Below are 72089 nucleotides of genomic sequence, written 5' to 3'. Positions count from 1 at the left end.
ACAAAAACAAACAAACATGCAAGCTCGATGCCTGTGGCCTGTATTAAAAAGATGAACTTGCTAAATCTTGTGACGTGAAAAGCAAATGGGGGAGGCTTGCACAACACTGCTGTCATCCTATGAAGTGAAAAAGAGTTTAAACAGAAAACTAAAAGCAAACCTGATAAATGTTTGTTCTGCATTTTATAACTGACATTATTTTGGAGGTATTTCTTTTTAAAGGTATTAATATTATACAACTGCATTTGGGGTAGGAATCTGCCCTGCAAAATGCACTAATGTTTATGAAGGGCATGTGGTGACCTTAACTCAAGGCAAGAGACTGCAGGTGCAAGGTGAGGAGGTGTGGATGAAATGGAAGTGATGAAGGTGGTTCAGGTCCCCCAGCAGCTGAGGCTCTGTGTGAGGTTGGGTGTTCTGCTTAGACCTGTGGAGGAGAATGCTGGCCACAGCCACTACCCTGCAGGATGGGACAAGAGCTGGAAGGATGGCACCTGCCCTTACAGTTAAACCTCTGAGAAGATGGAGAGGAGGTCTTCAAATGGTAAATATTTTTCTGGTATTTGTGTGTTTGTTTATGATTTTTTGACTTTTTGCATTCCCTCCACATTTACCTTCTCTCTTCCTAGCCCTGTGTGACAAAGTAGGCTTACTGACAGTGTAATTTCCCTTGAAACTGAAAATAGCTCCCTGGGGCTACACTTAACACGTAGCCTGAAGGTCTGTACAACCCTAAGGGAGAAATGGTCTTACTAGAAGTTTTGGTTCTAATGGGCTTTGCCTGGAGAACCACTGGGTTCCCAAGAGAGAAGAATTTTTTGTGGTGAATTCTCTTCTCCTTCCAAGGTAACATCACAAATGTTTGTGATTCAAGTGCATATTCTCACAAGTGGATGTATCTGGGGGGTGGTGGTGGGGAATGGGTCCACTCTGAGTGTGTATTGCAGAAGCATGAACTGCAGCTTTTACTGTGCAAAGAGAATAGTCTGTTCATAGTTGAAAGTAAATATCTATGTTTTTTAAGGGCAAGTTATCCAAGGAAGTCTTTACCTGTAATCACAGAAGCATGCTACATGCACTCATGGCATTGATAATGTAGATAAAAAAAGTTGTGGTAAAATAAATAAGCAATGACAGGCGAGGTCTGTGTGCCGATAGATGTCACTGTTGCATATCTTATGTAGCTTCACATTTCTGGCAAATGCTATCAGATGTAGCTGTGATAGGAAAGAACTGTAAATGTGTCCTGTTTTGTTTTATAGACTTTTGTCTATGCTTTTTAATGTATATGTCTTCCCATATGACAAGGAGTAAGTGAACTGGGACTTCTGTTGGCTAGTGCTTCATCAGTTAGATTGTTAAAAATAAGTTGCATTTGTCACATGATAAAACCAGACCTTTACCACGGATCTGTTTGAATTTGCAGGCCTGGCAATTAGGAACGCCATCCGCAATCCAGTGATAATTAGGCTGCCCAGAGATAAGAGAGGTGAAGCAGAGGAGCCGCAGAGCAGCACCCAGCAGTGCCTGGCCGCTCTGACACCCTGGTTAGTCCTGACATAATATCTCTGCACATGCCGTGCTGCTGTGGGCACATGCATCTGAGAGCAGGGCTTGGCACAGCGTTTTGGCAGCCCCTGTGGCTGACTCACACTCTGGGAGAGTTACCAGAAGGCTTCTCTGCTGCAGCATCAGGGAAGTGTGCCTCGTCCTTGCCCCGCTCCTCAGCCCAAGATGCTGCCAGGAGGCATTTTCCAGGGGGTTTTGCTCTCTCACCAGGGGCTTGATTTCCCTTCCTCACCGGCTTATTCACCCTGGTCTCATTTCACACCATATTCCCCTCTCGTGCTACTGCACCTCTGGATGTGTAGCAGGGGGATCACAGAAAATGTTACTATAATTAACATGCCACTTCAGGATCCCGTCTTACTTGCACTCTCGTTCCTGGTTAATGACTCATCCCTGCTTTTCTTCCCCGTATGGCGATCCACGTGCATCAGTGCCTTTACCCCAAATGGCAATGTTTTTGTTAAGGACAGCAAGCATGCCCCTCTCTCAGCAATGCCAGGTAGAGCACAAGCAGTTTTGATCCTACCGGCATATCCGGAAAGTCTGAAGAGGCTTTTTGGCCTCCTGAATTGCCTGCAACTCATTAGGCCTCACGGCACACATCTGTAACAGCTCACAAGCAGGCCTGTCAGCACATGGCTCATTAAAAAGCAATGGCTGCCAGCTTCTCTTGGCCTAACTCCTTCCCTTCCTGGCCTAACACAAATGCTGCTCTGTGCTCTGGGTACCTTCATGGGAGCCTGAGGCAGACCAAAGCAATCTTTTATCAGACAGCTCACTTCTCTGTGGGTGTTAGCATATGCTGATGTGCAATGGCCTCCATGCTGCCTGAGTGTGATGAAGTGGAAAATCCCCACAGATGAGGCTCTAACCTAAGGGATTTGCCTTGTCACTTACACAGAAGGGTCCCACTGGTGAGGTTTTGGTTTTGGCCTCCTGCAATTCCTTTTTTAAATCTGTCTCTTTCCCTGATCATATTGTACCATATACAACTTGCAAGGTGTATATCAAAAAATAAAAGAGAAAGATTTAAGTCAAAGCTATTTTTTTTTCCATTACCCCATTACTTAAATAATAAAGATAAAAAAAATCTGGTTAATTATCAGAATTATCAGAATTTACTTCTTGTATGTGAACTATTAAACTTACATCAAGAACCAAAATATCTCAACCTTAACCACAGAATCACAGAATGGGTTGGGTTGAAAGGGACCTTAAAGATCATCTAGTCCCAACCTCCCTCTCATAGACAGGGATGCCACCCACTAGATCAGGTTGGCCAAGGCCCCATTCAACCTGACCTTGAACACCTCCAGGGATGGAGCATCCAGAACTTCTCTGGGCAACCTTTTCCAGTGCCTCACCAACCTCTGAGTGAAGAATTTCCTCCTAATCTCTAATATAAATCTCCCCTCTTTTAGTGTAACACCATTCCCCCTTGTCCTGTCATTAAACTGACTCAAAACCTTTGTCATCCCAGAAATCAGAGCTGGAGGTACAAACTGAGCATCATCACCTTGCCCTGCTAATACTTCTCTTCCTCAGGAATTTCAGACGCTTCCTGGATTGGATATACAGAGAATTTCACATTAAAATATTTATTGAGAACATTTTTTTTTTTTTCTACAAGCCTCTTGATTTATGGCAACTTAAATATTTTCAACTATCTATTGAAGCATTAAAATCACTGAGTTGTGTGAGTTTATACTAAGGAAGGAGGAAGAGTAGTTTTTTATTTAATACTAGCAAGTCATTTTTTCCAATTAGGAAAAGAGTTTAGATCATGTAATCAAACCAAACATACCTGAAAGCATGGGTGACATATCCCCCTTCTCCTCCAGCCCTAGTTCGTACCATGAGTGAGTACCTCATAGGGTCAAAGCTTGCCTACTAGGCACACACAGGGTTCTACCAACAGGTCCAGGCCCCATTTGCCTCCCATGGGAGAAGAGGGGTGGCAGAGGTGTCCCACCTGGGACAACCCTACTGGTAAAGTGCACATGGTAGGCAGGTGTAGAGCAGCCATTCTTGTCATGCCGAAATGAGTGTTTGTGCTGTGAGCGCTTGGAGAGGCACAGCAGGGATGGGCAGCAGCTGTGGCTTCCTGTCATTGTCCTCCCTTTCCTCTTCCATACATGTCTCACCATGGTCTCCATCCATTTTCCACCTTCCTTTCTGGGCAGCAACCCATGAATGTATGCGGGGTGTCTGTGTCCCAGCTGGATGAGAAGAGCTCTGCAAGGTGCACGTGCTCTTCTTGATGATGGTTTATTAATCTGCAGCCTCCCTTCCCCAACAGGTGTCACCCACTGGGGTTGCATCTCCAGCCCATTAGTGCTAGGACTATGTGATTGGCTTTGGATATACAGTTTATTTAGTAAAAAGGCCAGTGGAGGTTAAAACTGCTTGCTTCTAAATATGAAAAATAGCTTTGGCCATGAAATTGCTGAGGAGGTTGAAGCTCTTCATCTCAATGCTTCTAAACCAAATAATTTTTACTTTCAGAAATTATTTCTGATGAAGAATTTTACAAACAGCATATCTGCTTTCAGATCATTATAGTTTCAATTTTTGCCTCAGTTTTAAGTTGTTGTCTTAGCCAAAATAATTTTTTAGCAGATGCATTTTCATTCTGTTTTCCCTCAAAATAATCTGGGGGAGAACATCTTTGCAATGGTATTACAATTTTAATTCGCTAGGGCAAAACTTGCCATGACAGAATTAGCAGTGTCAGGTAAGGAGGACCTTATGCTTTAAAACCTGTGACTGGATGAGCAGATTGCTTTTCTTAGCTGTTGTTGGGTGGAGGAAATCCCCTGTCTTGTGATCTGAGCATAATGAGGCTTCTTAAAAAAATGACCTTTTGAAATCTCTCCTACTAATCACCCAGAGAGCAACAATACCCAACAGAAATCTGCTTTCTTTGTTAGTTTCCTGAAGCATCATTACTCATCACTTCTGGAGTTTGCTTACTCTTTTTGTTTGTAAGACTCTTTGTTTGAGATACTTTATTATTTTGTTCCATGTGCTGAAAGTATTCGGCCAGGATTGAAGCTGAACCATGCTAGTCATGTTATAAACGACTTTGGGGAAATACCTCCCCCTCCGCTGACAGGGTTTGCCATTTAATCTGAAGCAAGATAGGACAAGTGAATGTGATGAGCTGAAAGAGGGAAGGCCACATGAGAGCTGCATGGCTAATGTCCTTGCGGCACATCATTTACCCCCTGAGCCTCCTGAAATGTTTCCAGAAAGCACACACATCTGACTGTCATTTAATTCAGCCTTTACTGCTTGCCAATTTTCCTTTTTTTTTTTTTTTTTTTTTGAAGGTTAATATAATGCAGAGACCTGATAAAAGATTTGGAGATGTTTCTGCTTGTACATATCCATCTAACTATGAATTTAGAGTGTTTAGTTTCATCCCCTCCCCCCCCCACCGCCCCCACCCCCCTTTTTTTTTTCTGGATTGATCACATTTAGGCACAGGATTCTCCCTGGTGCTTCAGAAAATAGCTGGCATATTTTAGAGGCAATTGTCTAAATAATAAATATGGTAACAATTACAGTAAAGCCCCTTCTGACTTTGACATGTCATCAAACTGGGGTTACATGGAGCATCTGCCTCAGTACTGAAAGTTTCCAGACATCTAGTCAATTTTTATTTAATGGCCATTTTTATTTTTCCTTCTGGTAAGTGAAACGCAGCAAGTTTGTGTTCAACTTCTTGGTGTACCGCTGTTTGAAGGGGAGCCTTATTCCGAGTAATACAGTCTCACTAAGTGGGCCTTTGCTAGTCTTAGTGAAAGACTGAAATACCAGGGTAGCCTAAGTTCCTTTTCCATGGCAGTGGTTGCAACTGAGACATTGACTAATATGTGGGGCAATCTAAGAAGAAATGAAGGGAGGTAAAGGAAATTCCAGTAGATTTGGAATGGGAAAAAAAAAAAAAAAAAAAAGGAAAAATGAAAAAAAGATAAAAACTACTATTTAGAAAAAAGATATATTATGTAGCTTTTAGAAATTGTTTACAAATTACCAAATCAAATAGCACAACCCAGTATATGTAACATTAAAAAAGTATTTATCAAGGCCTGATTTATTTTGCTTGTGCTTTTTTAATTAAAAAAAAAAGAAAAAAAAAAGATTAAATATGTCTTGTGTTAGCACAAGTTTATTATAAACACATGTGAATGCTTATATGAATGTGCCAGTCCTAGTGGCATTATGATTGAGTGCGCTTAACAGGAAAAGAGGATAAAATACATGTTTTAGATGTACTATACTCCCCAGGAAGATGAAAACAAGCTGAAGAAGTTATGGCAAATGCTGGACTTGAACAAAATGTGTTTTAAATGTCACCCACATAGTACAGCTCTTTAACGATTCTTGGCAATTACTAGGCAATTATGACTAGGGCAGTATGAGCCATGCTCCTGTTGCCCTGAGATACTTTTTAAGGACACTCAGTCTGGGGGTGTTGGGCCCATGGCATGTGGTGGCACTTGTAGGCTTCTACTGTGCTTATTGGGGTTCCCCAAAGGTGCTGTTTCAGAGCAGCAGTGGTCACTGCTGGCAGTGTTTTCCTGAGAATGACATGCGGTCGTGGGATAGCTGGAGGCAAAATGTAAATATGAAACCTTCACAGGAAAGCTATACTCTCTGGAATAAAGCAAGCCTCTGGCAAAGCAGAGAGATGAGGAGAGGTTTAATTTTGTTCTAAAAAGTTCTGTCAGAGAAGCTGGTGTGGGTTCTGTAGCTTTTCATAATACCATCCCTCATGAAAGCCAGAGGACAGCTTCTGTGGTCCTGACAGATTTGCTACTGCTTTCATAAAGTGAGCAGTCTGGGCTTTTCAAGTGCACGGAGTTTAATTGCTTTCCCAGGAGATATGGCTAAAAGGCCTAGACATAAAAGCTAACAGAGGTTTATCTGCTGAAAAGTGGAATAAATCTGCATGTGTAACTAACATCATGTGGGCAAGAGCAGCATGTGAGTCAGGAGTGATGGTTTGTGTGTCTGACTAAGTTGAACAGAGAAATTGCATCATCAAAGCTTGATAACTGTCAAAAAAAAAAAAAAAAAAAGCTGTTTTTGACTCTGCAAGATTGAACCAAAATTCTGAAAGCAAATTGGATTTTCCCATGATTCATTTGACCACATAATTCATATTCATTCCAAACTTCTTGCCATGAAGCAATCTCTAATGCATTTAAATATATACAAATATATATGTTATAAATATTAAACCATATATCCATTTAAGTATGCTCATATAGTGTAATATACTTTCCTCTATTCCATATGGGAGGTAAATCAGACGTTTTCTCTCAGAAAAAGCCCACCCATAACTCCATTTATTTTCAAGAAACAATGAGAAATGATCAATACAAATATTATTAAACTATGATGAATATAGGCAATTTTTTCAGGATCAATGCACATTAACACAGTGCAACTAAATGTAGGACTGTTAAATAATTATGTTAAGGTACTAAGATCTAACAAGAGGAAAAAAAAAAAAAGGAAAGCAAGCAAGCATAACTCTGGGAAACATAACTCCCAGAAGGATTGGCATATATTCATGGAAAAAGTTGTTCCAGGTCTCAAAGTATGTGTGAAATAAAAAATTGAAGAAAACAATCATGTGAGTATTTATTGGGAGCCCTGTTTATTCCAACTAAAACTACTTTACTGAGCATTAAAAAGTAAATCACGTTGCAGATGCCTCTCCATATTGCTCTAGCATCATAAAGGTGACCCATTAAAATTTCATTTTCATCTTCTGTGTTGCTTATATACACTTCATTTACAGTAAATAAAACACATGTACTGGGTTCATAACTGAGACCATTAGTGTTGTATAAAGTGATAGCTCTTTTGTTGAGTTTCCTCTGAAGCAACACACATACTAGATTGCCAGGTGTATGTTCATATGAATAGCAGATGTGAGAACAAGAACTCCATTTACTATTTTTAATGTGGTTTCATAAAAAATAAGCAAAGGATTGGCAGAGAGATCATATTTTGATCCCTGAAAATGTTAATGTTAAAATTCCCCTCCTGCTATTTGGGGGGAGAAATCCTAATTCTGCTAATTCATTCATTATTTTAAGCCATTTTGGACACTTCTGCAATGTGTGAATTTATTTCCCATTTTACATATTCTGGATAAATAACTCCTGTTTTCTGAACATTTGTCTTTCACTTCAACCTTCATGCACTGCTGATAACCAGATGGATAAACTTCGATCTCCTGTGCTGCAGAGGCCTTTCGTCTTTCTCAAAACTTTGTCTGCAAGAGCTGCCTTCATGATCAGGGCCTCCAAATGTTATTTGCAGGACTGATAAGCTAATGTAGCGACCTTTTAAAGAAAGATCAAACATTCAGGGTGGCACTCCCTTCATCTCATGTAAATGTGTAACCTGAATGAAAACCGAGAGTCCCCATTTACATTTATGGTAAAGAAATAGGCACGTCTCTGGTGTGGTTCACAGTATTCTAAGCAAGACACCTAGGGAGAGATGAGTCAGATCCTAGAGGTGCTTTAAAAGCCATTTAATCTATTGCTTCATCCCTACATGTCTGAAGTGGCAAGTGTCCTGTTGCAGTGCCTTTTCCCTTGTCTTCTTGTTTGCAGGCTACCATGAGCAATGCCTGTGCTGAATCAAATACTGAGAAGCCTGGGTGAACTTGAAGAATTATTTGCACAAAAACAATCATATTCAGATCACTTTTTTTTTTTTTTTTTTTTTTTTAGTATCTGAAGGACTGCAACAAAGGAAACTATTCTAGTGGTGATTAGCAGTAGGTGATTTTGCTTTTGGAATATGTATGAAAAGGATGACATGGAAAAAAGGATGATGTCATGGATGCCATTCAAATCGATTAAAAAGAAATGATGGTGTTACTCCTATGGAAACAGCAGAACAAATATATAACGATCAATTCAAACATCCATAAAAACTTTATTTTTGAGTTAACACAATTTTAAATCTCTTTCTGTGGAAGTATTTGGTAAAATAAAAATTGGCTTCTTCATGAGAATTACAGGAAGGCTTAGTGAGTTTTCTTTGGAGCATGAGATACTGATGTCATTGGATGGGCTAGGGATAACTACAGCGGATGTGTGATCCTCCCTAAGGGCACAGCAAATTATTATTTCCAGACGGAAAGACATGCTTCATAAAATAGTTTCTGGACATAAGTGCTGATGAAACAGGTAGGCAATAAAAGCTCAAATGAGAAGATGATTGCTAGGATCTCAGGTAGATAAGAGCTGGTTGGAGTCTATATTTGACAAAGCACAGCACAGTGGCAGATGGAAGCAATCCAGTGTAAATGATTCACTTACTGCGAGCAATGACCAGTTCTGCTGAGAAATTTTCTTGAAATTAGAATGTAATCCTATTGCATCTCTATTGCTTTTGGCACATCCCCTCTCATCTCTATCTGTCCTTTTGCCTTGCATCACATAGTACAGCATCTGCTCTGCGTGCTCATGCAGGTGCTTGAGGAGGAAAAGCAGCTCAGGCAGCTGGAAGAGAACATCCAGGGAGGGCTGTAACTCTGGAAAATGTCAAAGCGATGGGCAATCTGTGATAAGGCTTATAGGGCAGCTGGAAGTTGATAAAGAATAGCAGAGCATCTGGATTCTTCCACCTTTGCATGGAAAACTAGGAGTCCTTTCCAAGTACCTAAGGATCAGGACTTAACAAATTAGTCTCTCAAGAATATTTTACATTAAGAAACTACATATATGATCTTGATGGCTTCATTGGCTAACTACTATCTTCCTTCCTAACAGTTTAGAAACACCTCAGTATCTCAGACCTTATATACACGACAATGATTTTTTAACAGACGTTTGTTCTACGCATAACAGTACAGATGCACAGGAAGAAGTCAAGTAATGTACAGAAAACATAAAAACTTGGAAACAAACAAACAAACAAACAAACAAAAAAAAAACTTTATTTCCTTCTTCAGCAAGATACAACCATGGCTCCAGATATTGTATAAACTTTCCTGCTTTTGGTTGTTTCTCTGTAGAAAGATGAGTTATCTGTCGAAGGCACCCCTGGTAGCAGGCAGTGGGTGAGCTCTGCTTTGAGACGGAGCTCCAGCACTGCTGTGAAATGCTCTCTCGTGGAAGGGAGCATTTGTCCAGAAAAGTATTTTAATTCTCAGACAGAAAGCCAAACACTTGTGCTAGATATGGAAACAAGTTCACTGAAGGTAACGGCACTGGGTTATCAGCTGTCCTACTGATATCTATGGGTTAGGATCTATCTAGTAGATCAAAATCTGGCTTTTTATTGCCAGTGCTACAAATGTTGTTTTCCTAGAGCAGGCACAATCCAGTAAAGCAGTTTCACTCCAAACCCTACAGCAATGTCAGGTGAACGGACCTTAACGATCCTGCATAGTTTCTTAACATTTCCCCTGTTAATTAGGTGAAATCACCTACCATTAACATCTAAATAGGCCCGCTTCTAACTGAGACAGGAATTTTCCTAGCACTTGGCATGACAAGAGCCCTGAGAGCTCTCCCCTAGCCTCGGTCATACTTACAGATTCATAAGGAAAAAGTCATCGGTACAATGTTGATTACAGCCAAAAAAAGACGAGTTAGTTGTTGCCTACCGCAGATTAATGAAAGTTTTTAAACTCCCTGAATTTTAATTAAACTCATAAATTTAATACCCGTTTTTTAAAGAAGATACATTAATTTAGTATTTCAGCTGACCCTAAGTAAACTGTGATTCTTTTCTCATTTTTTTTTTTTTTTTTAAAAAAAAAGTCTAAAAGGAAAGAATTGAGAATATCAATTTTCACGAAAGCATTTATCTTTGATAATGATGATTGTATAGCAATAACTCAATAACTTCTTTATGAGGCTGTGCACTTCTCTTAGGTTTTAGGTGAATATAAATTTTACAGGCTACAGAGGAAAGTAGATGTTTGGGGAAAAAAATAATAAAAAAAAAAACAAACATGAGGTGGTAAATGTTGCATTCATTTACTGTTTTGCAAACATTTTACTTCAATTGCTGACAGGTATTTCAAACCAAAATCGTACATCCAGGAACAGGAAACATCCGCACCCACTGGGACTGTTAGCTCCAAAGCTCACATGAGAACAATTAACTCTTTGAGCCATAAGGATAATCAGTTCCCATGCCCACTAGTCCATATATTTGTTGGCTATTTATCCCATCTCTAGGGCACAGTTTGTGTTAGTAACTAACTTATTAAACTAGACTGTCAGTTTAAGAAGCTGTCAATTCTTTCTCCAAAACCCCTTAAGAATGCCTTCTTTGAAGTCTTGACTCTCTTCTTCAGCACATGGTGCTTCATCAGTTCACAAGCAGGCTTAGACCACAGCTGGCGTAGAGAAAGTACAAGAGCTAAATGCTTCTTGTCAAGAACGAGGCCTCTGGCGTTCGTTGGCAAGTATGGGCTGATGAGCTTCCTTCATCAATCATGGTCCCAGCAGCAGCTCACCTTATTTTGGACGTGTTTGGAGAACTCCTGCCTCTTCTTGGGCAGGGATAAGGAAGTGTAACTCTAGCACCTGGGGTAGATGGCAGCACAGGATGAAGAGTGCTGGGGCCAACAAATCCTCAGCTCTTAGGATCATAGTTCATAGGCTTTTCTTTACTGTCAGGGTTAATTCTTTTGATCTCTGTACAAGCCTGCTGGTGCTGAAAAGGTGCTTTTAACATGCATTTGTCTCTGAATTTACATCTGCTTTTAATTGGAGCACAGCCAGTCTGCAAGCTGTATGGGCATATCCAGCTGGGGAAGGTGACGTGAATGGTCTGAAATAAACCATCAGAGTACCGAGTTTGTTGGTAATGCCTACAGGCTGAACAAGTTAATCTATTTACAGATTAAGGGAGTCACTAAAATCATCCAGCTCAGCCTGACATTTGCAGGCATTCAGTAGTGTGCTCTTTTGTTGTTCTTACTGATGGTTGGGATTTTGTTCAGTTTCCTCATCCACCATCTTTTATGGGGGGTAATACTTGGTTTTGTCTAATGGTTATCTCAGGTCCGCAGAGAATCTTTTAAAGGGGGCTATGACATTAGCAGCTTTTAGTATCCTTGCACTGAGATAAATCTGTAAAACACATTCTTATGTTAAATATCTTTTCACTTGTTAAGTAAATTAATGTAATTTATGTCAGTCATGTTTTCTATTTCCCTCTTTTATCCACATAAGAGCAGAGGATAACCCTGAGTCACATCTGTTAGGCACTGTTCTTTCATTGCTTGGCTCCCTCAGCCTGGAGCAGTGCACACCCACTTCTCCTGTCACGACATCAGCACCTGCTCCTTCTGGTCCCAGCCAAAATCTAAGTCCATCTTTCCACACGTGCTGCCAAGCATCTCACTTTGAGACCTTTATTTGTTTTTCCCTAAAATACATAGCTGGTACTGAGACTGTCCAGCTATTGCACCATGAGAATGCTCTATATAAACAGGGGTGAGGAACTTGCCAAAAATGATGCAGCGGTAATCACTTTTCTTTCCATGGTAGGTAATGTTGACCTCTCTAAGAGTAAATAAGGGGAAACAAGTCCCAGTAGTCACAGAACTTATTTTTCTAGGCTGACCATGGTGTAGCTGTTTCAGCACCTTCCAGGTCAAAAAGTGCACATTTCCTCACTCCTCTTGCCCCTATGTTACCAAATAATTTCAAGCTGGGCCATAGGAAGCACATTTTGGATTCTTCACTTACCTGCATGGATGTATACATAGTATTTTCCACAAAGATATTCCATTAACCAACCACAGATGTTAGATGATTCATTTTGTTACAGAGCCTTAGCTCGTATATAAATAAAGATAGCAAGTAATAAAAACTTTTACTTGTTGTTTTAAAAGTGTCATGAATAAGTTTCTGCAACGTTTTAATTTATTACAGTTATAATGAAAAAAAAAAAAACAAAACAGGGATGCATTCAATCCAAAAAAAAAGAAAGATCACTCTTTGCTTCAACAGAAGGACTGGTAGATTAAGATATTCCCCTCCCCCCCCCCAAAAAAAAAAAAAAAAAAAAAAAAATCAAACACTGTTACCTATTTTAACTCCAGTGAAGAAATAAAAGAAAAAGGGAATTATAGTCCATTGGAGAATTAGGAATGTAATGTAGACAGCAGTCCCTGTGGTATTTGCCTACCAGGAGTAAAAGGTGACACAACAGGGGTGCTTGAATAAGTGAAAACTTCTTTGTAACAGTCTCTGAAAACGACTGTGCGAGGGAGAGTGACTATTTATTTTGGCAAAGCTGAGACCAGCGTTTGTTTTCTTGTGTGTATTCTTTTCCCATCATGAACCTCAATGCTGGAAAACAATTGAGATGAGCGGAGAAGATGATCATTACTGTAAGTCTGCTCAGCTGTAGCAGACAAATAATCTGGAAGCGATAAAGAACTGCAGGTTGCTCCAGGCCATAAATCCTAAAACAAAGCCACAAGCAAAAGCCTTGGAAAATTAAAATGCTGTAATTGGATTAAGCCAGCCAGAAAACAGCTTCCGAGTCACACTCTTGGGCTACACAGTAGGTATTCCACAGCTGCTGAAAGAGGTAGTGCAGCATCATGAAGGATATAGCAGGTGAATAATCTATTATTATAGAAAATTTGTGTAAACTTAAATTTTTCAACACTTTAAACAAACTTTAAAATCATTCAAAAAAAAAAAAAAATTTTTTAAAGCTATTTACATTGCTGATGTGAGTCCATTCCGAAGGAGCCAACCTAGATTCTTTTCCACCAGAAGACTTTTGAAATGAGCCTGATGGCTGCCAAGAATCATTAAATTTAGGTCCTCAATTGAAAAATACTAAACAAAACGGGTACATTTTATGTCAAGTTATCTCTATATGGAAGGTTTGCTATTTTCTACAATTACAATTATTGTCTGAAATAAGATATTGAATCCCCAAGAACTGTGTTAAATTGTATCAGAAATGTGGTTAAAAAAAAACAAACACAAAACACTCCATTTTCTTTCAATTTAATAGAAATGTTTTTATTTTGAATCTCATCTGTGAGAATCAACAGTTATTAGATAATCAAGAAAACTTTATGCTGCATCTGGTTAGTGAAGAAAGCCCAGGGACAAGCATAAATACCAGCCCTCTGCTTAAACATGACACTTGGTCACTGTCACACTCTTGTACCAATGTGCAAGAACCTGTGCCAACTTTATGGGTCAGGATTTGAGGGGCCAGAAAGACCTGGGTGCCTCACCAGAACCAGTAGAATGGATGAGACCAGTCCAGATACGGCTCTCTCTTGATCAAACGATGCCTACAAATGCCCAGCAGATTCAGACCTTGGGATGCCCCCATGAACCTACCACTCCTGGGTATGCACTGCTCATTTCCCCAGGTACATGGGGCAAAGATTACAACAGGTAGAGCAACCAGTCCTTGTTCTGTCATGGCAGATACAGCCAGCATTACTTTTGTTAGCTGTTAGCTTTTTTTTTTTCCTCCAGGAAGATGTGGAAAAAAGTCTGACCAGCACTAATTAGAGACTTGTGCATTTACAAGGGTATAGTAGTGTCCTTCCTTTGCCAGTAACTGGCTGTGGGTGCCCTGCTCCACCACCCTGCCATTCTGGATCACTGCAATGATGTCTGCATTCTGTATGGTCGTCAGGCGGTGAGCAATTATGATGCAGGTTCGACCTTGCCGGGCATTATCCAGAGCTTTCTGAACAATCTGCACAAAGATAAATGCTGTTAGCACCTGGAGAGCCTCACTTGTAGGAACCACATTTGATTTCTTACTCTTTGTTATCACCTCAGTATATGTCCTATAGATATCAAGTCAGTGCATACGAGGCACCCTTGCTCAACAGGGTTTTGTTTTGAGGCCAGTCAGACAAGTCATTGACAATTGGTTCTTGTGCATTCAGGTTGGATCAGAACACAAATTCAGTATTTACTATCAAATACAGCTAATATGAAGACCACTGAGGAGTTATCTTTCCAAGGTGTTTTCTAACATTGTTGGTCATTTTTTTTTTTAAACTTTCTTAAAAGATATGCACAGCTTCTTGCTGTCTTTAAATTCAAAGCTTGCAAACAGAAAAGCTAGTGACGTACACCTACCTGGTTATTTCATAGCTGAGCACCTGCAACACTTTATGTTCATTTCTCTTAAAATTTTATTCTACAGAAAATAACTAACCGTGTATATAGACATAAGTAGTTCATGTAATGTTCACTACTCACCTTTTCACTTTCTGTGTCAAGTGCAGAAGTAGCTTCATCCAGAAGTAAAATGGCAGGATTACGAACCAGAGCACGAGCAATTGCTATTCTTTGTTTTTGACCTCCAGATAGTTGTGTTCCTTTCTCACCCACCCGGGTATTATATTTCTGGATATTAAAAATGAAGAGGGGTGAAAAATAAATAATAATCCTGAGAAAACTCTTAGAGAAAGGAAAGAAATATTAGAAAAGTAGAATTTTATGTGTAGCTATAAAAATAATCAGGTATTTCCATGATGAAAGTAAAGTACAAGTGGTTTTAATAAAGCTAAGGTTTTATAAGCACCTCAAGTATAAACAGTTATATATAAGCCACATGTTTATACCTGGTCTGAAAATTTACTTCCCCAAAGATTAGAGTACTGCCAGTAATAGTGGTAAGGTGTCCAGACATTTGGCCATGAGTGTATGAACGTAAGAGTAACCATAAATTTAATGTTTCCTGACATATACATCATGGACTTGATCTGTGTTACTTGTGAATAACAATACAAAATCCCAAACATCATTAGTAGTAAGAAAAATGCAGTATTTTTCAGCATCATTACATCATTTTCAGTTACGCAGAACTACAGAGAAAACAAACCATCAAAGCATTTTTTCTTGCTAGAAACAAATTCTTGGCAGGCATGAAGGTTAAATGCCACGTCATTCACTTTTGATTTATCAGCAAGTGTTATTTTAAGAATCACTCCCTATGCATGCACATCCAATTAGAAATAAAGCATCTAGTTTTACGGAAATACTCTAAGATGAATTTTTCTGAAATAACTTGAGAAGTTTCAGCTGTAAAAGGAAAAAAATATTAAAAATTGAGGACATGAGGAAATATTTGTATGCAGAGTCCTCACATTTTCCACTCATTCTCCTTTGTCTACCACTGTATTAATTGGAACATTGACTTTTGTTTTCAACAGTTTAACAGGGATTTTAAACTTATCACACATACTGAAATTTTTAAGCATCAATTCTGTATTTTCTCATTTTAAAGTTTGCACTTTAATTCTGATCTATATAAGCACATTGTCTAGATTTCTCCATGTCACTCCAAATATATAATTGTTGTGAAGAGAAGACCGCCATCTCTTACCTCTGGCAATTTTTCAATGAAGGCATGAATATTTGCTGCTTTAGCTGCTGCTTCAATTTCTTCCTGACTAACAACCCTACTGTTGTCTCCATATTGAATATTTTCCGCAATGCTGCAGTCAAACAAAATAGGCTCCTGTGACACCAGACCCAGCTTGGACCTCAGCCATTGTAAATGCAAAGATTTAGTATCAAATCCATCTGCTAACTAGAAAGAGCAATAGAAAAGTGATGCCAAGTTGACTACAGGGCTCATCCAGAGATACACAGTGTAAACAGGAAACATGAATTGTAATAGGAAGCCTGTTACGTGTTAGATTTCCAGCTGAAATCAAGTACATTTTTCATGCAAAGTGGAACTGAACCAACAGTATAGATAAATATTTCCTTTCATTAGTTTTTAATTTCATGTGTTTTCACTTCTATTTCCTAGCAAACAGAAGCATGGAGCACACATCACACAGGCTGTTCCTGCATTCCTTCCAACCCTACCAAGCCCAAACAGTACCGGGAAACTTTACACACAAAAAACATCCCTAAGATGCTGCATGCAACAACTTTAGCTCAATCTTAAAACCTCCAAGAAAGTTTTCTTGGACCTTCTATACATATTGTTAGCAACACATCAAAAAGCCCATTGCATCCCTCTGACAGTGACGCAGTAACATCCTGTGGGATTACATTTGTGTTGTCTGAAGCGCATATCTATGTCTCTAATGTGTGAATTCATATTATGAGAGCACTCATACACCATCAAGCAAGTGATATGAGTGTTATGCACCAGTGTGACCACGTTGTGAGCAGATTTGGGGAGGCAATGCAGTCTGAACCATTATTTTCAGTGGTATCCATGCACTGAGCACACTGTGCCAACACGGGTGCTAGTGCTGGCCTGTGTGGGTAATGCATGGGGGCAGGCAGTGACCGGGGTCCTGAGGCTGGTTACAGCCACTACCTCAGTAGCCCATACCTCTGAAAGAGGCAGCTCACCAGAGGTATTGCCAGGATTGTTTAAGGCCTCTGAAACTCTGGAAGATAAGGAGTTCTGTAGATTCAACAATTATTAATAGCCACACAAATCTATTTTTACCACTTGTCCTTCTGCAGGGTCATAAAATCTCTCCAAGAGCTGAATAGATGTGCTTTTGCCACAGCCACTGCTTCCTACTAATGCCAGAGTCTGTCCTTTATTAACCTTCACGGTGAGTCCTTGCAAAACTTGAACTTCTGGCCTTGTTGGATATACAAAATTGATGTTTCTGAATTCAATGTTGCCTTCAAAATTATTCTGAAAAAAAATAGAGGTCACATGATTGTATTAGCATTTAGTAGCTTCAACTAAAATAACCAAGTGTTAAATGAGAGCTGACATAGAAGTTTGGGATGGTGTTTTTTAAATCACTTTTGATGCTCTTTGCAATTACATATTGGACTGCATTCAGTATTGTTATTTATGATAAAACCTCCAAATGCAAATCGCTAGATCCTTTGGATTTTTCTGCATCTCTCTCTTGTATTTATTTTTCATTTCAACTTTCAAAGGATTATCTTTATTTCACAGAAATAATGTTAATATTGTTAATATTTTTCATTTGTGATGCACTTAGTTGAGGCACTTCTACTACAGCATTTTCTTTCTTCACTTCATGATGTGGGTAGCATGATCTGAATGAATAAACTACAAGGTCATGATCAGATATTAAGGTAACAGAGCTAAACTCTTTAGCAGATAATTTACAAGTATGTTGGACAAGATGTGTTTTAAAAAGTAACAGCAGTTATTAATTAGCTAGACAGACAGATTTCTAAGCACAAGTGGAAGAAAGGGGGCATGCATTAAGACTTTGCCTATTGTTTGGGGCAGGAGCCAGCCCCACGTTAACAGCAGCACTAGCAAGCATAGCAGCTGAAGATCTAATTTAAGGGCCTCAAAACTTTATTTTGCTGAAGTCACAAGTGTTGCTCATATTTGAGTCTGGTCTATAATAGAAATACTTAGTTTCAAGTTTAATTTTACCAGGGACCTTCTACCAAATCTTTTAAAATCTGTGCCTGAGGGCTCTGGTTCAAGAATATAAATAAGCATGATCCTAACTATAAAGGTTGAAAACCCTGTGTAAGAGCTTCAAGTTAATGAAACCAGATTATGGTTGCCTGAGTAGTGGCTACCATGTAACACCTACAAGGGGGTTCATTTTGAACTGGATGTGCAAACATAATCCTTCCAGATCATATCAAGTTTCTGCATGAAATGCTTCCAGTTTGAGTGCCAAGATCAGTTTCCTTAATGATGTTGGTTTAGAAGTGAGATATTTTAAGCCTCTGTAGTAAAACAGATTATTCATTAGGTTAGTTCTGAATTCTCATTTTTACTTATGAGAGTTTCCACAGTTGTAAGACGACAAATTTTGGCAATACTTCTCTGAAAGAACTACTTTCACTTATCTACAAAAACAGCAGTAAAGTGCATTTGGATTTTATTTCTCCCATAAACCCTTACAGAGACAATGCAACTGTGAGTGGAACTGGCATTATCAGTGTTTTCCTGAAACCACTTAAAATGTGGGCCAGCTGAATAAAAAAAATCATTTGGAGTTCATTCAGAGCAAAGCTTTGAAGGCTATACACTTTTGACCAAAAAATGGGAATAATATGGTCCATTAAAATAAGAAAGGCAAAATAACAAGGCAGTACCATTATTTTATAGTGCCTGTCTTCAGTGACACCCTACAAATATGAAACTGTGTAAATACAGTTGTAGACAATAAAGCATTACTAAGTAGTTATATATAGGTTTTTCTGAAAAATCTTACCAATTTTTCACCTTCTTCACTGTAACTGTCAATTTGAGGTTTTCTGTCCAAAAGATGAAAGATTCTTTGAGCTGAAATTCTAGCTTTACCATAATCTGGTGCCAGGGAAGCAGACTGACCAACATTCATAGCTGCAAATATGACAGAAGAGAAGACTCTAAAAACAAAAGAAAAACAAACATCATTTGCTTCTGGTAGAACATATTCTTTTTTTCTTCACACGTAAAACAAAGCCTCAAAATAAAGTTTTCAGAATCTTTAGATTATGACATTTCTAGAGCTCCTCCTCCTCCTCCTCCCCTCCCCCCCCCACCCCCCAAATGTCATAGAGTATTGGAAAAATTGGAAAAAACTATTTGTTGCTATTTTATAGGTAAGTAGTATAGGTTAGTGTCATGTCATTTATCCGTGTAAAACCCTCTGCCTGGAAGGAATGTCAGACTGCAAAGACTCCTCCAGAGATGGTGCACTGAGCACAGTCACATGCTTGCTGCTTCACTGCCCAAATACACACCTTTCCCCAAAACAGCCCTTCTGCTCAAACTGCACTCCCAACCAGACTGCAGATTCCTGAGTCTCCACACCCCATTACCTCTGTAATTAGATTAAATTTAGCATGCATTTAAATCACTATCCCATGTATCCATCTTTACCTTCATGAACTATACTCACATAAACACATTTTCAAAGTTGCTCAAACAATGGGCAATGAGCCATGCCCCAAATCTGAAGATTGCTGCATTAACAAAGTAGTTTGCAGACTGAGCTATTCCATAGGTAAATCCATAGAACGGGGCTTTTGTTAGAGAATCTCTGATAAAGGAAGAAGACTTTCTGTAAATAACTCATAAAATAGAAACAGTAGACACTGGCTTGGGGATGGCCAACTTTCAGGGTTAAGGTTTCCAAGGAACACAGCTCTCTCCCTGAAAACACAACAGATAACCCAGAACATGCACCTACTCACAAACCACCCCTGCCTGACCCTAAAAACACCATGCCTTGTGACATGGAACTACCCTTAGGACAGAAAATCACAGCAATGAGATTCTTCTTCCTCTGTTATGCTGTCCTGAATCTCTCCCTTTGCTTTTCTACAGCAGGGCAGGTCACTGGAGCAGATAAAAAACACATTTTAATAACTACCACATATGACCCAGCTTATTAAGAAAACAGGCAGGCTTCAACCCAGCTTTAAGAGCTGCCTGCGGGCTTCCGACAGGTCTTCCCATCCAAGCAGACACATCTCATCTCAATTTGAAGCAGGGACATATTGTAGGGTTTCCCCTCAGGGATTTAGACTAAGCCTCTCTTTCTCAATCTGTCCTTCTGGAGAAGTTTCATTTTGTGTAGTTAATTGAATGCACGCTGAATCAGAGTCAGGAGGACTCTCTGCCCTTGTGGTTTAGGATGCTCTCTCTGAAGGAATGGAGGAGATCTCCTTTCAAATCTGAGCAGTAAATGAGAGACTTTTGATAGTCCAGGCAAACATCCTGCCTATATCCTGGGTAATGCTAGTTTACTAGATACTGAATTTTAATACTGTTTTGTCTGAGGGTAGTTTTTTTTTTTTTTCATCTTTTTCCATCTCTTTTTTTTCCTTCCTCATTTTCCATCTTTAACATTTTCACCTTGAAGGAGGAAGGAAACAAATCAGATTTTAGGCTATTTTATTTAAACAAAATGGGGTTAGAAAAACCTGGCAACCAGGGTGGTTTGAATGCATTTCAGCAGAGACTAAAAAAGTCAGTGGCAGATATTGGGTCAAACAAGGGAAACGCATCAAGTTCATTTTGAGGTTTTGATATCACATGAGTGGAATCAAGCTGGTTTACGTTATAATGGGTGTGGTATGGGAGTTAACTGTCCGTTCCTGAGTTAACAAGTATTAATCCAACATGCTGAAATTGAGTGAATAGATGTCCTATATTCTATGTATACACAAGCAAACAATATTCTGTAAAATATGAGGAAAATGAATTTTATAAAGCATTTGCATAATGAAAATGCAATTCCTGTAAATGTTTTTTTATTTTTATATCTCCTCTAAACTCTGCATTCAAGAAAGCATGTTAAAATATACTAAGTGAACAAGTTTCAAGCCTATGAAAAAGGTTATTGATACCCTTCCTAATCTTGTGGGTATTGAAGAGTTTGCAAGAAGTGTATTTACAATAAATCTGAAAGACTAAATTGTTTAAAGAACAGAATTAAAGAAAAAAGATCCTACCTATACGGACCATTCAAACTTGTTACATATTTTTCATAAAATGCTTCTTCCCTTGTCAGTGAAGCTACAGTTCTTATATTTTCAACTGATTCTGTTGAAATCTAAATTGGGAGATAAAAAATAAGAGGTAATACATTACTCCTGAAATCTACAGCATACCTCCTAAATGCTTGATATCTTCTCTAACATTTATTAGTTTAGATCAGAATGCATGTACTTAAGAAAAGAGGTTGAGGTCTATTATCTCCAGGAAGGATAGCCCAGAATAATGAAGTTACCTCAAGGTCACAAGCCAACAAAGTATTTGAATTTTGAACCTTTACATCAGGATGTAGGAAGCGTCAACAGTCCCTGCCCTATCCCATAGGTTGGGATCCAAATAATATACTATTTAATAAAATAAGAATAAACTTCAATCATCTAGACACAGTTTACTCTTTTGCATGGATTACTTCTGTCTCCTTGAAATGCAGTATCAGGTAAATGAAGGCAGTACCTTAACTCTTGAGCACATTAAGAGCTTGCATTTTGTGACAGAATGAAGAAGCAGTTGCGTCAGGGCTTGGTGGCTCAACACTTCTGGCTACAGCACAGGCTCAGACCATAGCAGTACTGTTACAGCTGTTGCTGCCCAAAAATCTGCTACAGAGGCATTCAAATGCACTTTTATAGCCCAATTTACAGATGTTTTGTGTTATTTATGTTTTGCTTTTCTTGGGGATATATAAACATTTCCTTCATCCCCCCACCCTGTCCTGTCCTCTCCCCCTTTCATTTATTATGGATAATTGAGTCAGCTGTAATGTTGTCCTTAAAAGTGATCTCACGCCAAAACCCTGTAGTTAAAATTGGAGAACTTACTCTTCCAGCCTCTTCCAAAGCTTTTTGATCTTTTGCTGCATGACCAGACACAGAGCTAACACTTGCAGCATTTGTAGCAATAACGAAAGGAATGCAGGCCAGGATAAGCAAAGTCAACTGCCAGCCATACACAAAAGCAATAATGATGGCAGTCAAAAGGGTAAAGACCGTCATAGTCATCAGTCCAAGTCGGCTTCCAGTTGCCTAAGAAAAATCCAGAAACCCCAAAATATCCATCATTAGGTTTTGTTTTTGTTAGTTATATCACCACTTGAAATCACTATTTACTTGAGGCCAACAGTTCAGCTGGAAAACTAAATCATGCATGGTCATGTGCACTGACATTGTGCATGTACTTATGTAACTGTTCCTTGACGTTCTTCTATCTGCCAGTGTTCAGGCCTTGAAGTGAGGTTAAAGATGTCTAAAAAGTTGGTCATGGCAGTTGTATAACATATCTGAGACTTCCTTTGCTATCTGAGGCACACAAAACTGTGGCCACTGTTATAAGAAGGCAGGCCGGGTGCACGGTAGTAGGCAAGAGGAGCTTCATTCTAATGACAGCCATCCGTTAACCAATCCCACCAACAGCAGTGAAACCATACATCTTCCTTGCATTGCTTGCACAAGTACTTGCATTGCTCCATCTAACATTTTTCTGGGAACCCAACCCCAATTTGGCCACCCTGCAAAAATGCTTCATCTCAGCAAGGCTAATGAGTGGAAAAGATTAACTTGTACTGAAGAACTCCTATCTCCTCCCAGCCTGTATAACCTTTACATTGAGAGCTTTCAAAACGAGAGATGATTAGTATCCAGCATCAGGGTGGGCTCTGATGTGCAGTAAAAAAGGTCTGAAAACAGCCCTGTGGAAACAGCTCGTCTTCCAGCATTTGGCTTAATGGAAAAAACAAAAATCCTTGGGCAGGAAACAAAATTCCTCTTTTGCCAGAGACTTTCCTGCACTAAAAAGACTCTTCTTGTTCAATACAATTTAAAATAGTAATAATTAAACCAATGCCAAGGTGAATTGCTGCCATATGTTCCAGGGGCTGCACATAAAGATGAATTTGGAAACTTCAGCCAGCACAGCGAGAGGCATGGCACTTACTGACACTGTAGCGCTTCAGAGAACACAATAGCCTTGGAGAGCAATTCATGCCCTTGGTCGGCTTTTATAGTTAAAGGACCCAGTGCATCCCTTTTTCTATTTCTGACCTGAATTATGATGTAGTTCAATGGCACTGAAGCAAACTGCAAATTTGAAAGATGCAAATGATTAATTTTTTTCAGACTCTTTTCTCACTACCAGCCCATAAGAAAGGAGGAGGACAGAAGACTGAAAGAAACAATATCTACTGAGAATGAAAAATGCAGGGATTAAAGGTTTTTGATTTACACATCTGAAGGAAACAAAACCATCTTAAAATGAAACAGCCAACCTTTCCCTTGCAAGTCCTACAGTATTTTTCTTTGTTGTTTGTTTGTTTTTTCAAGGAATGCTAATGAGATGAGCAGTAGGTGGAACCATGCACGATTTGCCATATTCTCCTGCCATCATTGAGTGGCCATCTCTCCAGTATCAGCCCCTTGAGTCATCTCCTCCCTTGGGCATTGCCCTCTCGAGTGTGCTTTATTAATGCCATAACATTTCTTTCTCTTTGGGCTTCTTGTGTGTGAAGCACATTTGGTAGGGGGATAGGAAGAATTCTCTTAATTAAGGCCAGTAAGAGCCTGCCTCATCTGCAGATGCAGCTTTCATGGCACCCTGATGATACACATCATAGGGTGCAAACACCTGGGGTCCATTAATTCTGGTCCCCAGCACATACACAGATTCTATTTTGTATAGTGACATGCTCCACAATTATATATTTAGCTTAAAGACTTGCAGAGAGAGAAAAGAAAGATACATGAATATCTGCTGGATTTTCTATAGTTTTCAAATTATCAGCTGGAAGCCATGCTCAAAGTGTCAGCAACATGCTATTTAAATGCATCCATCAGTCTGTAGGGGTAGATTTACTACCCTGTCTTCTGAAATAATGTCAGTCTCTTGCAAATAGCTTTTATATTTCTAAAGGAAAATATTTTAAAAAATATACACATGAAAATAGTCAACATACCCCTTTGACTTGGGAAGCATCTGTAGCAAGTCGAGTTAACAGAACGCCAACAGCATTTTTCTGATCATCGTACCATCCAATCTCCTGTAAGAAAAAAGTTACTAATTTTTGTTTTACAGAGTTACATGTTCTTATCATATTTCAGATTTATCAGGTTTGATAGTAAGGTGAATAAGTATTTCCAGATCAGATAGCATACAGGGAAAACGAAGTACAAGTCGGTGACAGCTAACTGCATTATTCTTCCAAATAAAGTAAAAGAAAAAGCTTAAAGAGCATGAACAATTACATGTTCCAAGCAGAATAACAATACAAGTGTTATTAATGGTAATGTTTTTCTGAATGTGCCTATTTAGGCAAGTTTTATTATAATCTGCTTTTACCCAGTCCTCCTTTGGGCCTGAAGAGGTTAACCATTCTCTTCTTAGAAGTTACCTATTTCTTTAACTATAGAGAATGAGTTACTCATCTCTGTACATAAAAGGGCCTTTCTCTCTCTCTGTATCTCCAGAGACAACGTGAGTTATTTTTTATCCACTTTTAATTTTCCCTCTCCTAGTTCCTTTCAGGTGTTTCTATGAACATATGTGCTGTTGCCAGCTGTCCCCATTGGGTGCACGGTGTAGTAAGTCATGAATTCTTAAAAGTCCTATGCAATTAACATGAAGTCTCATGAACTGATTAATAGGAAATATTTAATACAAGCAACTTCACTCTTCTGAAGTAATTCTTGATGCAATAGGGCAATTTGAATTTTTGCATTAGAAAGGTACCAGACTATGGATTGCAGTACATATATTTAAATTGGAATAGCCAAACAGATAAGATTTAAGCAAGTGGAGATTAAATTTTTGGTCATCCTGCAGGAATCTGGATACACACAGACAGCTGCAAGACACATGCATATTAGAGTGTCAGAAATGTGCATGTTTGCAGTGACACTTCTTCAGAATTTGACTGTTTGAGCTAAGCTGTATGTGACAGGAAATTTTCAGACAAGTTATATTTTTTTTTTTTCTAAGTTAGTGGTAGAAGTGTTTTTGTTTTTCTTATCTCCAGATCACACAGTTGAAACCCAACATGTACCTTGCAAGGTCTGCAAAAGCCATCTGGATCACATGACAACCTCACTGCATAATTCATACCTGCTGAAGTAATGCTCTGAAGGACAAAGAGCGCAGTCTCATTGTTAGTATTTCCCCAGACTTCCCAAACATGAATCCCTGCAGGGGAAAAACAGTCACATTTTCTCATTTGTGCTTCATCTCTGTTCATCTCTGTTTATAAAGTCACACAATAAAAGCAATTACACCAAAAGGTCTCCTACAACCCTCTGCACATATGCAAGTTTTGGGAGGAGTGCCATTCACATTCCTGGAACCTGAAACTCTCTTTTCCCACAGAAAGGGGAAAAGAAACATAACAAAGAAGGCGGAAGCTTTGTGGTAACACCTTATTCACATGCCTCAACAGTTTTAGAGAATAAATCGGCCTATCTAGTCGTTGACCTCTATTCCAGCCACTACCAGAGGCATCCACTTGCAGCAGTCATACCAATGCACTATATGGGATGGACATCAATATGCAGTATTTCCTGGAAGCTGCAAAACAGTAGTAAGGACAGCAAATGATGGAATTTGTTTGATGGCTTGATGGTATGGCCCTTTCAGAAAGCCATTTTATATTTCCTTTGGCAAGAGCCTACAGACTGTCAGTTAGAAATGTTGGTCTTTGACTTTTATGGTCTGACCCTCAGCCTTGGTTTCAGTCATGCTGAATTCACATTGCCTTCAGTGGAGCTGTGCTTATTTAGACAGATAGAAAACATGTCCACGTATTTAAGTAAATACATCAATAAAAATCAGGCATCTCAGGAAGAACCCTGGCACTTGTGCATGTTTTTGTAAGCTCTGATTGGTGCTTTGGCTTCTCAAACCACACTGATACGAGTTATACCTTCAGCCTACTGGCGAGTTAAGAACTTCCAACATTTCAGTGTAGTGACACTTACTTGGATTATGTACGCAGCTAAAGTAATCACTCCAAGCAAAAGAAACATTAGAGAAAGAACCAAAGTGTTTTTACTCCTCTTTTCTGCATTTGTTTCTTGAAAAGCCTGTGCAAGGAAAAATAAATAAATAAAAATGGAGTATACAGACAGTGACTGCCAGCTGCATAAACCAACTTTCATCTCAAGAAACATGTCTACTTTGATTTCTCATAGCATATATTCTGGATCCTGAAACCAGCCTGCACTCAACTTTCTGTTGCAAGCCAGAACGCAGTCCAGCTTTGTATTTCCCCAGCTCCAACTATTCCTCCTTTCCTCTACTAGTCAGGTGCAGTCACACTGGTTTCTACCTCTAGAGGGTCTCTCTCTAACATTTACTCATTTTTCATTGGATTTGGCTGATGGAGACAGGATCCATCACTCATCAAGCTGCTTGGAAATCCTATCACACTCTTTTATGATCTCATTCCAGTCTTCTCCAAGATGATACTCTGTCATTCTACTTCTGCGATGACAACTTCCAGTTTGGGGTTGGAAATGCATGGGAGACTCCTTAACCCTTATAATGTGGGAAATACAGAAGGAATTGTTTACAAAGTCTGATCATCAGTGCCTTTCAGAATTATTTGAGCTATCTTCGAAGAATTTAAGTAAAAAAACAACAACAAAAAAAGAACAACAAAAAGCTCTAGGGGCAAGCTTAAACAGGGGGTATGTACACAACTGGAGCAAACCTGGCAAATTTTTAAGACCCACAAGACAGATATTTACTCTACATGTAGAACTATGGGGATGGAAAATAGACAAAACAGTTCAGTTGGAGAGCAGTTCTGATTGAAATTACCTTGATCAGAGAAAACAGAAACAACAAAAAAAAAACATCACAAAAATACCAGCATCCAGTCTCCAGAGGCAGTAAGGGATGCAATTCTGACATGGCAGGGATGTAATTCTGTTGTCTAAACACGCAGCTAATGCCTTTCTACATGATGTTGGGCATCTGAGACAGCTTTAGAGGTGTCAGGAAACCTACACTTACACAAGTGAATCCCACCTAATCTTGCATAGAGGTAACTGGCTGAACATGAATGAAGCTCAGGACTGCAGCATCCATTTATGAAAAAACTCACCCCAATGATTTTTCCAAATATAACAGCAAATGCAGGATGGACTCCACCTGAGATGGCAGCAGCAATCACTCCCAGCAGTACATACAGCCACTCAGGTTTGTTCAGAGCCAGGATTCTTGAGTAAGGCACAGCAGGGAGATTTTCTTCCTACAAAAGTAAAAAAAAAAAAAAAAAAAAAAAAAGGGAAGGCTGCAAGTTTTCCTTGGAAAGTTGTAAAATATGAAAATCCTCAGGCAGCAGCAGTTCATTAGGCTTTGAGTGGTGATCTTTCTTTGTAAACTACTGAAAGCCCTCTCTGTGCACTCCAAGTGAGCAAACATATTGGAGAACTGCAGCTTTGCTGTTCCATACTCCAGAACTTCAACTGCACTGTAAAAGTTTGGAGGCAAAGATTTAATAAAAGGCTAAGTCATGAGGGGTGAATGAGGGCGAGTGCACTTCATTGAAAGCTGGACAGAGCTGGTCACCGTGAATGGCAACTTTAACACTTGCATCATTATAAAGAATTAAAAGTCTCACTGTTTAGAGCCTAGAAAAAAATCTCCAGTTCAACTGAATGCTAGTGGGTTGGCAGTAATATAATTGAGCATAGATGTCATCTTTCTCTTTTGCAAACTATAGCTTATGCATTGTTACCAAGAGCATAAAAGAGGTGTATGTAACAGTGAGTTAGCCTTTATCTCCTTTGAAATTACAATGCCCTGTTCTGCTTTAATAATTTATTCAAGTGTCTGTGCCTCCACAGAGGGAGTTCTGGAAAAGCAAAAAAATGAAAACATTAGAAGTGAGACAAAATATTAGGCAGAATTATAAGTAAATTGCTCTTGCTTCCTGGTTATTTTATCCCATGCTTCAGATGCTGAATTAAGGTGGCTAAGCCTTAGCCATAGAAGTGGGTTGAACTTTTTGAAAAAATTAATTACAAAAGCTAGACACTTTATTTCTTGCCTTTTTCCCCCCCATGTGTATGAATGGAATGATTACTGAAGTCATAAGCATAAACATTCACTACTTCCTCTAACTAACAAGGTCTTAAACTGTACAAATACACAGACAAAAAGTATTTTTTTGGAGTCGTGTAACTTTTAGTGATAATAGGAATGGATCCAGTTCCTTCATACTGTTCAATGTATTAGTTGGAATCCATCTTCTAGTGAGAAGAAATATAGGTGCAAATTACACTGAGGTTTCCACAAGTGTGTTTAATCTGATTACAGATGAAATCCTAACTTCCACAGATTTCAAAGAATCCATGGTTTGTATTTCAGAATTTACATTTTATTTCCTCATTTTGATGGTCCTGAAGTCAGGTTAGGAAGAAAAAAAACAACACACACACATCCCAAAATGCAGCTCTTTCAATACATTTCACACACACAAAACATTGCTCCAGTTCAAGCAGTACGAAATAGGAAAAAAGTTAAGCTTCTTTTGACCTACCTACCCAAAATCTAACCAAGGCCACTAGAAGTCTTCTCTTATAGATTGCAGTGAGCAAGTTTTACTCAACTTTGACAAGTCAAAAGCTGTGTTTTTAAAACTGAATTTCCTAAATGATTTTTATTTCTATTTAGTATTGGTTGAAGTGTATTATGTGAATGAAAAGCTCCAGAACTCAGTGTTTGAAAGCATATACTAAGGCACAGAGACTAAGAGGCTGCAGGAGTGTGGGGCTGTGGGAGACAGATTATTCTGTTATTTAGGTAACACCAAAGCTTCAGGGTTTTGATATGTTTTTTCCATTTGACACACAATATTTTAAAGTGCTTTAAAGCTTGGTATGCATGGATTATATTGTCCACTAGTATTTGCAACAGTGACTACCAGGAAACAAAGAAATCTCACAGCTTGTTTTAATCAGATAGAATTAAAATTTCAGTAGCAATGAATAATATACCTAATTTAATGAAGTATGATAAACCAGCAACACAAAATATTTCCTAACTACTTCATTAAGTCAATAGTGTTAAAGCAAAGAGTTTGGTAACACATGACCACCCTTGTCTTCTGAAGGCAAATACTCAACCTGGTGAGTATTGCTTCTGATAGGACCAGAAAAAGTGTTGCATAACAGTCAGCTATCCCAAAACAATTAAAATCATGTGTTTTGTGATTATGCTTATATATTATCCCTAAAATTCCAACTGGAAGTTTTAATACCAACCTCCACCTCCTTTTTTTTCTTTTTTTCAGATGACTTTTTCTTAGAAGAGCACTTCTTGCTCTTGTATCTGCTGGATCTTCTACGAATGCTGCTTCTCCCAGAGACCATCAGTTCTTCAGAACGATCTTGAAGGGTCTGTTCTCCCACAAAACCACTTCTGTCATTTTCCTCATAGTCCTCATCTTCTGTCTTTTCATCTTCTTCTGATGCACCATCGTCTTGAACATTATCGCTACAGCCCTAGTGAGAATTCAGAATACAAGGTCACAAGACATTTTGAGCAGGGAAAAGAAGAGTGAAAATTATTCTCACGATTACTGCTGCTGCAATCATGACTGCTGTTACTTATGGGTCACTTGTTTCAGTGTATAATGGCAAAACAGCAGACTAGCAACCATAAGACATAACACATTTTGATGAAATGGATAAATAAAGCAAATAACTTGCACTTACTTGCTGCATTACAAGAGAATAGTAGACTCCCTTTTGCAACATGAGTTCGCTGTGTGTTCCTTGCTCAACCACAATGCCTTTCTCAAATGCAGCAATAGTGTCAGCAGTCCTGATGGTAGACAGTCTGTGAGCAATCACAACAGTGGTACGTCCAGTCCGAGCCTTATAAAAAGCAACAAAAGCAGTTCACATTAAGATGCATGACAACATCAGAAATAAACTAAAAATAATTTAGGCATTTATACTACAAGAAATGCAATCTTAAAAAAAATATGTCCATGCATATTTTCAGGAGGTATAACATTAGCATGGTCTCCGATAAAGCTTAACGGGAAAGCGTAGAGGAGTGGAGCACATTTTGAGTCAGAGATGTGTTTTACCCACTCCCTAAAACTTTCCCTGCCCATTGAAATAAACTACAGCTCAAGTGTTCAGCTAAGACATTCTCCACAGGAACCTGGTGGGACTTTGTAGCTAGATCCTCCAAAGCCTCAGTCTGCAGGTTACATGCTCCAACCCTCTGCAGTTCCACATGTGGATGAGTTGCCGGCACAGTCCTCATGCAGTGACTGCGCACATGCACAGGTCAGCTTGCAATTGCAGGAGAAAGTGACCTCCCTCCTGGCTGACAGCTGGGGCACACAGTGACTTGGTGTCAGGAAGAGATATTCAAGGGGACTTTGTGCAACCATTATATTCTGTAGTCAAGGAGCCTGTTTAAAGTTACTTTCTACAAAAGTTGTAGAGTGTACAAGCACAGGAACAGGGGCGTCGAGATGAGGACAGCTTTGGTAGATGAATGCTTCCATGCAGATTTGGATTCTTGCCCTACCCTGGGTCACGGATCTGACATGAGTGACTCAGAGCCTTCACAGGAGGTCAGTCTTGGTGCAGTTTCCATGCCTGTGCACTAATATGCAGAGGTGCAAAGTCTTCATCACTGAAGCTGGGAGCTGTGATCAGAACTTTTCATCTTTTTAAAGCATTTTGCTTACCTGAAAAAACATCAGACCATAAGGATCTGCACATGACCTCTCGGAAGAGGTGTGCATTTGTGAGGTTAGTGTCTTTGCTCCCCAGTTGTAGACAAATGACTAGTATTAGCACCACATTTTCCACTCAGAAATGTGGAGAAGAAATTCATAAACCCCATTTAGAGACTACACATCAAAAAGTTGTGGAAAAAGGGATTAAATTATGATTCAGGATTTATCTTGGCATGATCTGGGAACATGCTGAAGCTTGAAGATAAAGTATATACAGCAGTTGCCTTAATTCAGTGTTCTCCCTGTGCATTAACCACTAAATGAATCAACAAGCTTCTGAAAAAAAAGTTAAGTGTGGAATCATGGAATTAAAGAACATGCAAAAGAAGGCTAGTTTATGGTTGAAGCAGCAACCTTCTAGTGCTTGACTTTGCAGTGATAATATCACTGATATACATATATTACTTTGACATCTTTGTATTACCTTAGAACCAATAACCAGTGCAGTCAGGTGAATGTAACAGACAGCTACCTTTTACCTCAGATTTAAACTGACTGATGGCAAAGGTGCTAAGTTCTGTATTTCCCTTGAGCCATACTTGTAACTCACACCTCTGTTCATAACTGCTGAAATGAAAGGCAAGATTTTTCCCTTCGCTTTTTAAGAACACATTATGTATTAGATATGTGAAACAACATTCCCATCCAAATATGTCTTTTAAGTCTCTAGGTTCCACTGCATCTTGGTGGAAAGTGCTGATGTAAAAGGGCAGTGAAGAAAGGACCATGAGCTGGAGGGTACAGAGGTATGAGCTTACAGCTCTGCAGCACTATCTGCCCGAGAGTAGTGAGGCTGAGAAAAATAGGGGAAAAAAAGGAAAAATAAGGGAGACATAAGTTTAACATTTGTAACAGTTTCCACTTTTTGTTCTGTGTGGGTTCTGATTTGCATTCAGTTTTTGTAAAGAAATAAAATGGCTAAATTCCAAAAATTTTCTGAAAATTATGAAGCAACTGTTCAATGAAGAACCAGTACAATGAGTATTATACTATACGTTGCTGTTATTCTACCTGAAGACAGTCCATTGAGCTCTCATGCCTCGTCTTGATAAGAGGCTACCCATAGTTCACCAGCAAATGAACAAGTGATTTAAGAAAGCACAGGAGACCTAAGGTATAGTTGTACTTAAGTATGTCTTCTTTTTTTTATTACTAATTACTAACTGAAATGATTCCTAAGAAAAAAGTTTTGATTGTTTTAAACTCAGTTTTAACACTGAAATTGAAAACATCTGTCCAAGTTTTATTTTCTAGTGTTCTTGATTCCAGTGGATACCTGCACTGAAAACAGTGCTAACTTTTCTTAATTGCTATTGCACCTTTTCATGGTAATTGATTTCAATAACACAAACCTTACCTTATCAAGGGCTGCTTGCACTATGGATTCACTCTGAGTATCTAGTGCAGATGTAGCTTCATCCAGAAGAAGAATCTTAGGATTTCTTGCCAGGGCACGAGCAATAGCTATTCGTTGTTTCTGTCCTCCACTCAGCTGAGCCCCTCTCTCCCCTACCATGGTGTTAAATTTCTGAGAAAAGAGAAAACAAAACAGAAGTTGGGGAATGCCTCAAATGAAATCCCCACTTCTCTGTGCAATCATAAGCACTAAGTTCCAAGACAAGAGATATCAGGACCAAAAGGAAGGGCATACCATCATCTGTTCCCAAGGATGTATGTTAAATGGCTGATTATTATTATTATTATTTTCTTGAAAGGTGTAAAGCATCTACTGAGTTAGCTCAAAGCTGTGAAAGCTGAAACTTCCTGATGCTAAAATAGCCTTAGTTCAGGTGATACTAATTCACTTTCCTCCCTCATTTCTTACTGAATATGCAAGCAGCTCCTGACAATGCTTTGGATTTCTAGGTCTTCTCTTTTAAAGCCCAATTCTTCTCATGCTACATGAAATCAGTATGGATGGTAACACAATTTAATACAATTGTGTAGCTTCCTTTCTCCTGAGTTAAGGCATCAACATTTTTTTTTTCCAGACTTAGGCAGAAATCCTTTGAAGGTAACCAAGCAAAAGCACGGTATCTAGCCTAGAGAGTCCCCGAACTGAAAGCTGCTGGAGGCTATGAGTATTTTAAGAAGTTATACTATAACTTGAATTCCCATGCTCTCCATGTCAGAAATGGGACACCAGCTTAAATGGACCTTTCATTCTTCTCAAAAAAACTTCATGAACTCACATCAGGTAGTCTAGATATGAAGTCAAAAGCATTGGCTTCCTTGGCTGCTTGCTCAATTTCAGCATCAGAAATATCTTCTCTGCCATAGCGAATGTTCTCAGCTATTGTTGTTGCAAACAAAACGGGCTCCTGGCTCACAATACCAATATTTTCTCTTAGCCACTTTACATTAAGTGTTCGAATATCCTGACCATCTAAGGTAACCTGAGAAAAAAAGTGTATGTTAGAATTTGAGGAAATGCATTTTGTTTATAATAAATCCATTGTTATTACTTAAGTATCATCTACAAGGACAAAAAAAAAAGAAAATTAGTGTTCTCTTTAACAGAAAACTAAGCCAAAGAAGTTAAAACAGTCATTTCTCCATCTACTACACAAACTAGAAAACAGTGAGGAACAGCATAAACAGATAAGTCAGGGTTTTATCCAATAACTATGCTGTCCAAGAACAAACCCAACTTAAGAGTTTTCCAACTTCCCTACACACCACTTACTATGTTTTCATGCCTTTGTGCCATAGTTTGTGGTCCTCTCAGTTGTGGCAATGTTTTACACCACATCAAAGAAATAATCCAAATAGACTAAAGTGAAGTGAGAGGTCATTTTTCTTACTCATTTGCAGTGTGACCATATGAACATTAGTATCAGCACAGGAGAGAAACAAAGCTCTGATTGTTCATTCCTGTCCCCATGCCTCAGAAATGGGGAGTTTAAAAAGCAACTGTGCTGATAATAGATAACCTTGACATGATAAAGAGTTCAATGGTTAATAGCACTCAACTGTTTAGTGTTAATAGCACTGAACTAGTGTTAATACATAGTTCCAACTACCTGTAATAACTACTAAGTGCAATTCTTTGACTATTAAATATAAAAATAGCATTATTCTCAAGCAAGTATTTTTTCTACATTTTTTTCTACATTTTTTCTACATTCCCTTTGGAAATTTGTGATCAGAAAAATGATAAATATTTCTCTTATCTAGTGTTGAGTGTCAGTAGAGCAGACGTATCCTATGTAATGATGGGAAGTTCTGCTCTGGGTTAGCAGATGCAAAAAAAAAAAAAAAGTCAAAAAAATGACCACTTAAAATAGGAAAATCTCTCAAGTTTATGGTCATTAAAAAAAGCAGATAAGTATTGTTGGATTATTCTTTGCTTAAAAAAGTTTACAGTATCTTAAAAGACTATTAATGAAAATAAATTTGAATAGATAGATGCAAGGACATAAACTTACATACTTGTGATATTTACTACTTTTGGCATCACACTTGCAGGAGGAGGAGAATAATGAAGTCAGGCCACCAGAAAAAGATAGTACATTCGAAGTTTAAATCATGGAAATACAGATCTATGAAGACTAATGCTCAAATCTGACAAACAATCAAAGTTCAGTGAACATGGAAAATTCATGCTTATCTAAACAGCTTTTTTTTTTTTTTCTTCTTCAAAGGCACTCACTTCTCCTTGGTCAGGATCATAGAATCTCTGCAGCAACTGAACACTAGTGCTTTTTCCACAGCCACTAGCACCAACTAAAGCAATGGTCTTCCCAGTTTGAACTTTCAGGTTTAGACCTTTGAGAATCTAGAAAAGATACATCTTAGTTTGACAAATTTGGTTAGAAAACAGTCTGTCAAGGTAATTGTAGCAATAATCAAGGTAGTAGTAAGGTGCACAGTTTAAAGGCTGGGCATTATCAGTAAATTAAGTATAGACAGAGATTCTGGGGCACTGTTATGAAAGAGCCTGAATCTATGCTTCTGAAGTTTATTAGATTTTGAAACAGGATGACTACATACAACCTGCCTTTTGGGAATGGTCCCTGGATTCTTCTGGCTACCAAACCAAGCCTGGGAATTATTTGAGAAGATTGATAACTAGAACAGGCCAAGCTCATGCCAAGAAACATTTTAAGAGTTCCCCTACATAGACCATTACATTCCAGTGCCTGGGAAAATTCCCAGCACACTCAGATCAACTAATACAGCCACAGTATTCTAAACGTATAGTTCAGTTTATTCTATTGGTGTGATCTGGTAGCAGGCTCAGGGAGCTATGTTTTGCTGTCCCATTTTGCAGCACTTAGACAGTGGCATAACAGTTATGAATCTCAGAGAAAGGTATTTAGCACCTTTGAAATATTATTGCTGAGAAACAAGTTTGCTTTCTTCTACTTTTAGAAAATAAATAGTTTTGACAAGGTAACTGCTGGAAAGTCCTTACTAAAACCCAATCTGTATTGTTAAGAGCCTCAGAAATCCAGGGAGTAGTTACAGATAAATAGTACCTTTGTTGCCATTTTCACATTTAGGAACATTTTACCTCAAAAGATGTCCATTTCATATATGAGTAATGCTGTGTAGTTGCCAAAATATTTGGCTGCTATGGGAACTCTTCTTGTTTATACCAGGCTGATTTACAATTTTGCCTACACATGTTTTTGCAATGAGAGATTAAAATAGTTGCAATATTGCTCTCCTCTCCCTATGATACAACCAGTGTGGTTTGTATTTAAAGAAGCTGATATTCTGATGCTTACATTATCAACCTAGAGCTACATTCTGGATACCATAATTTCTCCAGGTGCAAATAGTCACAACCACCTAATAGGCTATTTCTAACTCTTATCAAGTAAGCTGTTGTCAGGATTAACACTGACAATAGCTAGACTCTGATCTAGTTTAGTCTACGTGGGAGAGATTACACTGTGTTGCATCAATCACTTGGGAGATTGTGGATAACTTTTGTACATCTTTGCTGATTCTTTTTGGCCCTATTAAATAGCCGATACTATTAGCAGGGAAAGCTGCTGACTCAGTAGACTTGGGAAGGATGACAAAATATTTATTTCCCACCCTTTTGGCTTGCAGGCTCACAACACAGTTTATCTGCCTGGAGAGAATTTCTAGGAAGATGGATTAACAGTCTGATGAAGAGTCTGCCCTGTCACTTCTGATTTCTCAGCCAAGAGCTGAATAAGATGCACTAAACTGCCTTCAGTTAGGCAGAGAGCCCAGCTCTGGGACTGTCCTACAGCAGCCTCAGTGTCCTGGAAACAGATTTGATGCATGATGGGACAGACACCAGAAAACTGAAGTGAGATGACCCATCTGAAGTAACAGCCACAGTGATACAAACTTCCCCATTCTCACCCATTGGTTGGCATGCTCAGCCTTTACTTGTTAATACTAGAGATCTTTATTACTACCCACTTCTTCATCATCAAAAGGCAGTGGCAAATCACTGTATTTTACCTTTGAATGTCTGTAAGAGATTACTTGCTGGATATAGTAGAGATAAACCAACAATATACAACTGTATCACCACAGCAGCAGATCACCATGGCAACATAACACTGCACAATAAGGTTACCGAGGAAGTTCAGCTGGCAGAAAATATGGACATCTGCTTATTGAACAGCCATTTTAACATTTTTTCCAGAATAACATTTGATTTCCAAGGTAGGTAGATTTGAATTCATTTGAAGTCCTGTTGTTATAAAGCCTAACTATCTCACAGGTCACCTTTCCTCACATAGGACATCACAGCAACTCAGGAAAACCGAGGGACTGAAAAGGGCAACTTAATGGATTAACAGTGTAAGGTCTAGAAGTTTTAGTGACAAATTTTGAGGAGAAAAACAAAACAAAACCAAACAAAAAAATCTTATTTGGTTTATCATAGATCTTATTTACAGAAATTCAGACTAAGAGCAACACATATCCTTTTCTGAGCTTTGTCCAAGAGAGAAGAAGAGTTAGCAGGTAGCCAGTGGCAGTAGATCTAGAACTTTGTCTTTTGACATTATGGATTTATCCCCAGCACTGCACAATCCCCCAAGATAGGATGCATTTTGCATTTAAGAACAATATCATCATCAACAAAATTGAAGAAAGAATCTTGGACACAAGCTTCAGGATTTCAGTCCAGCAGGTGCATTTAACATGAACACTTACTTTAACATCAGGTCTGGACGGGTAACTGAAATGGATGTTTCTGAATTCAATTTCTCCTATGAGCTTGTCAGGTTTGTAGCCTTCCTTAGAACTGCTATCTATAAGCCGTTTCTGGAAAGAGGTTTTAATATATTGCTTGTTACTACACTTTTGGAACTGCTATGTCTGCTGGTTACATTGTTCAATACTTTCTTAGATACCAATTTACACTGCACCACACCATTACAAAGCTACATTTTACTTACAGGATGCTGAATGCAGAGGCACCAAACTTTAATTCTACAGATATAGCACATTTGAAAATGAGGAAAAAAATAAAACAGTAATTCAATAACTTAACTATACTTTCTTGCAGCCAAGATGTGACTCTCAATTGTGCTTATAGGAGTATTACAGAAACCCATCAGGATGAATGATGTAGACGTTTCTGTATGAACTTCCTAGCCCTACTTGTTTTAATTATTTTATATACACAGATATCAAACCAGCAATAACACAGCAAGAGGGAGATAATAACAGTGTGGAAACCATTTTTCACAGCAACATCAGCATGCATCTTTACATTAATATAGCTTTCAATAGCACTATTTAATACCCTCAGCAATCCCACTCTTTTTTTCCCCCCCCCCCCCCCCAAAAAAAAAAAAGCTCAGCTGAAATTGTGCATACATGCATTCAAGAAAAAAAAAAATATAGTTCCTTACTACATTCCTTCTGGAGTTGCAAATCTAATAATGGAGAAAAGCCGTATCCATAAATAATTATGTACATGCCAAGTTTCCCAATGTTCATTTAAACAAATAATGAGGCAGTTTTTTTTTTTTAATATATATATAAATGGAAATACTTGTTTCAGCGGTAGGCATCTATAGAGTTTATGGTTTAGGTTTTTTTTTGTTTGTTTTTTGGCCATTTTTGTTACACATCAAGGAAAGGTAAAAATTTTAAGTGTGCTTGAAAGGCTTTTTCTACTTGGATTCTTACCTTATTGATAATTCGATATACTTCATAGGCAGCCCCACGCGCATTAGACACACTCTCCAAGTTGGGAGCTGCCTGTCCCAAGGAGAAGGTTCCAACAAGCACAGAGAAGAACACCTGCAAGAGAGAGAGAGAAGCCTTGTGGTTAATCATGATTACAGAGTCACTAGTGCCTGGCTGTCAAATGTCTAAAGCTGTTTTTTTTTTTTTTTTTTTTTTTTTTCTCTCTAGGAAAATTAAATGTGGAAGTGAAAGGTATATTTCAGACATTTGTGTCCACTCCCATTTTCCTGAAGTGAATAGTAACTATTTGTATTGGGTTTACATGGCAAGGTTTTGGCTGCAGGGGTGGCCTCTGTGAGCAGAGCCCAGAAGCTGCCCTATGTCAGGTCAGAGACAGCTCCAAAGGGACCTGAGTCAGTAAGTGGTGTAGTTTGTACCTCTGTGAGAGCAGATTTAAGAAAGGGAGAAGAAATGGCTGCACCACAGTAGCTGGCGGAGTAAGAAGCAGCCCTGCAGACCCCCAGGTCAGTGCAGCAGGAGGAGCTCCAGGCAGGCAGCAGCAGTTCCCCTGCAGCCTGTGGATAGGCCCCTGGTGGAGCAGGCTGTCCCCCTGCAGCCCATGGGTCCCACATGGAGCAGATCTCCACGCTGCAGCCCATGGAGGAGCCCCCAGTGGAGAAGGTGGATGTGGCCTGGAGGAGGCTGTGGCCCATGGAGAGCCCCCGCAGGAGCAGGCCCTGGGCCGGAGCTGCAGCCCGTGGAGAGGAGCCCACGCAGGAGCAGGGGGTCTGGGGGGAGCTGTCGCCCGTGGGGGACCTGTGCTGGAGCAGTTTGCTCCTGGGGGATGGACCCCATGGTACGGAGCCGTGTGGGAGCAGTTCTTGAAAAGCTGCTGCCTGTGGACAGCCCCCACAGGCTCAGTTCAGAAAGGACAGCATCCTGTGAGAGGGACCCCGCGTGGAACAAGGGTAGAGAGCGACCGTGAAGGAGCAGAGATCAAGCATCATGGACTGACTCCAGCCCCCATTCCCTGTTCCCCTGCGCCGCTCGGGGAGAGAAAGCGGAAAATAGAAAAGGGTGGATAAGAAGGAAGGTGCTTTTACTTTACTGCTCTGGCTTATTAGTAATAGGTAATAAATTACATTAATCTCCCTATGCTGAGTCTGTTTTGCCCATGGTGATAATTTGTGAGTGCTCTCCCTGTCCTTATCTCAGCCCTTGAGCCCTCTCCATCATATTTTTTCCCCTTTTACCTTTGAGGAGTGGGAGTGAGAGAGCAGTTGTGGTAGAGTTCAGCTGCCACAACCAGTAAAACCACCATGCTGAGTAAAATCACCATGCTACTGACATGCTTTTTGGCATAGTGAGTTTTCTTTTTGATGCCTTTTTTTTTTTTTTTTTTAAGTCATCTACAAACAGAACACATCTTTCTCTGTTGCTTTCCAGATGTCACCAAAGTTAAGGGACCCTCAAAATTTAGTCCAGAGTTTTCTAACTGAAGTCCCACATGTGGGATCAACACACAATTAACAACTTGCTATGAGGAGCCATAGTCAGAGAATTTGTCAGAAGTCACTTGGGTATCACAGCCAAGTATGTAGCCAAATTTTTGATGACAGGATAGCTAAATATTCTCAAATCAATACTAACTTAGTCATATTAGTAATGGATGGTAAATCCTTGCAAGTAAACAAAAACAGCAGACCTCGTGGCTAAATGAGATACGGAGGATTTCACAGTACACTTTCAACACACCACTGAGATTCATTTAGTCCTAGGATCTAACTAGAATTTTGTTGGAAAGCCAAGTAATTTATCTTTGCCTCCTAACGATCAGCTCTAGGTTGTTCATCCTGTCCTGTGCTTAAGACAGGGGAAAAAATAATAATAATAAAAAATTGATCCTCTGCATATAATTTTGCCTCTACATTGATTACAGTGGGAATTCAGGTGCCCTGCTCAAACCTGTAACATCAAAAGCTAGGTAACATGAATGCCTTCTTTCCAGTTATTTTACACCAAGCAAGTTCGTAACAGCTAATTTAGCAAGCACTTAGGGGAAAATAGGGATAATCATATATACTACTTACATAACAGTATTTTCTTGAGTTTGCAGAACATTTTTCAAAGCTGCATTGCCATACTTACAATTAACACATGGCCAATATCATAATTTTCTTTCTCCTCAGCAGTGAGCTTGGTTCCATACCAAAATGCAAGAGCATAGGAACCAAATATAAGGAACTGTGAAACACCTAGAGATATGTTGGTGGTAATGGATTTTTTCACTCCAACACTTCTGGCCACCTCTAGGTTAGCATCATATCTGAAAACGGATGAGGAAACAATTAATTTGACATGCCATTCAGATTGATATTTCCCATGTCCCTTTTTAATTAACAGGTTTGTCTGCCATAAAAGCAATTGAAGTCTCACATACTGCAGAGAATATTTTCGACAATGGACTAGTAGGTATACAATTCCTTTTGAGTAACTCTGTTCTGACATATTCTGACAACATTTAAACTTGTCATTCACAGGTTTAGATGATACCACTATGGAAGACATACTTTGAAAACAATTGAGTAGCATGACTTCATTATCATGACAAAAGACAAGATACCACTCTTGAGGAATTTATTTGCATTAGTCCTGAGAGGAAGTATTGAAAACATTTAATCAACATTACCTATCAAAGGCAAGGTTTAGTTTGAAAAAAAAAAAAAAAAAAAACAAAACAAAACACAAATGAAAACTCAAAGAAAAATGGGCTGAAAGCAGATAAATATATATAAACCAGGGCTTCTGATGCCAGAATGGATGATTGAAAGTCCCAATAAACATTGTGAAGGCACTGTGCAGTGAAAGGTTGCTTTTCCTTACTCTGAGGTCATCATTCAAGAGCAATGTAGGAGTCACAATCCACAGTATTAAAAATGCTCTACTCAGTCCCTAGTGATCAGCCATATCTGATTCACAAAAGGTAAGTCATTTGATACATGTGACTAGGACATGCTGGATTGGGCCAACAGGTGTTATTTGCAAATCAAAGTAATAGAAAGCAGTGATGTGATTTTACTTAAGACCATTATCCAGTGAAGCTTAAATTTAAGTCATTAATCAAAGATAAAAACAGCAGTGCACATGCTCTAGAAGTTAGTTAATCAATCACATGCTTTGCTTCATTTGACAACTAGGTAAAGATAACCCTCTCAAAGCTTTCATTTCTAAATTAGACTCCAAATTTCATTCAGAAGAGAAATCTGGGTATACGATGCTGTCCTGGTTTTGGCTGACCCTCCAATAAAACAAACAAAGACAACCCCCACAGCCAAACTCAAACTCACTTTAAATACAGTTATTAATTCATAAAGCTTACTTTGCTAAGGCCTTCTGCTGTCCATTGAAAGCCACAACTGTCCTGATCGCAGTCAAAATTTCTTCTGCCACAGCTCCTGCTTTGGCATAAGCAGACAGCTCTTTAGCAGTAAGGGATGCCAGAAGCTGAAAAGTTGAAAAAAGGGTGTTACTGCAGCATCCTGAAAGGATATGCACACTGTATTGGTGAATAATGATAAATGGTCAAGGTATAGGACACTTCAGGAAAGCTAGGGTCAGCTCCTTTGGGCCCTGAACTTCTCCAAATTCTAGCTTCTCTCATTGTGTTCTCATTACAGTGAACACCTGCATCAGCATCACAGGGGCTGCATGACTTACCACTTTTCTCCCAAGTTAAGGACAGCCTATTATCTGTCCATACTGTCCCACACCTTTGTGTGTGTGTGTGTGGGATCAGGGAGGTGTGTTGGCAGCTGCTCTAGGGGATGCCCCTTGGCATCCCCATGAAGAGGTTTGGGAATTCTGCTTCAAAGGAAAGAATTTAATGAACTGCAGAGATAGCTGTGTTCTCTAAATAATGGGGACAAGCAGCATTTTTACATAATGGTGCTCAGAGCATAGAAGTATCACCTACTGAGGTCATTCAGAAGCTAGAGCAACAGTAAACTTTAAGTATATATGCTAGTCACACTACAGCTTCTAATACTCTTCCTACCTTATTTATACCTTATATGCTTTAAGAGGAAAAAAATATGAGTAACCACTCAAATATAAGCAGTGCCCATTAATGCGACTACAATGGATCACAAGAGAAAAACCATTTCCTTGCCTGAAAGTGAAACCTGTCCAGCTATTTCATTAATTTGTTTCAATCCTGTCTGTGGTAGCTGTATCTACGCCCTAGTGTCAACTGTACGCAGGATAAAACTTGGTAAAAATAATTTGCAAGAAATGTGGTGTCCTGTACATATAGATGGAAAGAGCTTGAAAGGCACTTGTTTTAACAGGGAAGAGTGAGGATCATGAGCATGTGCCTGGGCTGCCCCAGGCAGTGATCTGCACAAGGAAAATGCTATGTGAGGAAGATGCTGATGCCAATTATTCCCTTGCCACATGGCATGAAAAGAGAATAGAGGAATGAGAGTAGTATGACATGCAAGTACACGCTTGGGAACTCAGAAAAGCTACAGAGGAAGCAGAAATCACAAAGGAATTGTGGAACAAACCTCCCAACTTAGAAACCACACTAGGTTTCTCCCATTCTCTCCTCCTTTCCTGTGCATGAGAAAAGTTTTAATGTTTTTCTGGTTTGCTCTATTTGTTAATCCCCAAACACTTACAGTTGACCAAACTGCTGCTGATGCAGCTAGCAGAGGGCTGACTGACAAAATCACCAGTGTCAGCTTCCACCCATGGATGAATCCTATAATAATCCCTGCCAGAAACGTGGCAAAGAACTGCACAAATATACAGATTCTGTCTCCGATGCCTTCATGGATGGTGTTGATGTCACTTTAAACAACAATAATAAAAAGAAAGATGTGTTAGCTTTGAATGGATTTCATTCTACCTCCCCCCATTTCATGGTGTGTGGCCTAATGTCAGAAGTTTTGCCATTTCCTAACTGGCATAGCAAAATTTCTAACCACAGCTACTGTGCAGTACCACTGGTCTCTTGTGTGGCCAAAGCACAGCAGACACCTTTTTTTTTTTTTCCTAGTTTGATGTACTTTCCAACATTCTCTGGTGTTTCTATACACCGTTACTAGGTCACAGATGACCCAGTTTCCTTATCCAGTATCCAAATGGAGAAGTAAAAGTAAACAGATAGATGGCCTCCTCACCTCCTGTGACCCTATCCAAATGACTTTCCGGTGTTATCAAATGAATTATGTTCCTAATGTTGGTTACAGCCTCAGATCAAATCTTATCTTCACTCTATCAGGAAAACATTATTTGGAAGAAACTTTGTTTTTCCATACACATTTTCCTTTCCCATTTTCTTTTCCCAGCAAGTACAGATAATAGATCTGACAGGGATTTTATTTAAGCTTCTCTTGCACTTTTCAGGACACAGCTCTTTCCAAAACTACCTCAAAACCCAGGAAAGTCTGTGCTCATGCATATAGTCTTCATCCCTAAATCTATTGAGAGATATGGAAGAGTACCAAAGAATAACTGACATTGGACTGAGTCCAGTCTGAGGTCTGGCTAGATGGCACAAGTTCACTTCCATTCAATGAAGTGTCAAAGCTTTCAGTGTTTGTAAACTAGCTGGAGAAAGCAGAGCTGTTTATCTAGTACTGTCTGCCATGTACTTCATAAACATAACAAAGGTAGTGCCAGACAAGTAGAACAGTGCATTTCGCAGCATAACCCCTTCAAGTGCACGTATCACAAACTGCACAAAGCAAGTGGAAAAATAATAACAAATTTCTCCCTCAGAGCTGTAATATTTCAAGTCAGTAGTGTTTTTTTTTTTTCTTTTTCATAAAAAAGTAAAAGCTCTCTATAGGTTATCCCATAGATGTTTAAAAGATAACTGCCATTTATCATCATGCTTAGGAGGTCAAAAAAAAACCAACAAAACAGAGCTCTCACTCCGTCAGTCTCGTGTTCAGTGTTCCTATCTGGGTACTATCAAACCAAGCCATCTCTTGATGGAGCACTGCAAAAAAGAACTTCTGACGGATCCTTGCTGACTGCCTTGTAGCAGCAACCAAAAATGTCCATACTTGGATCATGCTCAGGATCAACACAGCAAAGCCAATTCCCACATAGTAGTAAGCAAACCTGCAATAAGGAGACAAAAGGCCATATAATCACAAGGTATTTTGTGGGAGAAGTTACACAGAAAGCCACAATCAGTCTTTATTTACCCTACCACAGTAAACATGGAGTCTGTGGTACATTGTGAAGCCTTTCTTAGGAGGTAAAAACTTGGCTTCTGCTCAAAGGGATAACACGATAAAAGAAAATTCCCCAATACTCTGTGAACAGAATAACTACAAAGATTCTTACTTTGTCATTTCAGCTTCTATATCTATACCTGGAATTGATGGACAGATGGAGCTATTTACTGAAGTATCTGTGGGGAAAAACAAATATTTAAGAAAGTATCTTCTAAGTATGATAAATCATGAAAACACAGGGTCATCAGTTTTAGAATGACTTGTATTTTGGAAGTATGGCCAGATATGTGGCAGATGCACATATATTTATTCCTTCTGAAATTCTAGTAGACACCCGATAAATCATTATACAAAAGGTGGTTCATCCTCCTTCCTATGCCACGCAAAATAAAGTTCATTTATAAGGAGCACAACCAACACACTACCTTTGTCCTGTTCAAGCCATTAAGGTTTAATATGATTGGGTAATTTGCAGCAAGATTAATTTCACTCTTGTTCTGATAGGTACCAGGTGCATAGTCTGGAGAACAATCTTAGATCCTGTAGCAAAACATAACTGGTACACAGCAAAGTCTAATTTTAACTTTACCTTTTGATGCATTTGAATTCACACCACTTAGCACAAAGCTATTTGTCATATCTCCAAAGACAATGATCATAAGTGGTAATCCAGTTCCATTTGCAGCAGCGGCGATCAAGCCAACTACCATCAAAAGTATATCCAACCAATCAGCATAGCGAAACTATGTGAACATTAAAGAAAGAGTAAAAGTTATGCCTGGCAGTTCATACTAGTTACAATACAGCAGACTTACAGAATACACATTTCCTAGAATCATGGAATGGTTTGTATTCTAAAAAGCAATGATACTACAGCTAAAGGCAAAATCAGACCACAAGAATTTTTAGTAGGTTCCATACATCTTTAAATCACTTATTCAGTAAGGTTGCTGAGGGAATGTTGGCAAGACATATGGTTACTCCCCAACTCAGCAGAAAGTTAGAAAAAATAAATAAAAATGTATACTGTACATGTTTCTAAGTGATGGACTTCTCTGCACAATATATTACATTTAGCATTCCAGTAAGTTTCATATTTACCAAGATAACACCTTTGAAATGTAAACAAGAGTGAGTTATCGATCAGCACCTGGCTTGTATCAAACAGGAGAGAATGTTTGCAGCAGTGATTGTATCTTAGGACTTGGCTATTCTTCAATGTTTCTTTGGTCTAAAAAAGGATGCAAATTTAAATTGCAATAGCTGTTCTTGGATGTGATCCATCTGAAATGAGACCATTTTATCGTTGACTGCCTTAACACATTTCCAAAGTGTAAACGGACATGGAATAAACCAGAGAAGAATAAAAGTTCTTATTCCAGATCACACGTCGGGTTAATAGCTATTGTGTAGAAAATGGAAACAAAAATGTACCCCAGGTTCTTTCAGACAGCACATCCTTCAGATATCAAATGCAGGATAAATCCTTTATTAAATATCACCAAGGGAAGGAACTGCACATTATGTAGCCCAGATCAGCCTAAGCATGGGTGAACCTCATTCTCCAAAAGCATTAACACTGAATTGCTTTAAGTGCTACCAGTACACTAAGATGGGAACCTGACATAACAGGTCAAATTTTAAAAGAGACCTATAATCAATATTAGTGTTTCATAGGTCTCAAGATTCTTCTCCTTTTTTTTGGATTTATGAACTGCAATTAATAGGCAAAAAATTCACAATGACAAATAAAGAAATGGAAATCTAAGGTAGACCATCAACCGGGACACTAACCAGTTCAAAAACGCCAACCACCTTTTTCTCTGGCTTATTTTCCTTCCTAGAAAATACAAGATACAAATAAGATAAGCTTTTTCTAGGAAAGACATTAAAAATAAACCCATACACCCAACATACCCATGGCCAGTATGTTCAGTTCAAAGAATGCCTACTTTTTTTTCTTGTTCTTTAACTGGTCACTTTGTTCAAGATCTTCATCATGTTGGAAAGAAGGGTTGTCATATCCCTTACTTGCAGATTCTGTGGAAGAAGCAGCAGGTTTTGTTAACATAACATTCCATATTTTTTTCTAGTTTCCTGCAACTTTCCTTGCTGATTCTTTTGCTTTTCAAGCTTAAAGATTATTTCTTCCCCTCATATTCTTGAAATAGGCCAATGGTATTTCTTGAAACTTCCTTTCTCTTCAGTTCATCTCCTCCTCTTCAGAAGCTTCCAGCTCAATTTCTGAGTTGAATACAATTCAAAATATACCTATACAGAAAAGTTACTAAGGACTAAAAGCAAGACTTGAGCAGTGATTCTGCAAACACCTACACAACTGGTTGAAAAAGAGAAGTCCTAATGATATAAATTGAATTGCTTATAGGTTATAATTGACGTATTTAACACTGAATGCATGCTAATCCACTGAAGAATCATGCCTTTGCCTGTAATAACCCTTATTATTTTTTCTTTGTATTGCAGTAGTTGCCACACACTCAGCTTTCTTTGTAGACTTTAGAAGTCTATACAAAAGAGGAATCCTACCCCTGAAAGCTTATAAATCTAAAAACACAGGATGTAATAAATGGATAAAGAAACTGATGAGCATCCACAGTAGGGAGCCAGCTGTCAATTACACCAGGAGAAGAGGGTTCAAAACATCAGCCGTCTCCCATCTGTACTGAGCTGAGTGAATATATGGTTTTTCATGTACCCTCATCAGTCAGTCCAGAGAGAACAATTTAGAGGAACATTCAAAGGCAGTAATGTGATTCTACCTTAATGAATTTACCTTAGAAGCATTTTCCCGCCCAGCCTAGGACTGACCTAAATAGTTTTACCCATGTGAATGAATTTCATTGAACTTGGTGGAATGACTCATGTATAAATGATTTCTAGGTGGTGGCTTTAATTCACTGGAAACTCACTAGAAATTTAGGGAGCTGGAATCACTAAAGAGAAAATCAGAGGTGCCAAGCAAGCCACTACAGAATACAAAGATTCAGATATTGCTAACATTATCTCCTCTAAAACCACTATGAGGATCAGGAAAGATTTATAATAGACCTTCAGATTTGGAGCTGTGGAACATTCTCCTTAAATGCACATGCCATTTTCATGTATGCAGCTTACCAGCATCAGAGAGGTCCTTTTCTGTTGGATTTACAAAATGGTCCTTCATTTTTGGTCTTTGTTGTATGCTTCTGAGGTGAAGATAAAAGTCACATTAAGCAAGATCTGCATAGGCAACAAAACCTTTGGAAATAGTAGATATTTAAAGAGTTTAACTTATATTTGCATTTTTTTCATGAGTCCTATTTTGGTACCAACATTGTCCTATTAACAACAACAAAGATATAACAGCACAATAAAAAGACTACTTTTAAGGAGATATTATAAACAGTACAAACTGGAACAGTAGCTTGTTTTATTAGCTTTTGGTCTTTTTAGTAGTCTATGGCAAAGCCCTGGATCATTCATATTTAGATTATTGTGGATTATTTCAGAACAATTTCCTTCACTGTTTCAAGTAAAACTTAACAGTTGCAACAAGATGATGATTATCATGGTAAAGACTACAGATACAGATATGTGTTATGCCATGCACCAGCTAAGCAAAATTTAGAGGTAGTAAGTGACTGATGCTCAGTGTCCCCAAGCTTTTCTTCTTGATGCATCACATATAGCAGCTTAAAACACACAAGCAGAAACATGTATTAATCTGATGCAGGTTAAAACAATAACGAAAGGAAACACAAAATCAACCTGACATTAACACTTGATGTTAAAGCTTGTATATTTATATATAAGCATCCTTTCTGATAGATTCCTGGCTGCGGCTGTCCTCGTATTACCTCAGCTTACCCTTACACCCAGCGCTGTGCCCACACGCGGGGGTGTCCGTGGGGATCAGCCCCAGCCGGGCCCCTCACTGGAAGCCAGGCGAGGCCCGGAGCGTGCCGGTGCCTGCCGGGCGGGCCGCCAGCTGCCCGCCGTGCGCTTTATAGCGCCAGGCACCGCCCGCCCTCCGGCGGCTCGGGTTTCAGGTGAAGGTCGGGGCCGCAGCCCGGCGGGAGGCTGAGTCTGCGAGGGGCCGGCAGGCACGTCTCGGCTGGCTGGCGGCACACGCACCGGCTCCTGCCCTCAGAGCCAGCCCGGGTGCTCCGGCCCTGCAAGCCCCATTCAGCGAGCCGCTTGGCCCTGCTGTCAGGGTGGACCTTTCCGACTTGGTTCTCACCGTTAATAAAGCTGGAAGGATTTTAGCTGGGAAATCTATCACTGGGACCGATTCTGCTCCCTCCTGTGATCTGTTCTGGCAGGCAGAGGTTGCAGGGGGTTGAAGAGTCACTTGTCCATAGGGAGGGGAAGCTCATGAAAACTAATGCACAAAAGCATCGCATTTTGCTCATGTAATTCTCGCCAAAAAAAAAAAAAAAAAAAAAAAAAAAAAAAAAAAGGTACACAAGCTGGACTTTCTGCACAGCCCTAAAGATAGGGATTCTTCAGCTCCTTCACCTGCAAATACTGCAATCTCTATCATTTGCTTCCAGTAATGCCTTCAGAATTTATGAAAAACAAACTCTAGTTGTTTTCTCATACACTCAAATACCACTGTCCCAAAGCTGAGTCCCACTCAATTAAGCTAGTCAGTCAGATAGCTGAATTTGTTCTTGAGTAACTTGTTCAGAACTAAAACAAAATTAAGCTTCCATTTTCGGCTGGCCCCATGGGATTCACATTACATTTTACATATTTGTTGTGATGCCCTGAAAGAACCTCAGAAGTAAAGGCATTTTGCTTGCTGAGCCTTCATTGCCTTGCTGCCCACTGGGACCCTCTATGTTCACTTTAGAAAACTTAGAAACTTGTGTCAGACTTATTACTTTTTTTATTTTTTATTTTTTATTTATTTATTTTTTACTTTCTTATTTCATTAGCATTACCCAAGTCTTATATTCCAGACTCAAGTTAAGCCCGCATAACCCACATCAGCAACTGTGTTTTCTGTTCCAGAAAGCTTACGGAAAGCTTTAACTTCTGCAGCCATGAGGAATCTTCATTTATGGACTTTGACAGAAGGGAGAGTGGCAAGCTGAAATACCTCGCTGCCCCAGCCCCAAGGTTCACAGCTGCATGCAGAATTTTCATCACTAAAGGCAGCTTTTTTAAAATTATAATTATTATTTATTTATCTCACAATGAGCAAGAAGTTGGAGGGGATCACCAAAGGATCACCAAATCCAACTCTTGGCTCCACACTCCCTACAAATTGGACCATGTGTCTGATAGCATTGTCCAAACACTTCTTGAACTCCAGCAGCTCAGTGCTGTGACCATTGTCCTGGGGAGCCTTTCCCAGTGCCCGACCACCCTCTGGGTGCAGAACCTTTCCCTAACACCCAGGCTGACCCTCCCCTGTCCCAGCTCCATGTCGTTCCCTCAGGTCCTGTCACTGTCCCCAGAGAGCAGAGCTCAGCCCCTGCCCCTCTGCTCCCCTCATGAGGGAGCTGCAGGCCGCCATGAGGCCTCCCCTCAGCCTGCTCTGCTCTGGGCTGGACAAACCAAGGGACCCTAGCTGTTGCTCATATGTCCTGCCCTCCACACTCTTCGCCATCTTCATAACTCTCCTTTGGACACTCTAATTTGTGTCCTTCTTAAATTGTGGCACCCAAAACTGCACACAGTACTTGAGGTGAGGCCAGCACAGAGTAGGGTTCACTTTTCAAAGCCTTGTTATCAGTAATTCACACAAAGTAGCACTGGAGTGTCAATTACCATTCAGATCCACTGCTCTATGCACTGCACACCTGGTAAGAGAAAGCCTCAGATCTCCCCAGCTTAGAAAATACAGACCCAAAAGGGTGTGAAAATGATGAGAGCAAACATCTCATAGTGCAATGAAGAGAATCACAGGGTATTGCAAAGAAAGTTATTTCTTCTTTTGACCTCCCCAATCCCCTTATAGTTTTTTCCTTCAGGAGTGATATTAAATCCCAAAGGGAGACATAGACCCCAAACACAAACAAACAACAAAAACAAACAAACAAACAAAAAACCCTATCAACCACAACAACCAACCAACTAAATAAGGAGTAGCCTCTTAGCAAGAATCTTCAGTCTACTGAGAAACATGGACCCCTTCCTCACTGAGGTGTAAAAACATTAAACATTTTTTTTTTTTTTTTTTTTCAGAAGCAGAAGTTCTGCGTTAAAACATTCATATGTCAAGGAGAAAATAGTCCAGTTTGTAGAGAAAGGCAAGGAAATAACACAAGAAATGGTAGCTTCTAGTAATGCCTCTGTAACTTTTTTGGGGACTGGTACAATAAAATATCATATGTGATTTGGAGGGGAAATACTGATTTCTGTTTTATCCAAAAATATTTCTTAACTTCAGAAAACACCTGCTACATCTGAAAAACACTCTTCTAATCAAAACAGAGAGTATGATTCTATGCATTTGGTTGATCTGTCCAGAACAGCTAGTAACAGGAATTGAAGAAATAAACACAATCAAGTAGCATTAATTAACACCTTCCATAACTGACTTAACTAGAAGAGATACCTGCTCTGAAGATCTATTAATCAGAATCACAGCATAATTAAAAATCAAATAGAAAAACAAAATAAAACAACATCAAAATTTCCCCAAAGCACAGGCTGGAAATGAGAACTAATGCCTTTAGCAAAACAGTAGTACTAATGATAATGCAATGCATGGTATGTGAAAGCAGAAGACACCCAATTTTACTGGAACATCTCCTCAAAACAGTAATCAAACAGAAAGAAGGTGTATTGTATTTTACATGCATTGTAATCACTTACTGCTTTTCAACTTTTGCAACAGCCCAGAAGAGCATCAGCAAGACACCCGGTCTGCACCCATGAGCTACATATGGGCAGTCATGTGTGGTATTTGATTCATTACCTTAATTGTAGCTGATCTCTTACCTTACCTATGTAGCTGGGTCATAATTAGCAGGATGAGGCTATAAAAGGCTTTATCTTTCCTTACTGCTATTTGGAATAGCTGCTTTGTGATTCTTGCATCTTTGTTATGCCTGTGATTCAGCCAGAAAAGACTTGCCATAATCAATTAAAAATATATTGGGAAAAAACAAAACAAAACAAAACAAAACCCAAACCAAAAACAAAACCTGTTTTCATTCTTATTTCTCAGAAATATGACTAAACTGGAATGCATGATGATGCAGATACCTTCAGCTTTATGGATTAGTCACAATCAACTCCCACATTTCTACGGCAGTACAGAGGCACACTAATTGTTCACATGTTCAACAGTAATATTATTAATAACCAGTAGTAGTAGCTGTAGTCATGTCACAGTACTTGCAGCCTCACCCTGGAATAAGATCATATTTTGGTGAGCATATAAATAATAGCTCATTATTCCTAAACTTTTCACTGAATTCACTGGGTAATAGGTTATTTATGTTAGCTGTTAGGGTTATGAATATGGAACTTAAGAGTATATCCTATATAGTTAACTTTTGTCAACGTATGTGAAAATTAGCATAAAGAATCTGCATAATCTTAATGTCTGCAGAGGGAAAGTATCATTTTCCCTGTCACTATCTGATGGATCAAGGTTGGGCTGTACAAATCTGCAGTACCAAATACCCACAGGAATGAAAAGCACTATTGTGGAGCAGTTCTGGGCCACTGTGTCTTTTAGAGGATGCCCTTTTTCCCTCCATTCTCTGTCACTGTAGTCCATACTAAACCTAGCTGGGATAGTATAAAACAGAAAGCCCACTATTTAAGAATACCAGTTTGGTCAATGAGTTAGGGTAAACTATATTGACTAAGATAAGCTTAGTCATACCACTGTTTAAGCTAGTTAATTATGGTTATAAATACAAAAGGAAAGCCTCACCTCTTGACAGCACTTTGATTACTTCATTCTTTTTCTGTTGCCATGAAATTTTCTATAATGACTAAATGTATGAGGTAGTCCTGTAGCTGCATTGATACCAAGTTGCTCCTAAATATTAAATCAAAAAGTTTGGGGATATTTAGCACATTTGAAAACTGAAAGTTAAGAAGTTTTCTATTTTCTTTATAGGGAGAAGCTCATTAAAATGCTACAATTGTCCAAACTAAAACCAAGCCTTATGTATACTCCTACAGTATTTGCAAATGCAAAGCTCTCAGAGATTTGATGCAATGAACATAGAAAGTGACATAGGGACATATGAGTGTATATAAGTGAACATAGAAAGGGACATAGAAAGTCTGCATTCAGGTGAGTGTTGGAGAAATAAAAAGTCAGGTAGAGTGTAAGTAAGAAATAGGTCACAACACTTCCTGAACGTTCTTGAAAAGACTGAGCTATGTTGCCCAAAAGTCACAGTGCTGTGACAAAGGAAAACAATTATTTTTGGTGTTTCCAGAACTGTGGAGTGAGAACATATCTGTTTGTTTTAGCTAAATAGAGTTATGTCACAATTTCTTTTATCTAGACCAACTTGCAAGAAGTTCAAGGAAAGGTTGGACCTGGTGTTTAGGGACATAGTTTAGTGGGTGACATTTGTAGTAGGGTGATGGTTGGACCAGATAATCTTGGAGGTCTTTTCCAACCATAATGACTCTATGATTCTAAGGAAGAAAATTTAGATGAAAATGATGGTGAAATAACGAAGCTCGTGATTTTTTAGGAAAAAAAAATAAAATAAAAAGAGGAATGACAACAGAATAATGAAAATAAATTGGAGTATAGGAAGATTATTGTTACTCATGTAAAGTCAGTCTAAGGAAAAAGGGGATAAAAAGAGTTGGCAATTAATACAAACTTGTTATGGACTTGAAACACAAATAAGAGACCATTCTTTCAAGCAGAAGCAAAGAATAATATCCATGTATAGGAATAATCTATCAATAAGTAGAGTTAGGGAATGACTGTAGGAATTTTTTCTGAAGATCAGTATTTAGGAGGTATACTGGATGAAAATAAACAGAAGCCAACAATTGCTGTGAAAAAAAAAAATAAAAATAAAAAAAAAAATCACAGGAGCACAAGAGTCCTATGTGAAACATACGGAGTAGTTTGCTCTGCTTAGCAGTGTTAAATCCTCAGATGAAGTGCTGTGTATAATTTCAGTTATTTCAAGAAAATATGACTGAAAGGAATTATGGAAGAAAGCAAAATTAAAGGGGTGTAAACAACAAGACCAAAGAGGAAAGACAGGTGCAATTGTTTTTGATGTAGTGGAAAAAACATATTACTTTAAAAAGAGAGAGAGAGAGTATTGCAAAACCAATATAATATGGTGTCTTCCATATTTACTGTGGTACTGAATTACAGTAAGAAAGTCAAAAGGCAGATACTAGGAAAATGTCATTAAATCTATGGGTATTTAAGCACTAGACCAGATTACTAAGGGAGTTGGTAGAGTCTAGACTGTTGGTTCTTTTTTCAGGTCTAATCAAGCAATTATCTACAAGGAAAAGTTTGGCATAGATGATTTTGCCTTGAGACTCGGGGAAAGATTAGATCGTCTTCTGAGATCCTCATCAGCTCTATTTTTTCTGTTGTGCTGATAAGCATAACAAAGGGCAAAATGGAACAAAGCTGGTATATCTTGTGTTTCGGTGAAGGATGCAAGGTCAGATATAAAAAGTCTGTGGAACAGCTAGCAACAATCTTGACAAAGGTTTCTGCTAGTGAGAGATATGAAATTGGACAAATGTCAGAGCACTTAGAAAAAGTAATAAGGTGTCCTTGGAGGACATGTGGGCCACTGGTGACTTTCAAGAGCAGATTCATAACATCTCTGCAGCTTCTTTTAAGCTACTTCCTTCTGGTGCCGTCTCAAACACTGTTAAATGACTTAGCTTCCTACTCCATACCCTGGGGTGGGTCATCGACATGGCAAGCAGATTAGATAACTTCCAGGTCTCTTTTTGTAATGAAGTAACTCATTTTCAGATGAAGGTGGGGTTTGGTTTTGAGAATAGTTTATTCCTGAGTATGCTGCCAAAACCTAGATTATGTAGGACAGTGTTGGTTCTTTCCATCTTCTGTTCTTGGACATGATCTTTGTGCCCTCATTTCTGCACACCATCATGCCATATCCTGGAATACGCAATGCATATCCTTCATTTTGGACTCTAAAAATATCTCTCAGTGTTTTTGCTTTCTGTGTAACATCACTGTGACACAGTTCAGCACTTTTTCACAGCACTGTGAATTGTTAAAAAGACAAAAAGTAATGTTTTAGGTGCACCACATGAGGCACAAAGGAAAATCTATCTATGGTAGACCATAGATATGAGGCTAGTCCTCCCCAGAAGGTTATTTTCAGAGCAGAGAGGATAAAAGCTGTTGAAATCTATAACTTTAGGGCCATAGACCTCTCCTAATACTGGATATTTTTATCAATGTAGACATAGCTACTGAAAGGGTTTGTTCACTGGCAGAATTTCATAGTGTTTTCCTAACATAACCCTGGGTGAATGAAGTCCTGTGGGTAGAAACCACATATCCTGTTTCTGAAAGATCTTTTTCAGGGAATTTGTCCTATCTCACATTAAAAAGTTAGGTGATGTAGAATTATCAACACTTCACATATGAAAATGTGAAAGAAGTATCAGATGCTTTTAGTGCAAGTTTAGCACTATCCAAGCCCCTTGTTTTGACCTGAAAAACATTTTGAGTGTGCTGCACAGCCCTAGCCAGGGTTCAGGCAACACAGAGAATTTCAGTTCATTTATTACTTAGTCCCTAATTTTATTTGTTTAGGGAGTTACTAAATGACAGTTACTTTTATTTAAATAATTGTATTTCTCAATACAAATCTTGTCAAATCTTGAGAGCAAAGACCTCTCTCTTTTGGTCTAGTCTCTCCTCCTCTAATAATCCACAGTTTTGTAGATTGTGCATATTTATATATATATATATATAGCATTACTGAATCAAGCAGGTGTTATTCGTATAATTAGAGCATGTTTATGACTGAATAACATTCCAATGGATTGTTTACATGCTCCCAAGGATCAATGAATGCTGTCCCTTTCTTCTAAACCAGTATAAAAGTTCTTGCTCACTAAGGATATTTCCATGCACCTTTTGACTTTTATGAGCACATAACTGATTATTTGTTTATTTATTTATTTATTTATTTTTCCAGGACAGACCAGAGTGAAAATGGAAATCCAGTATGAGAAAATGAGCTCCCTATTTAAATAATGTAAATGGATGCCGTGTAGTACAGTAGCACAGTTGGTTCTTAAATCACCTTAAATACAGCGCCCCTCCCCCCCCAAAGCAAGTGCTTCACACCATGGTTGTCCCCACTCCTGAGAGCTGCAGCACCTCCAAGTTAAATGATTCCTGAGGGCATGAACAGGGAAAGGCATCCTAGTATTAATGAGGAATTATCTTGAAACAGGGGAGATGGAGCAAATTACTGAAAGTAGCTGCCTTCTTCTAAGGTGTACAAAGTACTATGGATCAGCAGAAGAAATTAACCTGGTTGTAAACCTTGCTTAAATCTTGCATTAGAGAATTTGCTTCTGCTTCTAAAGTTGTATTATATGATCACAATATTGTTTTCCCTTGGGGTAGCTGGATTTTTCTGTGGCAGCCCATTCACATGTACTTGGCTTTATTCTCCTTTGAAGAAATGTGTTTTGGCACTCCAGGCAACAGCTGCAGGATTTCTGCCAACCTGCTGTTTGTGCTTTTCAGACTTCTGTGCTCGTGGTTGTTAATCCTGATGTTGGGTTCTGTGGGACCAAATTCTTGTTAGCATAGAACATATCTGATTGCCAGGGCTGAGGGGAGGTTTGAAGTATTATATTTGTTATTGATAGTTTCTGATGAGATAGGTCAAGAATGCCATTTTCCAGAGCAGATTTACTCAAACCCCAGTGCTTAAAAGGAAGACACAGGCATTTTCTAATTATCCGCTCCTTTTTAGTACTGCGTGGTAGGCTCTCAATTGTCACTACATCCTCCTTTCTCTACTTCGCCATTTCATTTGTGTAGTAACAGTATTTGTTCACCTTCGTTTCTGATGTCTTTTGCATATTCTGCAGATTGATATCTAAACTGCCTCCTTTTCCCATAAGTTCACAATCCAGTTCTTCAGCTGAGAGCTGAGCAGAGTTTAGAAACAAGTTTTGTCCAGTGTAGTCTTAAATGTATCAGTAATAATTTACCATCAAAGCAGTGAAAGAAGCCCTTCACATGGAATGGGGATTGCTGAGGCAACTTAGGGCTAGTGAGATCCAGATCCTGTTTTTTGTCCTGTTCCTGTAAACTCTATATCAGGACTGTCTGTACAGTTTTCATGCAGTGCTGAACTTTTAGCTCTAAATGTGCTTGCAATATTAAACAAGTTATGTAACTTTGCATTTTTGTATGCATCACTGCACAGTCATGCTTAGGCTTTTACAAAACTTTCCTTCTCTTGTGCTACTTTCTTAACAGATAACAAGACCTCTAAAGTACTTCTGGTTGGACCTAAATTAACATAGGCATCATAAAGGTCTAATGAAGGATATTTCCTTTTAAATAGGAGCTAGCGCTGCCTACGTATGCACAAGAGTATACCTGAATAACTTTTAAAGATTCAGGAAACAACTGGGTTTTTCTACTGAGCAACAGTTTGCCAAAAAAGATTATAAGACACTAGTCTTTGAAATATATTGATCTTCCCTTAAGCCTGTGATTATGAGAGAAAGGGTGGGAACACTTAAAAACTATAAGTGGTTTCATATACTTTAAAAATTCTTCTTTATTCTTTAAAAAAAGAATGGCAAATTATCTGGACTATATGACCAAAATCTATCTGAAGCTTCTAAGTCATCTGATAATTGTCTAATGAATGATTTACATGGGAATGAATCCAAATAGCACATCAGTTAATTAACTGGCCCACAGTAAATTTATGCTCAGAGAAGCAACAGCCTGTTTTGGGGGATCTTTAGCTGCATTGGAGAGTGATGGGAAAATAGAGCTTCTAAAAATAACAATTTGGCATCAGTTACAACAAAAATAACAAAAAAGAACAATTCAGTTTTAAAAGTATTGTTGCTCAAATTTTATTTTGATTTATTAATGGGTACAAATTTATTTAGGTCAATAAAAAGCAGAAAAAAAAGATATTTTTCCTCCTCATTGTCACTACTACACTCTATGTCATTCACTAGGACCTAGTTGTACTATTCTGATGAGCTGATACTTATGGAAATAATTAGAAGATCCCAGCTGCACTACTCATTACTAGACATCCTTGAAGTCCATATGCACTATTTCCCCTTTTGATGTCATTCAGAAAAAACTTTTAATGAATTACAAGTAAATTCATACCATATGTCCAAGAAAGCAATCAGAAGAGCTTTCAGACAGTATCCTTGTATTGGGATTAAAAAAAAAAAAACAAAAAACAAAAAAAAAAACTTTGTTTAAATTGGATGCTACCTTATACCCAATAAGAAGACACAATCTGAACATTTATCATTTACTATACACCTCAAGCCCATTTGTATAGTAATGCTGTAGAACAGCAACATTCTGCAATGTTCCTCTACTTATAAACCTAGTAAAAATGAATATAGGCTCAGAACCCAGTTATTTCCCCTGAGAGCTGAAAGATTTATTTATTCTTTAATCAAGAGAGCTTTTATTGCCTGTCTTCCAGCCCCAGATTCCAGTGTAAGCTTATGATAACTTTCAGCAGAATCCTAGAGGGAACAATCCCTCCCCAAAAGTACATAAAAGTGCTGCCACAGAATAGGATAAAGCCAAGATTCACTGAAGTGCTAAAAAGGATAGAGAGGGAGAGAAACACTTCTCTGCTGTTAGCTCAGAAGTCAAAGCACTCTGACACCACAGAACACACAACATTTAAATTCATTCTCTGCTGGGTATAGGTCTGGCTCTGAGCCTCCCACAGGAGAAGCGTACCCCAGTGCCAGGACACAGGTCCCCTTGCAGCAGGAGAGAGGAAATGAGGTCTTGCTGATGGGATGCCCAGTAGCTCTTAAGGTATTTGAGTCCTGCTTTTGGTTCAATTAATACTGAGTTATGAACACAGCATGAAGTGGTTTTACAGGCAAGATTAGACACCTTGTGATTAGCAAATTCTGTTAGTGGAGTGGTATTAAAATTCTCTCTGGAAAATTACAGGACTGCACTTAGCTCTTCTACAGCCTCCACTGGGAAGGGAATTGAGCTGATAGACTCAGATATCAACCTTTAAGTGACTAAGTGTCAATGCCTGCATATCAGCTATGTGTCCAATTTCCCATTACAGACAATAGAAGTTCAGTCAATATTTTAGATATCTACTTTAGGGTGAGCTGACCAGATTTCTGCAATCTGGATATCTCATTTATTACACAGACTAGATCTCCATTGACAGTGATGTGAACAGGATATTTTTACATGCAGATATCTAAAATGATGTGTCTGAATGTGGGAACGGTATCCCACCTTAAATGTAAAGGCTACATCATGGCATTTTTGCACATGTCAACCCACTTTTTTCTCAGGTGAAAGCCTGTAAAGAAGGTGGTTCAGAACAATCAAAACTTTCAGTAAGCATATTATTTGCTTAAATAAATCAACTCCAGAAGCCATTGAGCCCTAGCACCCTTTTGAAATTATGCACTGGAGGAATCGTTATTGATGTTCTTGTGAAAACAAAAAGTTATGTGGACTTCAGATTAACTGCTTCTTGCTGTCTGAAACTCAGCACATAAGGCTCAGTGGTTCAAAAATAAATAAATAAATAAATAATAATAAATAAAAAGCATCCAACATGATTAAACCCTGCATGGTGAAAACCTGTACATGCAGTTTTTTCCTTCTGATTACTTTCATTTCACTTGCCAACATGTGTTTTGAAAATATGATAAGAGTTTACAGTAAACAGTAATGCTGAAGAAGAGTGGTGACTGGTAAATACCATATGCTTACATTTATTGATTTGAGTATTTACAAGCAGAGAAGTCATGAACTTTACTGTGTCAATGGTCACACACATGAAAATAGTTTAGCTAAAACATACAGTTTTTAAACCATATATATTATTTTCTCTTGCTTTCTGGTCTATTTTATATGTGTTTGAAGCCAGGAATATTAATGTGGTAGATAAATTACTGCTTTTATTGAAGTCCTCATTAAAATGTCTTCATTGGAGAAGAAAGGCTGCAGTATCATGGGTAAGACTTAACCTACTAATGAAGGCCCAATTAATACAAGAAAATAAAAATAATAATGAAATTTATTTACTCCAGTGTTGCATAATTCTGCTTTGTTAACTAGCAGGAAAGAGTCACAAGGGAGAAAGAGAGGGAGTCAAAGAGAGACATATATCTTGCTTTCCTTTGCTTTATTTCTAAATGTCACAGATTGCACAGAGAAGCTGTGGATGACTCTTCCCTGGAAGTGTTCAAGGCCAGGTTGGATGGGGCTTTAAGGAACATGGTCTAGTAGGAGGCGTCCCTACCATGGAACAGAGGTTGGAATTAGACGATCTTTAAGGTCCCTTCAAACCCAAACCATTCTATAATTTGATGATTCTCTGTTGGAAAGGTTATGTTTTATTTTTTAAATTCCATATAACTGAATAATAGGAGGGAGAAACCATGAAGTATTTCTAAAATACCGATCTTATGATAGCCTCAGTGTTTCAGTGGTGTTGGATAGAGCTGAGGTTATTTACTGGTGGTTATTAACTCTGAAGAAGGAATCTCTTCCTGTGGACTTCAGCAGAAAGAACACCTGACATTAAATATTGCAGTCAGGGGAGTTTTCAAAATGTATTTGAAACTGTTTTGCAGGAAAATTAATTTCTTAAATATCTACAAAAAGACAATGGCTTTTCATATATAATTTTATTAAATAATATTTTCAAAAGAGATAAATTATTTTTATACTCTTCAAAGTATTACACTACAAAAGCTTTCTTAAAATATTACAAAATGAAGTCTCAAAGTAACTTCCTTATTTGAAATTTTAAGTACAGAGGAGACATGAACATGAAAATTAAGGAGTGTTTTGCATTACATCAGCTGCTCTTATGTGCGTATCCTGAATTAAACCAGACTGAAGTTCTATCACCAGAAGCCAGAGGGTTTATGAGAGGCAAATCAGACACCAAAGTGATTGTTTCAACCTTCATTGAAGTAAATGAATGTGGGGAATTAAAATGATATTCCACACAAAGCCTTCCTTACATCATATCTCTTATTCCTGTAATTATGTCACTCCCCTGGGCTTTTAACAATGGGAACTTTGCTATGAATCTTTAGGCTTGTATTCTGCCTTTTGGAAATAAATCTTAAAGATGAGATCTAGAAAGCTAAAATTCATTTATTTTTTTAACTCTCGTCACTAAATGAATGACCGAGGACAGTTCATTTTCTCCCAATATATATATAAGGAAAAACAAACAAACAAAAAAAGTACTTTATTGGAAATATTAAATAGTTATCTATTTATGATTTTAAATTTAGGAAATTCACCTTTCCTAATCCACAGAAATGCTGTGAGAATACAAAGAAAAGGTGAAATGCTTGAGTTCCTCAGGCAGGAAAGTCAGATACATACCTGATACTGAACAGGTCATCAGGTTCTAAGAGTGATCGCTTTAAAGATTACAAAGCTGTATGAAGGAAATGCAAAGCAGAACAGAGCAAAAAGAAAGAATAATAGGGAAGGAAGGGAGGAAGGAAGGAAGGAAGGAAGGAAGGAAGGAAGGAAGGAAGGAAGGAAGGAAGGAAGGAAGGAAGGAAGGAAGGAAGGAAGGAAGGAAGGAAGGAAGGAAGGAAGCTGAAAGAAAGAAAGAAAGAAAGAAAGAAAGAAAGAAAGAAAGAAAGAAAGAAAGAAAGAAAGAAAGAAAGAGAGAGAAAACACATGAAAACATAGACAATAAAATCAGTAAAGTTTTCTTCTCTTCTGAGAGGGCAAATGTGTGGGTTAAAGGTCTGAAATAAAAATTTTTAATCAAGAATGTCGGTTGACCACAAGACATAATCCAGCATTTCTGTGATGTTAGCAGACATTAAAGCCAAAGTTAACTTTCCCATTGAGCAGAACTTGTTAATATGATGTTACACTTGTTCAGATCTTGCTGATGTTACAGTGTATGGAAGAAGCAGCTGACCTCTCCCATGAAAGCATGGAACTGTAAATGGGCAGGCCAAGAAAATCCTGGGAAATCTAGAAGACTACAGCAGGGCATGCTTTCTGTTAAAGTCTCAGGAATTTTGTAAGTCCTTGTGTATATTTTAAATTCCACAAGAGTGACTGACTATTGCATTTTATGGAAAAGTCACTTTCCATTCTTCATGAGCTTTCTTGTATATTGAATTATTTATTCGAAAGAAAGAGAAAAAATCACAAAAGCTGAAACCAAAAGTGTTTCTACCATAGTAATAACAGTGCCACAATAGTGAAATAGTAAGGACACACAAGTGAAAGCACTGTAAGAAAAACATGAACAAGTTGGTGAATTATCAGTATGCAAAGACACGTGCATGTAAGAGCACACTCAGCCTGACGCTGTAGCAGCCAGAATTTGCAGTCTGGGCTCTAGCTGAAACATGATAGCAATGTGAAATGTAATCTAATTAAAAAGCTCAAAACACTTCACAGAGGTCATTCCTGTTTACCTCCCCACCATAAAAGACTGTCCTTCTGATGCATGCTATATAGCAATAAACATCTCTACAGGAAGGCACTGTAGCAACTAGGAGCCTTCCTATTCTACTTCCCAGGGTTATTCTCTCTCTCCATTGTCCTCCTCAGCCTCAGGTAACTGTTCCTTTCTGCCACCACGAGCTTCTCCAGCTTCCCAGGGCAGTTTGGGGCCAGGCTCAGCTGTGCTTGTCCCTGTTTCATGCCTCCTAAAGGTCACTGAGGACAGGCACCCTTACTGCTGCTCTGTATGCTGCCAGTGGAGGAGAAGCTGTTGGAGGCCAAATCTTTGCTGTGTAAGAACTTGCAGAACAAACAGAAACATCCTTGGCTGTCAAAGGAAAATCCAGACATTTCCCTTCCCTCTCTGATCATTCTCAGTGTTGACCCACTAACTCCTCACAGCAGGAATAATTTTATTCTTGGAGCTGCTGTCACTTAGCACACCAAAATTAATAACATCTCAAATTTTGATAATGACTTTATGAAGAAACTGAGGAACAGCATCTGAGTAGACTATCAGTTAATTATAGTAAGCAAACCTAGCCAAGATACAGTGAGCCCTAGCACTGAGCTCCAGATACAAAACCAGACATTAAAATCCAGAAAATTATGGTAAAAAAATATAATTTGAAATAGACAAGCAAAATTTTGGGATATCTTTCTCACCACAGGGCCCTTGGGTTTATGGATTAGGGTGGGATATGCAGATGAGCCATATTTGGTTACTGGTTTGACCAACGCTTAGTCTGAACTTTGCTACTAAATCTTGTCTCTATTTAATGTGTTAGATTTTATCAAAATCAAATTACACTTAAAACTTTGGATAACAAACTACTAGCAAGAGACTGGGAGGTTACACAGTAGCAGATATAACTGGATAAAACTAGCAAAAGAAAGAGAGATAAAATGCCTTCCTCCACTAAAGGGGCCATAAATAGACAGGAGGAGTCCTACTGACTTGTTACAAGAGTCAGAAAAGACTCATACAAGACACAGTTCCTGTTTCTTCTTATAATTTAGAATTCATAATTATTATACAAGATGTGGTACCCTACACCTTTTGTTATCTCATCTATAAACTAATATTGTATACATGGAGAAGGAACTTCCCATGAGTCAGAGAGAAAAGTTTAAGTCAGGTTTCTTAACACTTATCTGTTCTATAACTCCCTTGCAAAATGCACTCTCTCTGATTATCAGAGGGTAGTTTATGTTTAACATTTTCAAGAGGTAAAAAGGTTATGAACCAGGAACCTGCTCCTGACATTCATAAAAGATGACAGAAACAGGCAGGCGTGGAGGAGTTAATTTCAGCTTACCTTTCATTATAGAAAAGATACCTTTTGCCATGCATGTTGTACAACAATAAGCAGTCATAGCAAGGTATTGGGGTGAGTAAGACACTTCACTTTCTCATGTTAACCCATTAATTCAAACAAGTAGCATTGTCATAGAAGCTAGTCAAGCTTCTGTGAGGAAGGTGAAAGAGTCACCCTGATGCACAAAATGAATATCTAAGCTGGTAATTACTGGGTAAAGGTCAGCAGATCTTGTATTTTATGAGGCTGATGTATGCTAACAAGCAAAAAACTCAGAACAGTCTTCACATCGTATTTGATTTTGCTATATTGTAAGTCATCTGTTTATCTTGTGTGCCACAAGGAAGTATGCTACAGCTTTGTAAGCAGAACAAGGTCTAAAACATCATAAAAAGATGTCTTAAAAGAATTTGCTATGACATAAGGATGTCATAAATTGAGAGGTATAATAACTGTCTGTCCCAGTTATTTTCTTTCTAAAAGCACTTTTCTAAGTTTGTGCTCATCTTATTCCAGAGTTTTAGCTGACACAAGCACATTCTTGTCCAGGAACAAGCATGGGTAGGGGCTTTGGAAGGTGGGGAAATCAACGTTTCAATTTTTATTTTGGAAAGATGTCTGATTTCTTGAAAGTTAAAAGAAAAGAAAACAAAACAAAACTTCCTAAGGTAACTCTAAAAGATTATGATTTTCTTCTTACCAAAATTATGCTGCTTTCAAGAGAGGTCATAAATAAAATTGGAAAGTTGCCGTACATTTCATACCAAAAATTATTTATTATTCGATATAGAATATGGATCATTTTCAGCCTGAGTGATAGTTTTTTGGGGGGCATAGAAAAATACTGAAAATTATAAATTACTCTCTGATTAATTGACCTGCCACAACAATTAACTTTGCCAGATGTTTTAATATCTATTAGGAAAACTTATTTACTTCTTCATGAACAAATATTCTATATGTTCCTATTTGACTACGCTCAAGAAATGGGAGTATGAAATGTATAATAAATATGAGTTCTCTATGATTTCCTAATACATGGGGATGCAAGACCAGAAGAATTGGAATTGTTCTGTGTTGGCCTAGAAGCGATCCAAAAAGCTGTGTCTTCCACTTCTTTAAAATAAAAGTATAAATTCCTCTAGTAGTCCTTCTGACATATCTTCACTGATAGAAAATCAGTGAAGATCCTCTATCTTCACCAGATTCCAGCCAAATTTGACATCTGCTTTATAACACTCGAAATATTTTTCCTATCAGTGTGGCATTTCTGTTGGAGTTTTCCAAAAGACATTAACATTCCTTTCTCAAATTATCCCAATGGCTAATCTCCTTGTAATTTCCAGTGATTGTGTTGGCAGGTTCTTACCTGTAAGACAGTAATTTTGACCTCACTGTCAAAATAACTCTGAAACAACATGGTTGATAGACAGAAGGTTTCTGAAATGCATGATGCTTCTTGAGAAAGCAGATATCAACAAAGGCAGGTTTATTATTTTCACCTCATAAAACAGAAAGACATCTTTTTAAAGTTCATGGCTTTTCTCAGCTGGACTACTGATTTCTTATGTGAGGAAGATGTATTAGTTCCAGAGTACCTCTTATCTCTTAATGTACTTGCTAAGACACTACATGGAGAAAAACAAGTCAAACTGATTCAGATTTGCACAAATGTTTTGAAGCAGTAACTGTGCAAGCAAAGGGGATCAGCATGAGGTTTTGTTGGAAGGAGAAAATTTACTGTGAAGTGAAAATATTCTCTGGGATCAGTTTTGCTTTATGGAAGCAGCTGTTCCCCAAAAGTACCACCCTGACCTTTGGGTGAATGTTTTCCTGCTGGTCAGAAACTTGCTGTTGCTTTAACATCCTTTTTCACGTGGCTCTTTAAACTCCAAAAAATAAAAAAATAAAAAAAATATGGATGAGTGTGGCTTTAGATATAACTTTTAACTGTACTTATCAGAAGTACTGTGACAGCTCTAAATACCAGTGTAACTACTCAGGAATTACCCAATATCTGCTGAGTCCAGCTTGCTGGACTAATGGAGGTGGCCTTGATGTGTAAGTGTAACAGAATGGTCCGCCTTTTAAAATAAGCTTGAAACTTTTTATTTGACTTTAAGTAGAAAAGGACTGTATGTCTTTTTCTTTCCCACACATGTAGTTTGCCTAACTTTTGCCTGTAAGCTCTTATCAGCAATTGGCATTAGTGTATTTATCATTTTCAGCATATAAACCAAAAATAATAAAATATTCATGTACCCTTAGGAAAACAAAGCAGAACCATTCATATAAAGCATTAAAACATGGTTTGCTCCATTTACCGTGTGCAGTTCCTGTCTTGTGGAACATTTGTTTCTTAGGGTTTCATGCACTACTCAGCAGGTTAATCACATGAGAGCTCATTGGCACTGAAAAAAAACAAACAAACAAACAAAAACAAACAAACAAACAAACAAAAACAATGTAGATCTTTCTAATTTAGAATTTATTATATGTGTAATATCCAAAATAAGACAACAACCATAAAAAATAGACTCAATTGTGTAAGTCACATGAAGGAGAAATAGACAATTCAGAGAACATTCAGACACACTGCACACTTTCAGGAAACTAATAAAAAACTTATGTAATCATAGGAGGAAAAAAAAAAAAAAAAAGGAAACAAATCAAAACCAATGGTCCAGAAATGCTAAAGCAGATAGTATGTTTCCTGAAAGTTAACTATTTAACTTAACTAAGGCTGTTGCCTTCACTAAAATGCCTTTTTATTTACTTATTTATTTATTTTTCTGATGCACCATTCAAATGTCAGATAATTAAACTGGCTGACATAAAAGAATGTATTTGTTTTTGTCCCAGACTCAGTTTCCAGCATTTTTGGAGGTTTGTTAAAGCTGGCTCAAGTTAGCAAAGTTTATTTTTCATATCTGCTTATCTCAGTATTGAACGACCCAGCTGGGACTGCAAGTAGAAAAGCCAAAATTCTGTCAGAAAAAAATATGCTCATAGTATTTCAAAATCAGGGAGTACAATTAAATCTCTAAAGGAAGATTGGTTTGGAAAAGTATACCCTCCATTATTGTCTTGAAGATACCCAGTCAGAAGTGTTTTCCAACATGCACCACAGTTCCCAATACAATTCCGCTGTTATATTATTTAGGATGGATTTCTCTTTATGCTGACAACAACTGAAGGGGAACCAAAAAAATATAAAATATTCTTAAAAAATGAAAAGGCTTTTCTTCCTTCTTTAAATGGTCCAAGCCATTACAGTTCCTGCTGGCCTCCTAGATACATATTTCTGAGAGGAAGAGAAAACCAGCTCTGCAAATATCCCCAGGAAGCACCTTGCTAAAAGTTCCTGGGTAGCTCAGTCTAGCAATCCTGCCATGGGAGTTGCACCTGAAGAGACAACTGCATCCAAATCACTTTTTTAAAAAAATTATTTTTTTAATTACATCAAATGAACAAATAAAAAGACATAGTACGTTTCAGCCAAATGCCAGTGTTGCCTCTGTTGCTGTAGAAAAAACATTAAACCTACTTGCACCTGCACAGTGATCCAGCTGAGAGCAATAGGGGTATTAAAGGATACTGTGCACTGTATGATTAATAAAAGATTATTAATACTATTGGAAAATATTTTGTTAGTCAATGAGCATTTATGAAAACTTCATATGTACATTGTGTGGACTTCTGCTTCTGTAAATGATTTTTTTTAAAGGAAACCACATAATCCAACAAACATGTAGGGAGCTCGTACCATAACTAGGTGGGCATTGCAGCTGAAGGGGAGAGGAGAGGAACACTGCTTCTGTGCGGAGAGGAGAACTATATAGTTTCAAGGACATTGGCAGAAGGTCAGTATAGCAGCTGTGCTGGGGCAGCCTTTTGATAGTCTTGTCAAGTTATGCGTTTTGTTTTACAGACATAAGATGCTTGCATGCTCTACCTTGTTTAGTGTAGCTTGAGCCTTTCCAAATGCATGCTTCATAAATTTTTCCTTACATTTTTGAAACCTCATTAAATTGACCAAAAATGTACAAAATACTGTGATCTGATGGCTCTCAGAGCTTGCTCAGCCCAAGATAATATTTAGTCCATACTGTCTGATCTGATACAGAACTTAACAAGAAAACACAAATTAATTAGTCATGAAAATATGGATGAATTTAAAGAAAGAAGCTATCTTTTGATCAAATCAGTTTGTCTAGTACCTACTGAAAAGTTTCTGCAGGATCCCCAGAAATATAGGGGGAAAATAAGGTTTGCCATAAATAAGGTTTATCTTTTCATGTTAAGAACTCAAGAAATACAGACATATAGTATGTACAAAATATAGAATTAACTAGTTTGTCACATTGACTAGACTTGAGACTGTAAAAAATTATCCTATAATTCACTGAAAAAGTGTGCAGAGTATATACATAAATAGCCAGGCTGCCTAATGTAGCTTGTGCTAGATGAATAAGATAGAAAAAAAAAAAAAGTGGAAGGTCTTGGGAGAAATTGTCCAGCACACTCACTGTGGAAATTTCAGAAAGCTTATTCAGAAAGAATATTTTCAGTCAGGATTTCCAGTGCTGTATGAACAAACCCACTGCAATAACCAGGCACTGTGACTTGAAAATGTGAATGGGACTACATTTGAAAAGGAGCAACACAACTTTTTACCCGTTGTGGTCATTTGTACTTTTGCATGGAGTGAATATTCATGGCATGAAGCTTGGAGTTTTTCCAAAGCCTGCCATTTCCTCCAGTCCATGTCAGGACTTGTTCTCTTTGATGAATTTGGTTCAAAAGCAAGTGGCACAGCTGAGACTTGAGAGAAGAAACCTTGAGGTCAGGACTGGGTGCCAGGTGGCACTGAAGCACTGGAGTTTTGCTGTTTCAGTCTCTTCCTATATTTCATCTGTTGATTGAACTTAAAGTACAAATGCAGTTCTGAAAGTAGAGGATAGCCTTTAAGACTCTCCTTATATATCCTGGTGGTACAGCTGGAGATGATGGTCTTGTTGTAAGCTGTAGTTCACATGTTCCTCTCACCAGCAGGGCTGGCCAGGCATCTCCCTCATCTGGGATCACATCCAGATTGAAAACAACCTTACCCTTCCAGGGAAAAATGGAGCTTCCTGCTGGCTAGTTTGCAAGCTTTTAACAAACACTATGCATACTTCTGGCAAAAGAAAGAGAAAAAGAAAGAGAAAGAGAAAAATAAGACCAGAAGGGGAAGGGGAAGGAACGAGTCATAGAATCATAGAATGGTTTGGATTGGAAGGGACCTTAAAGATTATCTAATTCCAACCCCCTCCCATGGGCAGGGACACCTCCCACCAGACCAGGTTGATCAAAGCCCCATCCAGCCTGGCCTTGAGCACCTCCAGGGATGGGGCAGCCACTGCTTTTCTGGGCAACCTGTTCCAGTGCCTCACTGAGTGTCCCATTCTTTACCCTCTGAGTAAAGAATTTATTCCTAATATTTAATCTAAATTTACCCTCCTTTAGTTTAAAGCAATAACTCCTTGTCCTATCCCTACACCCCCTGACAAGACACTCCCTGTCTTTCCTGTAGGCCTTTAGGTACTAGAAGGCCACCATAAGGTCTCCCTGGAGCCTTTTCTTCTCCAGGCTGAAAAACCCCAGATCCCTCTGCCTGTCTTCGTAGGAAAGATGTTTCAGCCCTTTGATCATCTTTGTGGCTCTCCTCTGGACTTGTACTAATACATTCTTGTCCTTCTTGTACTGGAGGCCCCAGAGTTGAATGCAGCACTCCAGGTGGGGTCTCACAAGAGCAGAGGGGGAGAATCACCTCCCTCACCCTGCTGACCACACTTGTTTTGATGCAGCTGAGGATACAGTTGGCTTTCTGGTCTGCAAGTGCACATTGATGGCTCATGTCGAGCTGTTTGTCAACCAACACTCCCAGGTCCTTCTCCTCAGGGATGCCCTCAGTAAATTATTGTAGAAAACTTAAATCTAAATAAATATTTTAACCCACCTTGAGGCAGGCAGGAACACGTCTAGTCACTGACAGCAAAGCCACATTCATGCAGCTAAGCTTAGAGAAGTGTTAGTTCTTAAGTACATTTCCATTGCTCAAGTCACAACTTCATTTCTGCCTTGCCCTAATTTCCATATATCCTCTCCCTAAAATTAAGCACATCCTTTTCCTACCCTTTGTTGACAGAATTATTTAAGCCATACAGCTTCATGCATTACATCTGACATAAAAGACTGGGTGTCAGCTAAGGCCTCTTGGTGCCACTTGAACAGAAATAAAGAAAATACAGTAACACAATTCTATTGTCCTCAACAAAAGACAACTGGATTGCTAAGCAGCAGCATTTGATCTGGTGCTGCCAGTTTCTAGAGGCTGCCAGCAAACACTCAGCGGTAGCCTTTGTTCTAGTTTTTTGGAAAGAAATTAAGACAGCCTGTTAAAAAATAATAAAAAAGTAAATGAATGACCAATAAAGTCACCACAAGTTTCTAAGTATGAGATTTTATCTTGGAAAAAACTGGCAATGGTTTTATGACTATTTTATTTTACAAAAGGAATTTGGAATTAAAAACTCCTTTAGAATTGACACAGTCAATTTTTGCAGGGAGCAAACTTTCAGCCAAATTTTGTGCAACCTATTCATGCACTTGCATTTTGTTCATGCTAGCAACTCCAAGAGCTCACATGCAAACTGAGCCCATGATGCTGCTCTGCCCTGAAGCTTTGCTTTACCGTCCCGGTGCTGGCCAGAAGGTCATGTCTAGCAATTTGACTGTGATCAATGTTAATTTGCAGGGTCAGGGTGAAAAGTCTATCTGGACAGAGGAGCTCCCTGTGAGTTAGAAGGGAGCTGCAGAGAGTGTGGCTTCTCTTCCACACCAGTAATCCAGCTTGCACAGCCACCACCTGGCTCCATTCACAGCTGCTCATGCCAGTGCACATCTGCTCTACAGCTGGGCTCTCTCCCAGCACACTGCTACCCACCATGAACCACACCACTTGCCTGTGGTTTTCCCATTCCTTGATGCTTTCATGCTCTTCCTTTCTCAAAGTGCCATTGACATATGCCTTGTCCTTGCCTCATTATTGATTTTATTTCCCAAAACCTCAGGGGAAAGGGGTTGCAAGAAACATGCTCATTTGCATGTCGTCACTTTCATTTTAACAGGGTGCAGCCCTAAGAACTGCTACTTTATAGGGAGAAAGTGACACCAACTACTCTTTGTCACTGGACACCAGCCAGAAGAAAAGATCCTCTCCTCACCTCGATTTCGAGCACCCAGTTGCCTTGGTGCTGACATCTTTGCTGCCCACTCCCCGGGCACTCAGCTCACTGAGCCCATGGCTTTGCTCCCAGGTGGCCACAGAAGCCCTGCTTCCACTTTGCTCATCTGGGCACAGGGACCTTGTGGAGGGTTGTCTCCAAGTGGGACAAGCTATTTCTACAAAGCTCTCCCATAAGAGTCATATGAAATTGTAGAAACTTCCTAAGAACAAAAGACAAGTCAAACCCACCTAAACCAGTAGTTATTCATTAAATTAACCAACATCAGGCTGAAGGGAACTCTGGGAGCTTTCAACTGGAGGAATTATTTCAGAAGCCATGAAAGCTAAGCAGTGCTGAAGCTACTTTGATCACTAATTTACACAATATGCAGTTGTTATTAACACTGATTTAGCATGATCTCTTCCAATTAGAGTTTATGCCTCTTGCAATCATTTATAATCAGTTGCCTTATAGGTAACACCACCTGTAACAAGGAAATGTATATTTATGACGCACTGTGGTGAGATATGTACAAAATACACGCCCTGAGCCAACACTTACACACCAGAGGTTATCAGGGACAGAACAGTTTTGAGGAAAGCCAGTTTAAAATCTCCTTCTCATGACAGAAGAATGCCAATGATGCCAGATGTGATGGGTAAAAGCCTATGCCTTTCAACATTCTTAATGTTTTAATAGTTTACGGATTGTCTACTTAATCATTCTGCTTTCCCAGCAGAACATTAGTGATGCTGCAGATGTGGATGAAGACAAAGAGCAAGTGAATATTAAGTTACAGAAGCAACTTGTAGCTGTAGATCTGGATGTAGACATGAAACAGCACAGCCAAAAGTAAACTTGTTGCTGGATTCTAGTAGTTTATTCCTGATGCTGCCACTGTGCCTGAAGTTTCAGAAACTGGAGTTGCAATTTCTACACATGCTCATTACTTGTGACTAATGAGACAGCAGAAAAGGAGGTTGGACATCCTCCCCTGGGTGGTAACCACTCAAGCTAAGAGTGGCATTAATTATCGAGAGCAATTAGTGTCAGAGAAGCTCACAGATAACTACTGCTGCAGAAGAATTTGTAGCCAGAATGCAGAGAATCTTCTCTGACAATAGTGTTTAACTGAGTTTTCCTTACAAACTTGATATCACAGTGATTGCTTTTTCTAATAAATGAAAAAGACCATTTAATGCTGTGCTAATAAATGTGTCCTAAGAGAGGGTGAGGCTTGGCTGTTTTCTTTTGCTATAGATAAGCCATTGGTGGGGCAAACATACAGTTCTGCAAGGCATGACTCATTCTTTGTGCTTTTACAAAGCAGATCCTGAAAGATGGCCAGGACATACAAAAACTATCAGAGTTTAACTTTAACAGGAGTTCATGCCTGCATGGCTCAGAGTGCCCTGGGGAGAGCAGAGGAGTTGTACATTTTATGTCTGAACTGACATCTACCATAGGTGCTGTTGCCTCAAACCTGGCTCTGTATACTCAGGTTGCAATGTGGCAGGATGTATCATGGTCTTGCTGTGAAAAGTGCTGGGTTTCTGGGGTGTGGGTGGTTTGTTCCTGTGAAATGGAGCAAAAGACTTGCTACAGATGTTTTGAAATCACTGGGCCTTGACCAGTGTTAAGGAACTGAAT

At 38.7% G+C, this 72089-nt stretch overlaps 1 protein-coding gene across 8 annotated transcripts; it reads right to left on the bottom strand.

The window, feature by feature from the left end:
- Positions 1–13586: 13586 nt before the first annotated feature.
- On the bottom strand, positions 13587–51074 carry ABCB5 (ATP binding cassette subfamily B member 5). 8 transcript variants are annotated; one of them, XM_035318818.1, is made up of 29 exons: positions 51001–51073; positions 47308–47378; positions 46125–46212; positions 45967–46012; positions 44762–44915; positions 44282–44348; positions 43862–44053; positions 42601–42772; positions 41301–41425; positions 40070–40247; positions 37922–38035; positions 36938–37048; positions 34440–34565; positions 32980–33183; positions 32145–32315; positions 29742–29903; positions 29289–29528; positions 27125–27271; positions 25995–26099; positions 25129–25206; positions 23984–24067; positions 21858–22061; positions 20997–21097; positions 19439–19579; positions 18767–18923; positions 17044–17241; positions 15955–16161; positions 14826–14972; positions 13587–14310 (listed from the first exon to the last, which is right to left on the bottom strand). In XM_035318818.1, exons 1-29 carry the CDS (start codon positions 51033–51035, stop codon positions 14113–14115), a joined length of 4023 nt encoding a protein of 1340 aa, XP_035174709.1. In that variant the 5' UTR covers positions 51036–51073; the 3' UTR covers positions 13587–14112. The 8 variants fall into 8 exon arrangements, with proteins under 8 accessions (XP_035174709.1, XP_035174712.1, XP_035174711.1 ...); XM_035318821.1 differs by lacking the exon at positions 51001–51073 and adding an exon at positions 48030–48124; XM_035318820.1 differs by lacking the exon at positions 51001–51073 and adding an exon at positions 48040–48124 and having other exon boundaries at positions 47308–47430.
- Between the last annotated feature and the right edge of the window lie 21015 nt (positions 51075–72089).

Source organism: Oxyura jamaicensis, chromosome 2 (genome assembly GCF_011077185.1).
Source record: "Oxyura jamaicensis isolate SHBP4307 breed ruddy duck chromosome 2, BPBGC_Ojam_1.0, whole genome shotgun sequence".
In the NCBI taxonomy this organism is placed as follows: domain Eukaryota; kingdom Metazoa; phylum Chordata; class Aves; order Anseriformes; family Anatidae; genus Oxyura; species Oxyura jamaicensis.
This window is presented reverse-complemented; position numbering and strand designations above follow the sequence as displayed.

Bases quoted from the DNA above. Each gene is read 5' to 3' on its own strand.
- ABCB5 (XM_035318818.1), bottom strand. From the start codon at position 51,035: ATGCTCTTCTGGGCTGTTGCAAAAGTTGAAAAGCA. The intron at 26,100-27,124 runs GTGAGTTTTTTC...TTCCTTGCACAG, and splicing joins TATTTGGAAAAATCATTGGG to GCTTTTCAAGAAACAAATGC. The intron at 14,311-14,825 runs GTGAGTAGTGAA...ATCTTTGTGCAG, and splicing joins TTGACACAGAAAGTGAAAAG to ATTGTTCAGAAAGCTCTGGA.